At 45.3% G+C, this 64,948-nt stretch overlaps 2 protein-coding genes across 2 annotated transcripts; both read right to left on the bottom strand.

Moving 5' to 3' along the window:
- Positions 1-7,481: 7,481 nt before the first annotated feature.
- Positions 7,482-21,496, bottom strand: zgc:85858 (RAMP4 domain-containing protein). The gene is made up of 3 exons (XM_029744592.1): positions 21,166-21,496; positions 14,465-14,540; positions 7,482-7,599 (listed from the first exon to the last, which is right to left on the bottom strand). Exons 1-3 carry the CDS (start codon positions 21,247-21,249, stop codon positions 7,559-7,561), a joined length of 201 nt encoding a protein of 66 aa, XP_029600452.1. The 5' UTR covers positions 21,250-21,496; the 3' UTR covers positions 7,482-7,558.
- Positions 21,497-32,988: 11,492 nt separating this feature from the next.
- Positions 32,989-48,605, bottom strand: eno3 (enolase 3, (beta, muscle)). The gene is made up of 11 exons (XM_029744590.1): positions 48,568-48,605; positions 43,147-43,236; positions 42,888-42,983; positions 41,396-41,524; positions 40,357-40,490; positions 38,402-38,624; positions 37,885-38,082; positions 37,515-37,591; positions 36,264-36,388; positions 35,434-35,601; positions 32,989-33,233 (listed from the first exon to the last, which is right to left on the bottom strand). The coding sequence occupies exons 2-11, from the start codon at positions 43,229-43,231 to the stop codon at positions 33,164-33,166; spliced, it is 1,305 nt and encodes a 434-aa protein (XP_029600450.1). The 5' UTR covers positions 43,232-43,236; positions 48,568-48,605; the 3' UTR covers positions 32,989-33,163.
- Between the last annotated feature and the right edge of the window lie 16,343 nt (positions 48,606-64,948).

Below are 64,948 nucleotides of genomic sequence, written 5' to 3' on the forward strand. Positions count from 1 at the left end.
CATCCATACCCCACAAGACATGCCACCAGAGGTCTGTTTAAACTACTGGCACACAGCTCAGACACCCATCCATACCCCACAAGACATGCCACCAGAGGTCTCTTCACAGTCCCCAAGTCCAGAACAGACTATGGGAGGTGCACAGTACTACATAGAGCCATGACTACATGGAACTCTATTCCACATCAGGTAACTGATGCAACAGTAGAATCAGATTTATAAAAACAGATAAAATACACCTTATGGAACAGCAGGGACTGTGAAGAGACACAAACACAGGCACATACACACCTACACATGGATGCCGTATTTAAATATGTGATAGAGGAGTAGTGGCCTGAGGAAACACACTAAATGTATTTGGTAAAGTGTTATGAAATGTCATGTAATATTTGAAACTGTTTACAACTGCCTTAATGTTGCTGGACACCATGAAGAGTAGCTGCTGCCTTGGCAGGAACTAATGGGGATCCATAATAAACCCCAGGAAGAGTAGCTGCTGCCTTGGCAGGAACTAATGGGGATCCATAATAAACCTCAGGAAGAGTAGCCGCTGCCTTGGCAGGAACTAATGGGGATCCATAATAAACCCCAGGAAGAGTAGCCGCTGCCTTGGCAGGAACTAATGGGGATCCATAATAAACCCCAGGAAGAGTAGCCGCTGCCTTGGCAGGAACTAATGGGGATCCATAATAAACCCCAGGAAGAGTAGCTGCTGCCTTGACAGGAACTAATGAGGATCCATAATAAACCCCAGGAAGAGTAGCTGCTGCCTTGACAGGAACTAATGGGGATCCATAATAAACCTCAGGAAGAGTAGCCGCTGCCTTGGCAGGAACTAATGGGGATCCATAATAAACCCCAGGAAGAGTAGCTGCTGCCTTGGCAGGAACTAATGGGGATCCATAATAAACCCCAGGAAGAGTAGCCGCTGCCTTGGCAGGAACTAATGGGGATCCATAATAAACCCCAGGAAGAGTAGCTGCTGCCTTTACAGGAACTAATGAGGATCCATAATAAACCCCAGGAAGAGTAGCTGCTGCCTTGGCAGGAACTAACGGGGATCCATAATACACCCCAGGAAGAGTAGCTGCTGCCTTGGCAGGAACTAACGTGGATCCATAATAAACCCCAGGGAGAGTAGCTGCTGCCTCGGCAGGAACTAATGGGGATCCATAACAACTTATTTTTTAACTTCTTGTGTACATAATGTTGCTGCTACCGTCTCTTACGGCCGAAAATAATTTCTGGACATCAGAACAGTGATTACTCACATCGAACTGGACGAAGATTTTTTCTTTAATGAATCCGACGCGAAGCATATACTGCTTTCTCGGGAACAGACCCAAATCCTCCTCTACCATCCGTTCTATTGGCCAACGTGCAATCACTGGAGAATAAACTGGATGATCTACAATCAAGACTATCCTACCAATGCTACTTAAAAACTGTAATATCTTATGTTTCACCAAGTCGTGGCTGAACGACGACACGGAAAGGCTGGAGCAACGAACCCCCCTTGCTGTCTCTGCCTGGCCGGTTTCCCCTCTTTCCACTGGGATTCTCTGCCTCTAACCCTATTACGGGGGCTGAGTCACTGGCTTACTGGTGTTCTTCCATGCCGTTCCTGGGAGGGGTGCGTCACTTGAGTGGGTTGAGTCACTGACGTGGTCTTCCTGTCTGGGTTGGCTCCCCCCCTTGGGCTGTGGCGGAGATCTTTGTGGGCTATACTCGGCCTTGTCCCGGGATGGTAAGTTGGTGGTTGGAGATATCCCTCCAGTGGTGTGGAGACTGTGCTTTGGCAAAGTGGGTGGGGTTATATCCTACCTGTTTGGCCCTGTCCGGGGGTTTCATTGGATGGGGCCACAGTGTCTCCTGACCCCAGACCTGCTGTTTTCAACTCTCTAGAGACAGCAGGAGCGGTAGAGATACTCTCAAGATCGGCTATGAAAAAGCCAACTGACACTTACTCTTGTGTTACTGACTTGTTGCACCCTCGACAACTACTATGATTATTATTATTTGACAATGCTGGTCATTTATGAACATTTGAACATCTTGGCCATGTGCTGTTATAATCTCCACCCGGCACAGCCAGAAGAGGACTGGCCACCCCTCATAGCCTGGTTCCTCTCTAGGTTTCTTCCTAGGTTTTGGCCTTTCTAGAGAGTTTTTCCTAGCCACCGTGCTTCTACAGCTGCATTGCTTGCTGTTTGGGGTTTTAGGCTGGGTTTCTGTACAGCACTTTGTGGCATCAGCTGATGTAAGAAGGGCTATATAAATACATTTGATTTGATTTGAACCGGTTGAAAGTTTCTGTCGACTGAATGAGTGACACCGGTTGAGCATTCCTACAGCATTTCCTTCCAGAAGCCATGAGAAAGTTGTCCGGCTGCGGGGACTGCGCAAGGGAATTTATACCACTATCTGTACTTACTGGTGGCACAGACGCTGTTTCATCCTTTCCTACAGTTAAATTACCCTTGCCTAACGATTGCGTATGAAGCTGGCCTTGCAGCACAGCTATCCTCGCCGTAAGGACATATATTATGAGTACAGCGACTGCAATCAGAAGGCATCATGTTAATGTTACTACTTAGCTTCGGCTGGTGGAGGTCCTGACGAACCATGTCTAGATAAAGCGTGGTGAAAAAGTTTAGTGAAAAAAATAAAGAAAGGGAAAAATATAAAACGGGGTTTTAGGTTTTGGTGACATCAGCAAATATATTTGATTGATTGATTATAAAAAATGGAGAAAGTAAAAACCTGTTTAGTTGGCAGGTAGCAGTGAACAAGTGCAACCAGAGGGAGAAAAAAAAACTCTAGACCACCTTTACTCAACACACAGAGACGCGTACAAAGCTCTCCCTCACCCTCCATTTGGTAAATCTGACTACAACTCTATCCTCCTGATTCCTGCTTACAAGCAAAAATTAAAGCAGGAAGCACCAGTGACTCGCTCAATACGGAAGTGGTCAGATTACGCAGATGCTAAACTACAGGACTGTTTTGCTAGCACAGACTGGAATATGTTCCGGGATTCGTCCAATGGCATTGAGGAGTACACCACATCAGTCACTGTCATCGGCTTCATCAATAAGTACATTGACGACATCATCCCCACAGTGACCGTACGTACCTATCCAAACCAGAAGCCATGAAATACAGGCAACATCCTCACCGAGCTAAAGGCTGAAGCCCCCGCTTTCAAGGAGCGGGACACTAATCTGACGCTTATAATAAATCCCGCTACACCCTCAGACGAACCATCAAACAGACAAAGCGTCAATACAGGATTAAGATTATATCCTACTAATCCGGCTCTGACAGGATGTGGCTTGAAAACTATTACGGACTACAAAGGGAAACCTGCCCAGAGACGCGAGCCTACCAGACGAGCTAAATGCTTTTTATGCTCGCTTCGAGGCAAGCAACACTGAAGCATGCATGAGAGCACCAGCTGTTCCGGACGACTGTGCGATAACGCACTCAGTAGCTGATGCGAGCAAGACCTTTAAAACAGGTCAACATTCACAAGGCCGCAGGGCCAGATGGATTACCAGGACGTGTACTCAGAGAGCATGCGCGGACCAACTGGCAAGTGTCTTCACTGACATTTTCAACCTCTCCCTGACCCAGTCTGTAATACCTACATGTTTCAACCAGACCACTATAGTCTCTGTGCCCAAGGAAGTGAAGGTCACCTGCATAAATGATTACTGCCCCATAGCACTCACGTCGGTAGCCATCAAGTGCTTTGAAAAGCTGGTCATGGCTCACATCAACAGCATCGTTAAGTTTGCTGAGGACAACACAGTGGTAGTCCTGATTACCGACAACAATGAGACAGCCTATAGGGAGGAGGTCAGAGACCTCGCAGTGTGGTGCCAGGACAAAAAACCTCTCCCTCAATGTGAGCAAGACAAAGGAGCTGATCATGGACTACATGAAAAGGAGGGCTGAACAGGCCCCCATTCACATCAACGGGGCTGTAGTGGAGCGGGTCGAGAGTTTCAAGTTCCTTGATGTCCACATTACTAACTATCTATCATGGTCCAAACACACCAAGACAGTCGTGAAGAGGGAACGACAACCCCTTCTCCCCCTCAGGAGACTGAAAAGATTTGGCATGGGTCCTCAGATCCTCAAAAAATTCTACAGCTGCACCTTCGAGAGCATCCTGACTGGTTGCATCACCGCCTGGTATGGCAACTGATCGACCTCCGACCACAAGGCGCTTCAGAGGGTAGTGCGAACGGCCCAGTACATCACTGGGGCCAAGCTGCCTGCCATCCAGGACCTATATACATGACGGTGTCAGAGGAAAGCCCAAAAAAACAGTCAAAGACTCCAGTCACCCAAGTTATAGACTGTTCTCTCTGCTACCGCATGGCAAGCAGTACCGGAGCACCAAGTCTAGGACCAAAAGGCTCCTTAACAGCTTCTACCCAGAAGCCATAAGACTCCTGAACAATTAATCAAATGACCACCCAGACTATTTACATTGACCCCCCCATTTGTTTTGTACACTGCTGCTACTCGCTGTTTATTATCTATGCATAGTCACTTTACCCCAACCTATTTTGTGTTCATTTTTTTTTATATATATATATATTTTTTTATTTAGTAAATATTTTAACTCTATTTCTTGAACTGCATTGTGGGTTAAAGGCTTGTAAGTAACCATTTCACTGTAAAGTCTACACCTAATCTGATTTGTATTGACTAGGTGTATTGATACCAAAGTATAATGAATAACTTCAAAGAAATACTCAATATCTGCTTTTTTTTTTCTTGCTTTTTTTACCAAAAGGTGCCCTTCTTTGCGAGGCATTGATCTTTGTGTTTGAATCTGTGTTTGAAATTCACAGCTGGACTGAGGATACAGATAATTGTATGTGTGGGGTACAGAGATGAGGAAGTCATTCAAATATCACGCTAAAAATACATAGACTGAGTTCATTTGTATAAAAATCTAAAAACAGAAGTGCACTTTGACGTTATGGGGCCAGTGCCACAAATCTCAATTGAATCCATTTTAAATTCAGGTTGTAACACAAGAAAATGTGGAATAAGTCAAGGGGTATGAATACTTTCTGAAGGCTCGATGACAACATCAGGGTTAGTATGTATAGTGTATAGGGTGTAGTGTATAGGGTGTAGTATGTAGGGTGTAGTGTATAGGGTGTAGTGTGTAGGGTGTAGTGTATAGGGTGTAGTATGTAGGGTGTAGGGTGTAGTGTATAGGGTGTTGGGTGTAGTGTATAGTGTATAGGGTGTAGTGTGTAGGGTGTAGTGTATAGGGTGTAGTATGTAGGGTGTAGGGTGTAGTGTATAGGGTGTAGTATGTAGGGTGTAGTGTATAGGGTGTAGTATGTAGGGTGTAGGGTGTAGTGTATAGGGTGTAGTATGTAGGGTGTAGTGTATAGGGTGTAGGGTGTAGTGTATAGGGTGTAGTGTATAGGGTGTAGTATGTAGGGTGTAGTGTATAGGGTGTAGTATGTAGGGTGTAGGGTGTAGTGTATAGGGTGTTGGGTGTAGTGTATAGTGTATAGGGTGTAGTGTGTAGGGTGTAGTGTGTAGTGTGTAGTGTATAGTGTGTAGTGTATAGTGTGTAGTGTATAGTGTGTGGAATAAGTCAAGGGGTATGAACACTTTCTGAAGGCAAGATGACAATATCAGGGTTAGTATGTAGAGTGTAGGGTGTAGTGTGTAGTGTATAGGGTGTTGGGTGTAGTGTGTAGGGTTTGGAATAAGTCAAGGGGTATGAATACTTTCTGAAGGCTCTGTATGTGGAGCTTTAACATTAAAATAGATGAGGTCCATTGATGGAAGCAACAATCCGCAATATTATATCTGATCCACCCCCTATATACATATATATATTTATTTTAAATATAAAATAAAAACCCAAAACATTAAGTTGCTCACAGGAGTTTCATTTCTGATTAAATACTATGATTTAAATCTTATTATAGCTCGGACACTTAGACATCCTACTGTCCCTTTAAAACATTCTGAGAAAAGCTACTGTCCCTTTAAAACACTCTGAGAAAAGCGATTGAAACATCTTCATGAGCAACACTACAGACGAGTGCAAACGGTGAGCTTCCATAACATGGAAACGGCAGCACCGGAAACGGCATAGAGGTTTTGCGTCGCTCCTCTTAGTTGTGGAAATAGACCTGATAGTGTTTATTCTTTACAAACTCAGAAAATCATCTTTAGAGAAAAAAAATCTGTTTTATTTGTATAAAACTCATTTGCATAGCGTTTTACAGGAGGGAGGAGGTCTGACACACACACACACACACACTGGGTGTTCTGCCTCTAGGGAGTGCTGCTTCACACACACACACACACACACACACACACACACACACACGTTCACACCCTGGGTGTTCTGCCTCTAGGGAGTGCTGCCACACACACGTTCACACCCTGGGTGTTCTGCCTCTAGGGAGTGCTGCCACACACACACACACACCATTCAGCACGTAGATAGTACAGTAACAGAACAGCCAGTGTAGAAGACAACTGAAGACAGTAAAACAGTTAAAAACCAGACTGAATACTTCCTGGACACGGACGGACACACACACACACGCGCACACACACACACACACAGAGAGAGAGAGAGAGAGACAGAGAGAGAGAGATGGCAGGATAAGGGAACAGAGCGATGAGAGAGGCAGAGGGCCGTGTTCATACAAGGGAGATATCAAAACAAGTACAGATCATGTCACAGCAGTCAGTCAGTCTACTGGACTAACAGGATAAACACCTGCTCTAGATTCAGTCTCCTCTCCCCAACATCCCAACAGTAACCATCAGTGGAACCAATCCCCAAACTGACCTGAGATCAGTGCTACTAACAGAGTACAGATCAGATCAGACAGGAGAACCAGCATTAAGACAAGAACGTTCCATAAACAAAAACAAAAAAATGGTTCTTTCAAGAACTACGGAAGACATTTCATGTTTCAACATTACCAATACAGACCAAGCTATTGTTAAAACAGGAAGTCCTGGAGAGAGACAATACATTCACAGTATGTAGAATGACAAGAGATGGAGTGATCGAATTCACAGTATGTAGAATCAGCTGAGGTTTAACATGACAAGAGAGAAGAGGGGGATGATGTGTGTGTCAGCTGGTGTTAAAAAAACGTTTTTATTTTATTTAACTAGGCAAGTCAGTTAAGAACAAATTCTTATTTACAATGACGGCCTACCCTGGCCAAACCCTCCCCAAACCCGGACGACGCTGGGCCAATTGTGCGCCGCCCCTATGGGACTCCCGATCACGGCCGGTTGTGATACAGCCCGGGATTGAACCAGGGTCTGTAGTGACGCCTCTAGCACTGAGATGCAGTGCCTTTAGACCGCTGCGCCACTCGGGGAGCCCTAAAATGTTTAACTGGACACAGAGAGGAGGGGGATGTGCATGAGTAAAGGGAGAACACTGGACCCGATGTCTGTTTGTGGTTGGAGCAGGGATGGAGTGAGGCTGTTGGTGTTCTCCCAGAGGAAGAGGCTCTGATCTGGGTGTCAACCATCACAACCCCTGCCTGATACTCTGGATGATCTGGAAGATGGCTGAGAGTGGGAGAGAGGGGGGGGGGGGGGAGAGAGAGAGGGAGAGAGAGAGAGAGGGGGAGAGAGAGAGAGAGAGAGGGGGGAGAGAGAGAGAGAGGGGGGAGAGAGAGAGAGAGGGGGAGAGAGAGAGAGAGGGGGGAGAGAGAGAGAGATACAAATCAGAGTCCATTGTGATGTCTGTGAACCAGCTCCACCCAAACATTCCCAACATCAGAGTCCTGCACACAAAAATATTATCTGGCGTAATGAATGAAAACATTTCATCCCGTGGGTCGGCTCTTGGGTTCAGAACAATTACACTGCGGGTTGAAAATGTTTTAAAACCAACGTTGTATAAAAATAATTTTATTTTTTAATGAATGTTCACCCTACTATCATCCAGAAGGTGAGGTCAGTACAGGTGCATCAAAGCTGGGACCGAGAGACTGAAAAACAGCTTCTATCTCAAGGACATCAGACTGTTAAACAGCCATCACCAGCCAGCCTCCACCCAGTACACTGCCCTTACTTACTGTCACTAGCCAGCCTCCACCCAGTACCCTGCCCTGAACCTTAGTTACTAGCCAGCCTCCACCCAGTACCCCGCCCTGAACTATAGTCACTGTTACTAGCCAGCCTCCACCCAGTACCCTGCCCTGAACCTTAGTGACTGTTACTAGCCGGCCTCCACCCAGTACCCTGCCCTGAACCTTAGTGACTGTTACTAGCCAGCCTCCACCCAGTACCCTGTCCTGAACTTTAGTCACTGTTACTAGCCGGCCTCCACCCAGTACCCTGCCCTGAACCTTAGTTACTGTCACTAGCCTCCACCCAGTACCCTGCCCTGAACTTAGTCACTGTCACTAGCCGGCCTCCACCCAGTACCCTGCCCTGAACTTAGTCACTGTCACTAGCCAGCCTCCACCCAGTACCCCGCCCTGAACTTAGTCACTGTCACTAGCCGGCCTCTACCCAGTACCCTGCCCTGAACTATAGTCACTGTTACTAGCCTCCACCCAGTACCCTGCCCTGAACTATAGTTACTGTTATTAGCCGGCCTCCACCCAGTACCCTGCCCTGAACCTTAGTAACTGTTACTAGCCAGCCTCCACCCAGTACCCTGCCCTGAACTTAGTCACTAGCCAGCCTCCACCCAGTACCTTGCCCTGAACTTAGTCACTGTTACTAGCCGGCCTCCACCCAATACCCTGCCCTGAACTTAGTCACTGTCACTAGACGGCCTCTACCCAGTACCCTGCCCTGAACTTAGTCACTGTCACTAGCCAGCCTCCACCCAGTACCCTGCCCTGAACTATAGTCACTGTTACTAGCCGGCCTCCACCCAGTACCCTGCCCTGAACTATAGTCACTGTTACTAGCCAGCCTCCACCCAGTACCCCGCCCTGAACCTTAGTCACTGTTACTAGCCGGCCTCCACCCAGTACCCTGCCCTGAACTTAGTCACTATCACTATCCAGCCTCCACCCAGTACCCTGCCCTGAACCTTAGTTACTGTCACTAGCCTCCACCCAGTACCCTGCCCTGAACTTAGTCACTGTCACTAGCCGGCCTCCACCCAGTACCCTGCCCTGAACTTAGTCACTGTCACTAGCCAGCCTCCACCCAGTACCCCGCCCTGAACCTTAGTCACTGTCACTAGCCAGCCTCCACCCAGTACCCTGCCCTGAACTATAGTCACTGTTACTAGCCAGCCTCCACCCAGTACCCTGCCCTGAACTTAGTCACTGTCACTAGCCAGCCTCCACCCAGTACCCTGCCCTTAGTCACTGTTACTAGCCGGCCTCCACCCAGTACCCTGCCCTGAACTTAGTCACTGTCACTAGCCGGCCTCTACCCAGTACCCTGCCCTGAACTATAGTCACTGTTACTAGCCTCCACCCAGTACCCTGCCCTGAACTATAGTTACTGTTACTAGCCGGCCTCCACCCAGTACCCTGCCCTGAACTATAGTCACTGTCACCAGCCGGCCTCCACCCAGTACCCTGCCCTGAACTATAGTCACTGTTACTAGCCAGCCTCCACCCAGTACCCTGCCCTGAACTTAGTTACTGTCACTAGCCAGCCTCCACCCAGTACCCTGCCCTGAACTATAGTCACTGTTACTAGCAAGCCTCCACCCAGTACCCTGCCCTGAACTTAGTTACTGTCACTAGCCAGCCTCCACCCAGTACCCTGCCCTGAACCTTAGTTACTGTCACTAGCCAGCCTCCACCCAGTACCCTGCCCTGAACTATAGTCACTGTTACTAGCCAGCCTCCACCCAGTACCCTGCCCTGAACTATAGTCACTGTCACTAGCCAGCCTCCACCCAGTACCCTGCGCTGAACTATAGTCACTGTTACTAGCAAGCCTCCACCCAGTACCCCGCCCTGAACTTAGTTACTGTCACTAGCCTCCACCCAGTACCCTGCCCTGAACTATAGTCACTTACTAGCCGGCCTCCACCCAGTACCCTGCCCTGAACATTAGTCACTGTTACTAGCCAGCCTCCACCCAGTACCCTGCCCTGAACCTTAGTTACTGTCACTAGCCAGCCTCTACCCAGTACCCTGCCCTGAACCTTAGTTACTGTCACTAGCCAGCCTCCACCCAGTACCCTGCCCTGAACTATAGTCACTGTTACTAGCCAGCCTCCACCCAGTACCCTGCCCTGAACTTAGTCACTGTTACTAGCAAGCCTCCACCCAGTACCCCGCCCTGAACTATAGTCACTGTCACTAGCCTCCACCCAGTACCCTGCCCTGAACTATAGTCACTTACTAGCCGGCCTCCACCCAGTACCCTGCCCTGAACCTTAGTTACTGTCACTAGCCAGCCTCCACCCAGTACCCTGCCCTGAACTTAGTCACTGTCACTAGCCAGCCTCCACCCATTACCCTGCCCTGAACTTAGTCACTGTCACTAGCCAACTACTAGCCAGATACTCCACCCACCATCTGTACACAATACCCCATCTGTACACAATACCCCATCTATAGACAATACCCCATCTATACACAATACCCCATAACACCACAATACCCCATAACAACACAATACCCCATTACAACGGTGATAACAGGTTAATTTTAAGTTTAATTTAACTAATTCAATTTTAATTTTATGTTAATGTTTTGGTACATTTATTGAAAATGAAATACAGAATTCTCATTTACACCTGAGGCAATACTTTGTAGAAGCACCTGGATTGTAATACATTTGCCCATTATTCTTTTTAAAATTCTAGATTTTCAAGTAAATTTAAGTCAAAACTGTAACTTGGCCATTCAGGAACGTTCACTGTCATCTTGGTAAGCAACTCCTGTGTAGATTTGGCCTTGTGTTTTAGGCTATTGTCCTGCTGAAAGGTGAATTCATCTCCCAGTGTCTGGTGGAAAGCAGACTGAACCAGGTTTTCCTCTAGGATTTTGTCTGTGCTTAGCTCCATTCCACTTATTTTCATCCTGAAAAACTCCCCAGTCCTTAACGATGACAAGAATACCCATAACATGATGCAGCCACCACCATGCTTGAAAATATGGAGAGTGGTACTCCGTAATGTATTGTATCTTCTCCAAACATAACACTTTGTATTTAGGACAAAAAGTTAATTGCTTTGCTGCATTTTTTGTTGCAGTTTTACTTTAGTACCTTGTTGCAAACAGGATGCGTGTTTTGGAATATGTTTATTCTGTACAGGTTTCCTTCTTTCCACTCTGTCAGTTAGGTTAATATTGTGGAGTAACTACAATGTTGTTGATCCATCCTCAGTTTTCTCCTATCACAGCCATTAAACTCTGTAACTGTTTTAAAATCACCTTTGGCCTCATAGTGAAATCCCTGAGTGGTTTCCTTCCTCCCCGGCTACTGAGTTATATAGAATACTACATATATGTATACACACACAGTGGGGGAAAAAAGTATTTGATCCCCTGCTGATTTTGTACGTTTGCCCACTGACAAAGAAATGATCAGTCTATAATTTTAACGGTAGGTTTATTTGAACAGTGAGAGACAGAATAACAACAAAAAAATCCAGAAAAACACATGTCAAAAATGTTATAAATTGATTTGCATTTTAATGAGGGAAATAAAATACTGCTGTCCACTTCACACGACACTACCGGTCAAACGTTTTAAAATACTTACTCATTCAAGGGTTTTTCTTTATTTTGACTAAATTTATACAATTGTAGAATAATAGTGAAGACATCAAAACTATACAATAACACATACGGAATCATGTAGTAACCAAAAAAAGTGTTAAACAAATCAAAAAATGAGGAAGCACAGTTCCCGCTCAGCCCAGTCAAAACTGTTCGCTGCTCTGGCACCCCAATGGTGGAACAAGCTCCCTCACGACGCCAGGACAGCGGAGTCAATCACCACCTTCCGGAGACACCTGAAACCCCACCTCTTTAAGGAATACCTGGGATAGGATAAAGTAATCCTTCTACCCCCCCCCCCCCCAAAAGATCTAGATGCACTATTGTAAAGTGGTTGTTCCACTGGATATCATAAGGTGAATGCACCAATTTGTAAGTCGCTCTGGATAAGAGCGTCTGCTAAATGACTTAAATGTAATGTAAATGTATATTATTCTACAATGCAGAAAAAAGTTAAAATAAAAATAAACCCTTGAATGAGTAGTTGTCAAGCGTTTGACCGGTAGTGTGTACAGTCATAGTTCATCCTACACACAGTGCATTGGGAAAGTATTCAGACCCCTTGACTTTCTCCACATTTTGTTACGTTACAACCTTATTCTAAAATATATATTTTTTAAATCCTCAAATCTACACACAATACCTCATAATGACAAAGCGAAAACAGCTGTTTAGAAATTTTGCAAATGTATTAAAAATAAACATCAATACCTTATTTACATAAGTATTCAGACCCTTTGCTATGAGACTCGAAATTGAGCTAAAATGCATCCTGTTTCTACAACTTGATTGGAGTCCACCTGTGGTAAATTCAATGGATTGGACATGATTTGAAAAGGCACACACCTGTGTATATAAGGTCCCACAGTTTACAGTTCATGTCAGAGCAAAAACCAAGCCATGAGGTCGAAGGAATTGTCCGTAGAGCTCCGAGACAGGATTATGTTGAGGCACAGACCTGGGGAAGGATACCAAAAAATGTCTGCAGCATTGAAGGTCTACAAGAACACAGTGACGTCCATCATTCTTAAGTGGAAGAAGTTTGGAACCACCAAGACTCTTCCTAGAGCTGGCAGCCCGGCCAAATCGGGGGAGAAGGGCATTGGTCAGGGAGGTGACCAAGAACCCAATGGTCACTCTGACAGAGCTCCAGAGTTCCTCTGTGGAGATGGGAGAACCTTCCAGAAGGACAACCATCTCTGCAGCACTCCATCAATCAGGCCTTTATGGTAGAGTGGCCAGACAGAAGCCAGTCCTCAGTAAAAGGCACATGACAGCCCGCTTAGAGTTTACCAAAAGGCACCTAAAGACTCTCAGACCATGAGAAACAAGATTATCTGGTCTGATGAAACCAAAATTGAACTCTTTGGCCTAAATGCCAAGTGTCACGTCTGGGGGAAACCTGGCACCATCCCTAGGGTGAAGCATGGCGGTGGCAGCATCATGCTGTGGGGATGTTTTTCAGCGGCAGGGACTGGGAGACTAGTCAGGATCGAGAGAAAGATGAACGGAGCAAAGTACAGAGAGATCCTTGATGAAAACCTGCTCCAGAGCGCTCAGGACCTCAGACTGGGGTGAAGGTTCACCTTCCAACAGTACAACGACCCTAAGCACACAGCCAAGACAACATAGGAGTGGTTTCGGGACAAGTCTCTGAATGTCCTTGATTGGCCCAGCCAGAGCCCGCACTTGAACCCGATCAAACATCTCTGGAGAGACCTGAAAATAGCTGTGCAGCGACGCTCCCCATACAACCTGACAGAGCTTGAGAGGATCTGCAGAGAAGAATGGGAGAAACTCCCCAAATACAGGTGTGCTAAGCTTGTAGCGTCATACCCAAGAAGACTCGAGGCTGTAATCGCTGCCAAAGGTGCATCAACAAAGTACTGAATAAATACTTACGTAAATGTGATATTTCAGTTTATTTTTAATACATTTGCAAATAAAAGTTTTTTTGTCATTTACCAAAACAATTAAATCAATTTTAGAATAAGGCTGTAACGTAAAAAAATTGGAAAAATAATACTTTCCCGAATCCACTGTAGAGAAATAACTTGAGAATTCGAGAAGGTCCAATATTCTAGAACACGGATACATTTTCAACTCTGCACTTTTTACATCCACAAAGTAGATGTCCTAAACGACTTGCCAAAACTATAGTTTGTTAACAAGAAATTTGTGGAGTGGTCGAAAAAAACAGTTTTAATGACTCCAATCTAAGCGTATGCAAACTTCTGACCTCAACTGTACATGTATGCATGTCACGGTTTTAGAAGCTTCTGATAGGCTAATTGACATAATTTGAGTCAATTTGGAGGGACAAAATTCACCCAACTTATTGTGGGAAGCTTGTGGAAGGCTACCCAAAATGTTTGACCCAAGTTAAACAATTTAAAGGCAATGCTACCAAATACTAATTGAGTGTATGTAAACTTCTGACCCGCTGGGAGTGTGATGAAAGAAATAAAACCTGAAATAAATCATTCTCTCTACTATTATTCTGACATTTCACATTCTTAAAATAAAGTGGTGATCCTAATTCACGTAAAACAGGGAATTTTTACTAGGATTAAATGTCAGGAATTATGAAAAACGGAGTTTAAATGTATTTGGCTAAAGTGTATGCAAACTTCCGACTTCAACTATATATATATATATATATATATATATACATACATACATACACACACACACACACACACACACACACAGTCTCTTACCTGATCCACACACCACAAAGACAAAGAGAGCCAGTAGCCAGGGACCTACAGGAGACTTCTCCTCATTCACCACCCGCTGAAACAAAGGGTTAATACAGGGCTAGTACAGGGCTAGTACAGGGCTAATACAGGGCTAATACAGGGCTAATACAGGGCTAATACAGGGCTAATACAGGGCTAATACAGGGCTAATACAGGGCTAATACAGGGCTAATACAGGGCTAATACAGGGCTAGCTAATACAGGGTTAACACCAGAGAAGGGCACAGGTTAACAACACACAGGGTTAATACAGGGTTAACACAGGGTTAACACCAGAGGACACAGGGTTAACACCAGAGGACACAGGGCTAACACAGGGCTAACACAGGGCTAACACAGGGCTAACACAGGGCTAACACCAGAGAGAGGGAGACAGGGTTAATACAGGGTTAACACAGGGCTAACACAGGGCTAACACAGGGCTAACACAAGGCTAACACAAGGCTAACACAGGGCTAACACCAGAGAGAGGGAGACAGGGTGAGATTACATGTGAATCATTTAGCAGATGCTCTTATCCAGAGTGACGTACAGGCAGTGCAGGGAAATCCCAAGTTCAACAAACCATACAACATTATGACTACTTTACCCACGTCCACAGAGGACTGCACTGAAACACATTAACAGGACGAACCATGCCGATACAAAGTTAGAGGGAAATTTTACCGTAATTCTGGTAACAAACATTGAATCTGCAGTTTTTCCCAGTAAAATGTTTATTTTTATTCTGTAAATTGTTCAAAGTATTCATCGACCATAGAGTTGGAAGGTTTGTTAAACTAAAATGTTTGTTTGGCATTTTAAGAAAAAGTGACAACTGACTCAGTGTAATTCTGTTGCCGTGGAATTTCCCTTCTTCCAACAAAAGGGTTAGGTCAGGTACCGAATCAGACGGGGTTAGTTTACCTGGGGGAGGTCAGGGGTCAGGTAATCAGACGGGGTTAGTTTAACCTGGGGGAGGTCAGGTAATCAGACGGGGTTAGTTTAACCGGGGGAGGTCAGGTAATCAGACGGGGTTAGTTTAACCGGGGGAGGTCAGGTAATCAGACGGGGTTAGTTTCCCTGCGTTTGGAGAGAAATGTCTGAGTGACAGCTGTTTCTCGCAGTTTGAGGAAGAAAACAGCTGCTTTGATACATTGAACCAAGTGCTGAGCATAAGCTGTGTATGAATCCAGGCTGTATCACATCCGGACGTGATCGGGAGTCCCATAGGGGCGGCGCACAAGGGGGTAGGCCGTCATTGTAAAGAGAAGAATTTGTTCCTAACTGACTTAGTTAAATAAAAGTAAATGAATAGCCTCCATATGTATCAACTTCCACAGTCAATGCTTTTACTCAAATGTTTTTTTGAGTGTGAATTGAATTTTGTCTAGTAATACCAGTCCCATGTGAATAGGGCTTAAGGTAGGTAAGACAACCACATACCAGTCATGGAAACCGGTAGAAAGTTATCAGCTGTGGTCACACACACAGGACACGGTTTACACAGTCTCACACACACAACACACACACAGGACATGATTTACACAGTCTCTCACACACACACAGGACATGGTTACACAGTCTCTCTCACACACACACACAGGACACGGTTTACACAGTCTCTCTCACACACACACACACACAGGACATGGTTTACACAGTCTCTCACACACACACACAGGACATGGTTTACACAGTCTCTCTCTCACACACACACAGGACATGGTTTACACAGTCTCTCTCTCACACACACACAGGACATGGTTTACACAGTCTCTCTCTCACACACACACGACATGGTTTACACACGCACACACGGTTAACACAGCCTCTCACACACACACGGTTTACACAGTCGCTCTCACACACACACACACACACACAGGACATGGTTACACGGTCACACAAGTGTTTATCAGAGCAATGGAGCTAGCTAAAATGTATTTAATCAATTTTAGAATAAGGCTGTAACGTAACAAAATGTGGAGAAAGTCAAAGGGTCTGAATACTTTCTGAATGCACTGTATAATGCAAGTCTCAGGAAACACTGTCTGGGTTGGCAATACTCAGTGTAGAAAACTGTTGGGCCCACAACCCGGACCTACAGGATGTGGTGAAATAATTTGCACACACAAAAAAAAGGAGGACTTCAGGAGACCAGGGGGGTATCAATTGGGATTTAATTTACTGTGAATATTGCAGATCATTTTTCTAGGCGATTGGCCAGGAAAAGCGGTAGTGGCTGAATTTATCCTCCAGCCCACTACTTTCTTCCTCATTGCTACGCTACTTGATACGTAATATTTATTTTAAAAAATGTATAAATAACTAAGTCACAGTATATAGCTATAGATAGTACACTGCATAATGAAGCAATCCCTAGTAAGCTAGTGTTGCGGGTGGACTCACTGTAATATTTGGCATTACTAGACTGGTTTTATGCACATTTCCTATCCAAGATGGGAGAGTGAGAGAGCAGAGCATGTCATGCAGGTCCAGAGGAACTGCTTTATGCCAGTAGGCACTTTGATGCCATTACTTTTTTTGTTGTTGCAGGTTAGGAGACTGAGGTTAAGGTAAGGAAAAACACTATCCTAACCTGCTACCAAAAAATTCACTGTATGAAGTGTAGTGATCAGCTCTAGGTAGTGATCTAACGTTAGCTAGCCAACCACATGCCAGTTGGTAGTGCAACGCCAGGGTTGTGGGTTCGATTCCCACGGGGGACCAGTATGAAAAAAAAAAAAAAAAATTGTATGAAATGTATGCATTCACTACTGTAAGTCGCTCTGGATAAGAGCGTCTGCTAAATGACTAAAATGTAAATGTAAATGCTAGAACGGATCATCCACCTTGCTCTAGCTAGAGTTGTGGTGGTAATAACGTCTAAACTTTGACAAAAACACATAGCTTGCTTTAAAATGACCACTGACTAGTCAAATATCTAGAGTCAATTTCACTGGCTAATAATATGAACATAATATGAACATTAATAGATATCATGTCCCCAAAGCTGCAGTCCAAACCCGTTATTTTTACCCCGTTGGGGGGAATCCCAGTCCAAAGTGGTGGTGGACTTCACTAACGTCGGTCCCCCCTCGATTTAGTTCGAGGGAGCGAGTGGACAACTTTGGGCACTGACCCACAATTAAACACAAACTGTAGTCACATGTCAAACTCTGGTGACCGCGAAGTGTAATAAACCAGGCTGCATTTTCAGCATGTCAGAAAGAAAAAAAAAGTATGATGCTTTCTAAAATATATAGACATTGATTTTTAGCGTTGGCAAATGTACCTAGTCTCGTAGTGAGGAGCCTATAAAACGTAACGTTAGCTAGAATCATAAAAACATTTTGGGGGGGAATTCTGAAATGTATTGGAATAAATGACCAAACTATAAAACTAGCTAGCCAGCTATGGGTAACTGTAGCTAGCTATCCAAACTATAAAACTAGCTAGCCAGCTATGGGTAACTGTAGCTAGCTATCCAAACTATAAAACTAGCTAGCCAGCTATGGGTAACTGTAGCTAGCTATCCAAACTATAAAACTAACTAGCCAGCTATGGGTAACTGTAGCTAGCTATCCAAACTATAAAACTAACTAGCCAGCTATGGGTAACTGTAGCTAGCTATCCAAACTATAAAATTAACTAGCCAGCTATGGGTAACTGTAGCTAGCTATCCAAACTATAAAAAACTCCCTAGCCAGCTATGGGTAACTGTAGCTAGCTATCCAAACTATAAAACTAACTAGCCAGCTATGGGTAACTGTAGCTAGCTATCCAAACTATAAAACTAACTAGCCAGCTATGGGTAACTGTAGCTAGCTATCCAAACTATAAAACTAACTAGCCAGCTATGGGTAACTGTAGCTAGCTATCCAAACTATAAAAAACTACCTAGCCAGCTATGGGTAACTGTAGCTAGCTATCCAAACTATAAAACTAACTAGCCAGCTATGGGTAACTGTAGCTAGCTATCCAAACTATAAAAAACTCCCTAGCCAGCTATGGGTAACTGTAGCTAGCTATCCAAACTATAAAACTAACTAGCCAGCTATGGGTAACTGTAGCTAGCTATCCAAACTATAAAACTAACTAGCCAGCTATGGGTAACTGTAGCTAGCTATCCAAACTATAAAACTAACTAGCCAGCTATGGGTAACTGTAGCTAGCTATCCAAACTATAAAAAACTCCCTAGCCAGCTATGGGTAACTGTAGCTAGCTATCCAAACTATAAAACTAGCTAGCCAGCTATGGGTAACTGTAGCTAGCTATCCAAACTATAAAAAACTACCTAGCCAGCTATGGGTAACTGTAGCTAGCTATCCAAACTATAAAAAACTACCTAGCCAGCTATGGGTAACTGTAGCTAGCTATCCAAACTATAAAAATAGCTAGCCAGCTATGGGTAACTGTAGCTAGCTATCCAAACTATAAAACTACCTAGCCAGCTATGGGTAACTGTAGCTAGCTATCCAAACTATAAAAAACTCCCTAGCCAGCTATGGGTAACTGTAGCTAGCTATCCAAACTATAAAACTAGCTAGCCAGCTATGGGTAACTGTAGCTAGCTATCCAAACTATAAAAAACTACCTAGCCAGCTATGGGTAACTGTAGCTAGCTATCCAAACTATAAAACTAACTAGCCAGCTATGGGTAACTGTAGCTAGCTATCCAAACTATAAAAAACTCCCTAGCCAGCTATGGGTAACTGTAGCTAGCTATCCAAACTATAAAACTAACTAGCCAGCTATGGGTAACTGTAGCTAGCTATCCAAACTATAAAACTAACTAGCCAGCTATGGGTAACTGTAGCTAGCTATCCAAACTATAAAACTAACTAGCCAGCTATGGGTAACTGTAGCTAGCTATCCAAACTATAAAAAACTCCCTAGCCAGCTATGGGTAACTGTAGCTAGCTATCCAAACTATAAAACTAGCTAGCCAGCTATGGGTAACTGTAGCTAGCTATCCAAACTATAAAAAACTACCTAGCCAGCTATGGGTAACTGTAGCTAGCTATCCAAACTATAAAAAACTACCTAGCCAGCTATGGGTAACTGTAGCTAGCTATCCAAACTATAAAAATAGCTAGCCAGCTATGGGTAACTGTAGCTAGCTATCCAAACTATAAAACTACCTAGCCAGCTATGGGTAACTGTAGCTAGCTATCCAAACTATAAAAACTAGCTAGCCAGCTATGGGTAACTGTAGCTAGCTATCCAAACTATAAAAAACTAGCTAGCCAGCTATGGGTAACTGTAGCTAGCTATCCAAACTATAAAAATAGCTAGCCAGCTATGGGTAACTGTAGCTAGCTATCCAAACTATAAAACTACCTAGCCAGCTATGGGTAACTGTAGCTAGCTATCCAAACTATAAAAACTAGCTAGCCAGCTATGGGTAACTGTAGCTAGCTATCCAAACTATAAAAAACTAGCTAGCCAGCTATGGGTAACTGTAGCTAGCTATCCAAACTATAAAAATAGCTAGCCAGCTATGGGTAACTGTAGCTAGCTATCCAAACTATAAAACTACCTAGCCAGCTATGGGTAACTGTAGCTAGCTATCCAAACTATAAAAAACTACCTAGCCAGCTATGGGTAACTGTAGCTAGCTATCCAAACTATAAAAAACTACCTAGCCAGCTATGGTAACTGTAGCTAGCTATCCAAACTATAAAGACTAGCTAGCCAGCTATGGGTAACTGTAGCTAGCTATCCAAACTATAAAAAACTACCTAGCCAGCTATGGGTAACTGTAGCTAGCTATCCAAACTATAAAAACTAGCTAGCCAGCTATGGGTAACTGTAGCTAGCTATCCAAACTATAAAACTAGCTAGCCAGCTATGGGTAACTGTAGCTAGCTACCTGACAGGAGTGTTAGCTTACTAGGTACATTAATACTGTAGCTACCTGACAGGAATGTTAGCTAGATACATTAGCTTTCTAGGTACATTAATACAGTAGCTAGCTACCTGACAGGAGTGGTAGCTAGATACATTAGCTTACTAGGTACATTAATACTGTAGCTAGCTACCTGGCGAGAGCGATAGCTAGATACATTAGCTTACTAGGTACATTAATAGCTTTAAGTTGGTTGTTTTAAAGCTCTACTTCAGATCATCTCTCTCCCTCGCTTGGGCAATGACATTTAAGGTACACTCGGATCTGACGACGTAAAAACGGGCTGAGGGTTTAGGGCTGAGGATTTAGGATCGAGGGCTGTCTACTTTGAAACACAACCTTAAGTCGAAGGTTTATTACTAGCTAGCAAGACAGCCACAATTAGAATCCCTAGCTAGCTAGATAGACAAGCTTGCTTTGCTAACATGTCGGCAGCCAAAACGTGTCTTAGCTAAGATTTGTTTTATTCTTGAACTATAAAAATGTAATTAACTACAGCACTGTGAATGGTGAGCTATCAGTTTGATTCCCAGGTAGACAGCTTGTAGCTAGCTTCAGCTTGTTACAGTGAGCTTTCAGTTTGAATAGCCAGCTGATTGAATAGCCAACTAGTTAGCCGGTAACGTTAGCTATCATAGCCTAGGCAGCCGATAGTACATGGGCTCTAGATCTGCACTATCGGCTGCCTGGGTAGGCTAGTAGTTATCGGTGTGTGTGTGTGGAGCTGATAGCCAGCTAATGTTAGTTAGCTAGCTAGATTCTAACCGTGGTCTTCTGGACGTGTCCTCGCTGCGTTATGGTCTTGCTGTGTTTCTCGTTAGCCACTTTCATCCGTTGGACCGCCGACATGTCGAGAACCGGTGTGTCAAAGTCACTCAAAGCTACGAAATTGACGATACACTAACTCAACCACCGGCGTATCACTTACATATAAAGGACTATGAGGGGGGGAAAAGAGACGGTTTGTTGATTTAGATTATTTTTTTTAGGAATAGCCGATAACTGCTGTAAGAGTCCAGCTCGCGATGGCTAACGGTTGTTAGCTTGGTGTTAGCCGGCTAGCTACCGGAAGTAGATTCTTCTACCCTCATCACGTGGTGAGGGTCTAGTGTGAGGCGCCCTGGGGGCAGATCTGGTGTCGGGTTTATTCTATCTGACCCCTAAAATAGACACAAAACCATGTGGAGTGGCGGAGGGACAACCCAAAACTGCCCTGGGATCCGTTTCACAAATTAAATGAAACTAGCTGTTTTAATTAAGGAACGTTGTTGCCAGAAATACCAGGCTACTTGCTTGCATTTTCAAGCAGTGTTGTTTTGTTGTTGTTGTATCTATTCAGTTGGAATGTATTTTACATGGACTTATTTTAGCTGTGTATATACCGTCGCTATCCCAGTTTCGCTGTAACTGAAAAACATCTTCCTAAACTCGTCCGTTTCGTGGTGGAGGCAGAGTTGAGTTTTGATAACTGGTAGCTGGATTTACAACATTGAGACACCATCAGTCGATTCTTGTAAAAATGTACATTTCAAACAGCGGTACTGAAATTCATACTTTTAATTAAAGAAACTATCAAATACAACATCTAATTGTATTTGTCACATGCGCCGAATACAACTAATGTACTTTTTCGTAAAATGTTTGCTTACGACCTTTCCCAACAATACAGAGTTTAAAGTTAAATTAAACAGTAACTTATTTTTCGGTGGGGTTTATCGGTGGTTGGCAGCCAACGTTATGGTGCATTACCGCCACCTACTGTACTGGGTGGCGGAGACAGGGAGAAACCAAATCCTGCCTGCCAGCCCCGTCGCTCTTAAAAAAGATAACAAAATATTTGAGACTATATCTAATGACGTTCTAGTCAATATACTCTTTAAACTAATTTATTGTATCCCCTTCTCCCTCATGCTAGATCTCAGCCTCTCTCTTTCCCTTAAAATACTGCCTGCACTGTAGCAATACATGCTCCACGGTCTCTATTTCCTGGCAATAATCACACTTTCCTGTTGGATGCTTTCCTGTCAAATTCAAATCAAATTTATTTATATAGCCCTTCGTATATCAGCTGAAATCTCAAAGTGCTGTACAGAAACCCAGCCTAAAACCCCAAACAGCAAGCAATGCATGTGAAAGAAGCACGGTGGCTAGGAAAAACTCCCTAGGAAAAACTCCCTAGAAAGGCCAAAAACCTAGGAAGAAACCTAGAGAGGAACCAGGCTATGAGGGGTGGCCAGTACTCTTCTGGCTGTGCCGGGTGGATATTATAACAGAACATGGTCAAGATGTTAAAATGTTCATAAATGACCAGCATGGTCAAATAATAATAATCATTGTAGTTGTCGAGGGTGCAACAAGCACGTCCGGTGAACAGGTCAGGGTTCCGTAGCCGCAGGCAGAACAGTTGAAACTGGAGCAGCAGCATGGCCAGGTGGACTGGGGACAGCAAGGAGTCATCATGCCAGGTAGTCCCGAGGCATGGTCCTAGGGCTCAGGTCCTCCGAGAGAAAGAAAGAAAGAAAGAGAGAATTAGAGAGAGCATATTTAAATTCACACAGGACACCGGATAAGACAAGAGAATACTCCAGATGTAACAGACTGACCCTAGCCCCCCGGCACATAAACTACTGCAGCATAAATACTGGAGGCTGAGACAGGAGGGATCAGAAGACACTGTGGCCCCATCCGATGATACCCCCGGACAGGGCCAAACAGGCAGGATATAACCCCACCCACTTTGCCAAAGCACAGCCCCCACACCACTAGAGGGATGTCTACAACCACCAACTTACCGTCCGAAGACAAGGCCGAGTATAGCCCACAAAAATCTCCGCCATGGCACAACCCAAGGGGGGGCGCCAACCCAGACAGGAAGACCACGTCAGTGACTCAACCCACTCAAGTGACGCACCCCTCCCATGGACGGCATGGAAGAACACCAGTAAGTCAGTGACTCAGCCCCTGAAATAGGGTTAGAGGCAGAGAATCCCAGTGGAAAGAGGGGAACCGGCAAGGCAGAGACAGCAAGGGCGGTTCGTTGCTCCAGCCTTTCCGTTCAGCTTCACACTCCTGGGCCAGACTACACTTAATCATAGGACCTACTGAAGAGATAAGTCTTCAGTAAAGACTTAAAGGTTGAGACTGAGTCTGCGTCTCTCACATGGGTAGGCAGACCATTCCATAAAAATGGAGCTCTATAGGAGAAAGCCCTACCTCCAGCCGTTTGCTTAGAAATTCTAGGGACAATTAGGAGGCCTGCGTCTTGTGACCGTAGCGTACGTGTAGATATGTACGGCAGGACCAAATCGGAAAGATAGGTAGGAGCAAGCCCATGTAATGCTTTGTAGGTTAGCAGTAAAACCTTGAAATCAGCCCTTGCCTTAACAGGAAGCCAGTGTAGGGAGGCTGGCACTGGAGTAATATGATCAAATTTTTTGGTTCTAGTCAGGATTCTAGCAGCCGTATTTAGCACTAACTGAAGTTTGTTTAGTGCTTTATCCGGGTAGCCGGAAAGTAGAGCATTACAGTAGTCCAGCCTAGAAGTAACAAAAGCATGGATTAATTTTTCTGCGTCATTTTTGGACAGAAAGTTTCTGATTTTTGCAATGTTACGTAGATGGAAAAAAGCTGTCCTTGAAACAGTCTTGATATGTTCTTCAAAAGAGAGATCAGGGTCCAGAGTAACACCGAGGTCCTTCACAGTTTTATTTGAGACGACTGTACAACCATCCAGATTAATTGTCAGATTGAACAGAAGATCTCTTTGTTTCTTGGGACCTAGAACAAGCATCTCTGTTTTGTCCGAGTTTAAAAGTAGAAAGTTTGCAGCCATCCACTTCCTTATGTCTGAAACACAGGCTTCTAGCGAGGGCAATTTTGGAGCTTCACCATGTTTCATTGAAATGTACAGCTGTGTGTCGTCCGCATAGCAGTGAAATTTAACATTATGTTTTCGAATGACATCCCCAAGAGGTAAAATATATAGTGAAAACAATAGTGGTCCTAAAACGGAACCTTGAGGAACACCGAAATTTACAATTGATTTGTCAGAGGACAAACCATTCACAGAGACAAACTGATATCTTTCCGACAGATAAGATCTAAACCAGGCCAGAACTTGTCCATGTAGACCAATTTGGGTTTCCAATCTCTCCAAAAGAATGTGGTGATCGATGGTATCAAAAGCGGCACTAAGATCTAGGAGCACGAGGACAGATGCAGAGCCTCGGTCTGACGTCATTAAAAGGTCATTTACCACCTTCACAAGTGCAGTCTCAGTGCTATGATGGGGTCTAAAACCAGACTGAAGCGTTTTGTATACATTGTTTGTCTTCAGGAAGGCAGTGAGTTGCTGTGCAACAGCTTTTTCTAAAATTTTTGAGAGGAATGGAAGATTCGATATAGGCCGATAGTTTTTTAGAATTTCTGGGTCAAGATTTCGGCTTTTTCAAGAGAGGCTTTATTACTGCCACTTTTAGTGAGCTTGGTACACATCCGGTGGATAGAGAGCCGTTTATTATGTTCAACATAGGAGGGCCAAGCACAGGAAGCAGCTCTTTCAGTAGTTTAGTTGGAATAGGGTCCAGTATGCAGCTTGAAGGTTTAGAGGCCATGATTATTTCCATCATTGTGTCAAGAGATATAGTACTAAAACACTTTAGTATCTCCCTTGAGCCAAGGTCCTGGCAGAGTTGTGCAGACTCAGGACAATGGAGCTTTGGAGGAATACCCAGATTTAAAGAGGAGTCCGTAATTTGCTTTCTAATGATCATGATCTTTTCCTCAAAGAAGTTCATAAATGTATTACTGCTGAAGTGAAAGCCATCCTCCATTTGCGAATGCTGCTTTTTAGTATCAAAAAGACATTTCGGATTGTTCTTATTTTCCTCAATTAAGTTGGAAAAATAGGATGATCGAGCAGCAGTGAGGGCTCTTCGATACTGCACGGTACTGTCTTTCCAAGCTAGTCGGAAGACTTCCAGTTTGGTGTGGCGCCATTTCCGTTCCAATTTTCTGGAAGCTTGCTTCAGAGCTCGTGTATTTTCTGTATACCAGAGAGCTAGTTTCTTATGACAGATGTTTTTAATTTTTAGGGGTGCAACTGCATCTAGGGTATTGCGCAAGGTTAAATTGAGTTCCTCGGTTAGGTGGTTAACTGATTTTTGTCCTCCGACGTCCTTGGGTAGGCAGAGGGAGTCTGGAAGGGCATCAAGGAATCTTTGGGTTGTCTGAGAATTTATAGCACGACTTTTAATGCTCCTTTGTTGGGGTCTGAGCAGATTATTTGTTGCAATTGTAAACGCAATAAAATGGTGGTCCGATAATCCAGGATTATGAGGAAAAACATTAAGATCCACAACATTTATTCCATGGGACAAAACTAGGTCCAGAGTATGACTGTGGCAGTGAGTAGGTCCAGAGACATGTTGGACAAAACCCACTGAGTCGATGATGGCTCCGAAAGCCTTTTGGAGTGGGTCTGTGGACTTTTCCATGTGAATGTTAAAGTCACCAAAAATTTGAATATTATCTGCTATGACTACAAGATCCGATAGGAATTCAGGGAACTCAGTGAGGAACACTGCATATGGCCCAGGAGGCCTGTAAACAGTAGCTATAAAAAGTGAGTGAGTCGGCTGCATAGATTTCATGACTAGAAGCTCAAAAGACGAAAACGTCATTGTTTTTTTTTTGTAAATTGAAATTTGCTATCGTAGATGTTAGCAACACCTCCGCCTTTGCCGGATGCACGGGGGGTATGGTCACTAGTGTAACCAGGGGGTGAGGCCTCATTTAACACAGTAAATTCATCAGGCTTAAGCCATGTTTCAGTCAGGCCAATCACATCAAGATTATGATCAGTGATTAGTTCATTGACTATAACTGCCTTGGAAGTGAGGGATCTAACATTAAGTAACCCAATTTTGAGATGTGAAGTATCACAATCTCTTTCAATAATGGCAGGAATGGAGGAGGTCTTAATACTAGTGAGATTACTAAAGCGAACACCGCCATTTTTAATTTTGCCCAACCTAGATCGAGGCACAGACACGGTCTCAATGGGGAAAGCTGAGCTGACTACGCTGACTGTGCTAATGGCAGACTCCACTAAGCTGACAGGCTGGCTAACAGCCTGCTGCCTGGCCTGCACCCTATTTCATTGTGGAGCTAGAGGAGTTAGAGCCCTGTCTATGTTCGTAGATAAGATGAGAGCACCCCTTCAGCTAGGATGGAGTCCGTCACTCCTCAACAGGCCAGGCTTGGTCCTGTTTGTGGGTGAGTCCCAGAAAGAGGGCCAGTTATCTACAAATTCTATCTTTTGGGAGGGGCAGAACACAGTTTTCATCCAGCGATTGAGTTGTGAGACTGCTGTAGAGCTCATCACTCCCCCTAACTGGGAGGGGGCCAGAGACAATTACTCGATGCCGACACATCTTTCTAGCTGATTTACACGCTGAAGCTATGTTGCGCTTGGTGACCTCTGACTGTTTCATCCTAACATCGTTGGTGCCGACGTGGATAACAATATCTCTATACTCTCTACACTCGCCAGTTTTAGCTTTAGCCAGCACCTTCTTTAGATTAGCCTTAACATCGGTAGCCCTGCCCCCTAGTAAACAGTGTATGATCGCTGGATGATTCGTTTTAAGTCTAATACTGCGGGTAATGGAGTCGCCATGGAGTTTCCTATCACATGTAAGGACTTATTCAACTGGCTGTGTCCCACCCTTCATCTTGTAAATATAGCCTCCTCTCTTCTGTCCTTTCCTGCCGTTCTCCACTTCCCGACTTTCCTCTGTACTTGAAATAAATGCCTGCTCTTAGTATCTCTATTCCACTGCTCATTCCATCTCTGCACCATCACTGTCCATATCAGGCTTTTAGCCTGCCATCTCTGTGTAACAGTATAGCTTCCGTCCCTCTCCTCGGACCCTCTGCACACATCGACAACAGCCACCCGCGAAGCATCGTTACCCATCGCTCCACAAAAACAGTAGCAATAGTAATAGTAACAGTAATAACAGTAGTAGTAGTAGTAACAGTAGTAACAGTAGTAACAGTAGCAGAAGTAACAGTAGTAACAGTAGTAGTAACAGTAGTAACAGTAGTAACAGTAGTAGTAGTAACAGTAGTAACAGTAGTAGTAACAGTAGTAACAGTAGTAGTAGTAGTAACAGTAGTAGTAGTAGTAACAGTAGTAGTAGTAGTAACAGTAGTAACAGTAGTAGTAGTAGTAACAGTAGTAGTAGTAGTAACAGTAACATTAGTAACAGTAGTAGTAGCAGTATTAACATTAGTAACAGTAGTAACAGTAGTAGTAGTAGCAGTAACAGTAGTAGTAGTAGTAACAGTAGTAGTAACAGTAGTAACAGTAGTAGTAATAGTAGTAGTAGTAGCAGTAACAGTAGTAGTAGTAGTAACAGTAGTAGTAGTAGTAGTAACAGTAGTAGTAGTAGTAACAGTAGTAGTAGTAGTAACAGTAGTAGTAACAGTAGTAACAGTAGTAGTAACAGTAGTAGTAGTGGTAACAGTAACATTGGAACTGGTCTGTATTCTGTAGAATATCAAACATGTCATGTAAAGATGATATGGACCCTTTCACCCAGTGTGCTGTGACATGCAGAATTTAAATTCTTACAGGGATGAATGTTGGATACGACAGACCAGATCCATGCAGAGAGACAGGATAGATCCATGCAGAGAGACAGACCAGATCCATGCAGAGAGACAGGATAGATCCATGCAGAGTGACAGGATAGATCCATGCAGAGAGACAGACCAGATCCATGCAGAGACAGACCAGATCCATGCAGATAGACAGACCAGATCCATGCAGAGTGACAGACCAGATCCATGCAGAGAGACAGACCAGATCCATGCAGAGAGACAGGATAGATCCATGCAGAGAGACAGACCAGATCCATGCAGAGAGACAGACCAGATCCATGCAGAGAGACAGGATAGATCCATGCAGAGAGACAGACCAGATCCATGCAGAGAGACAGGATAGATCCATGCAGAGTGACAGACCAGATCCATGCAGAGTGACAGACCAGATCCATGCAGAGAGACAGACCAGATCCATGCAGAGAGACAGGATAGATCCATGCAGAGAGACAGACCAGATCCATGCAGAGTGACAGACCAGATCCATGCAGAGAGACAGACCAGATCCATGCAGAGTGACAGACCAGATCCATGCAGAGTGACAGACCAGATCCATGCAGAGTGACAGACCAGATCCATGCAGAGTGACAGACCAGATCCATGCAGAGAGACAGGATAGATCCATGCAGAGAGACAGACCAGATCCATGCAGAGAGACAGACCAGATCCATGCAGAGAGACAGACCAGATCCATGCAGAGTGACAGGATAGATCCATGCAGAGAGACAGGATAGATCCATGCAGAGTGACAGACCAGATCCATGCAGAGTGACAGGATAGATCCATGCAGAGAGACAGACCAGATCCATGCAGAGAGACAGACCAGATCCATGCAGAGAGACAGACCAGATCCATGCAGAGTGACAGACCAGATCCATGCAGAGTGACAGACCAGATCCATGCAGAGAGACAGACCAGATCCATGCAGAGAGACAGACCAGATCCATGCAGAGAGACAGACCAGATCCATGCAGAGTGACAGACCAGATCCATTAGTTCCTGCCAAGGCAGCAGCTACTCTTCCTGGGGTTTATTATGGATCCACATTAGTTCCTGCCAAGGCAGCAGCTACTCTTCCTGGGGTTTACTATGGATCCCCATTAGTTCCTGCCAAGGCAGCAGCTACTCTTCCTGGGGTTTATTATGGATCCCCATTAGTTCCTGCCAAGGCAGCAGCTACTCTTTCTGGGGTTTATTATGGATCCCCATTAGTTCCTGTCAAGGCAGCAGCTGCTCTTCCTGGGGTTTATTATGGATCTCCATTAGTTCCTGCCAAGGCAGCAGCTACTCTTCCTGGGGTTTATTATGGATCCCCATTAGTTCCTGCCAAGGCAGCAGCTACTCTTCCTGGGGTTTATTATGGATCCCCATTAGTTCCTGCCAAGGCAGCAGCTACTCTTCCTGGGGTTTATTATGGATCCCCATTAGTTCCTGGCAGGGCAGCAGCTACTCTTCCTGGGGTTTATTATGGATCCACATTAGTTCCTGCCAAGGCAGCAGCTACTCTTCCTGGGGTTTATTATGGATCCCCATTAGTTCCTGCCAAGGCAGCAGCTACTCTTCCTGGGGTTTATTATGGATCCCCATTAGTTCCTGCCAAGGCAGCAGCTACTCTTCCTGGGGTTTATTATGGATCCCCATTAGTTCCTGCCAAGGCAGCAGCTACTCTTTCTGGGGTTTATTATGGATCCCCATTAGTTCCTGTCAAGGCAGCAGCTGCTCTTCCTGGGGTTTATTATGGATCTCCATTAGTTCCTGCCAAGGCAGCAGCTACTCTTCCTGGGGTTTATTATGGATCCCCATTAGTTCCTGCCAAGGCAGCAGCTACTCTTCCTGGGGTCCAGCAAAATTAAGGCAGTTATACAATTTTAAAAACATTACAATACATTCATAACAGATTTCAAAACCGGACTATGTGCCCTCAGACCTCTACTCTACTACCACATATCTACAACACAAAATCCATGTGTACGTGTGTGTATAGTGCGTATGTTATCATGTGTTTGTATGCATGTGTATGTGCCTATGTTTGTATCTCTTCACAGTCCCTGCTGTTCCATAAGGTGTATTTTTATCTGTTTTTTAAATCTGATTCTACTGCTGCATCAGTTACCTGATGTGGAATAGAGTTCCATGTAGTCATGGCTCTATGTAGTACTGTGCTCCTCCCATAGTCTGTTCTGGACTTGGGGACTGTGAAGAGACCTCTGGTGGCATGTCTTGTGGGGTATGGATGGGTGTCTGAGCTGTGTGCTAGTCGTTTAAACAGACAGCTCAATGCATTCAACATGTCAATACCTCCCACTTTGAGCCAGGAGAGATTGACCTGCATGTTATTAATGTTAGTTCTCTGTGTACATCCAAGGGCCAGCCGTGCTGCCTTGTTCTGAGACAATTGTAATTTTCCTAAGTCCCTCTGTGGCACCTGATCCACACGACTGAACAGTAGTCCAGGTGTAACAAAACTTGGGCCTGTAGGACCTGCCTTGTTGACAGTGATGTTAAGAAGGTAGAAACTAGGGCCTGTAGGACCTGCCTTGTTGATAGTGTTGTTAAGAAGGTAGAAACTAGGGCCTGTAGGACCTGCCTTGTTGATAGTGTTGTTAAGAAGGTAGAAACTAGGGCCTGTAGGACCTGCCTTGTTGATAGTGTTGTTAAGGTAGAAACTAGGGCCTGTAGGACCTGCCTTGTTGATAGTGTTGTTAAGAAGGTAGAAACTAGGGCCTGTAGGACCTGCCTTGTTGATAGTGTTGTTAAGAAGGTAGAAACCAGGGCCTGTAGGACCTGCCTTGTTGATAGTGTTGTTAAGAAGGTAGAAACTAGGGCCTGTAGGACCTGCCTTGTTGATAGTGTTGTTAAGAAGGTAGAAACTAGGGCCTGTAGGACCCGCCTTGTTGATAGTGTTGTTAAGAAGGCAGAGCATCGCTTTATTATGGACAGACTTCTCCCCATCTTAGCTACTGTTGTATCAATATGTTTTGACCGGGACAGTTTACAATCCAGGGTTACTCCAAGCAGTTTAGTCACCTCAACTTGCTCAATTTCCACATTTGTTACAGGATTTAGTTGAGGTTTAGTGAATGATTTGTCTTTAACACAATGCTTTTAGTTCTTTAAAAATGTAGGACTAACTTATTTCTTGCTACCAATTCTGAAACTGACAGCAGCTCTAAGTGTTGCAGGGATTTCACTCGCTGTAGTAGCTGACGTGTATAGTGTTGAGTCCTCCTCATACATAGAAACTGGCTTTACTCAAAGCCAGTGGCATGTCGTTTGTAGATTGAAAAAAGTAAGGGGCCTAGATAGCTGCCCTGGGGAATTCCTGATTCTACCTGGATTATGTTGGAGAGGTTTCCATTAAAGAACACCCTCTGTGTTCTGTTAGACAGGAAACTCTTTATCCACATTATAGCAGGGGGTGTAAAGCCATTATAACAGGGGGTGTAAAGCCATAACACATACGTTTTACCAGCAGCAGACTATGATCGATAATGTCAAAAGCCGCACTGAAATCTAACAAAACAGCCCCCACAATCTTTTTATCAATTTCTCTCAGCCAATCAGCAGTCATTTGTGTAAGTGCTGTGCTTGTTGAATGTCCTTCCTTATAAGCGTGTTGAAAGTCTGTTGTCAATTGTTTTACTGTAAAATAGCATTGTATCTGGTCAAACACAATTTTTCCCAAAAGTTGACTAAGTGTTGGTAACAGACTGATTGGTCGGCTATTAGAGCCAGTTAAGAAGTCTTTATTATTTAGGTAGGGGAATAACTTTAGCTTCCCTCCAGTCCAGAGGGCAAACACTTTCTTGTCGGCTTAAATTGATGATGTGGCAAATAGGAGTGGCAATATCAGCCGCTATTATTCATTTTCCATCCAAATTGTCAGACCCGGTGGCCTGTCATTGATAGACAATACATTTTTTCACACTCACTTTACAGAATAGAAAATTACAATTCTTGTCTTTCATAATTTGGTCAGATACTTGGATGTGTAGTGTCAGCGTTTGTTGCTGTTATGCCTAAGTTTGCCAATGTATGATGTTAAATATGAGCCCCTATCGGTAGCCACCGTCAGTAATACAACTGTCACTTTAGTTTCCATTTCTATCCTCTGATCCGGAGGGTCGCTATCAAGTGGATCATATTTAATAGCATACTGTAGTGAGACAGCTTGATGTACCAGTACACCACTGTCACGTCCTGACCAGCAGAGGGCGTAATTGTATTAGTTTTGGTCAGGACGTGGCAGAGTTTTTGTTTTTCTATGTTTAGTTAATTGAGGTTGGACTCCCAATTGAAGGCAGGTGTGTTGAGTTGCCTTTGATTGGGAGTCCTATATAGTAGTGTGTGTTTTTCTTTGGGGTGGTGGGTAATTGTTCTTGTCATTGTGGTTGCACCTGACAGGACTGTGTTGGCTGTCAGTTTTCTTGTTTTTGTAAATTGCATAGTGTTCCGTTTAATTAAATCATGTTGAACACTAACTCCGCCGCATTTTGGTCCATTCCTGAAGACAGCCCTTACAACCCCCTGGACAGGACACTAGTCTATCTCCTGTTTCTGTAGTGAGACAGCTTGATGTACCAGGACACCCCCTGGACAGGACACTAGTCTAGCTACTGTTTCTATAGTGAGACAACTTGATGTTCGGTAAGTTGCTCTTGATAAGAGTGTTTGCTAAATAAATTCTATGTAAATGTAGTTGCTTTGTGAGATGAGGTGATAAAGTTCACAGCGTTTGTTATGTAAATGCAAGCTGGTCTTTGGCTCCAACTCAGGGCAGGTCCTCCGGAGCCATGGCCCAGTGAGACACGGATGCCAGTCCGCGTAGATGAAAACAGAAAAGCCTTTCGGGTAAAACACCAGGGTAAATCCTTAATGGAGAGTCGCCATAAACAACCAATCAGAACAGGAGAGCACAACTTTAAACATTTTTGAAATTTGTTTTATTTCTCACGTTACGTCAAAAAAGACGCTTGTGATGGGAGAGGGACGGAGGGATGAGGAGGTCGAAGATAAAAAAAAACTTCTGACCCCAAGATGAGGGTAGACAGTCAGCCGTGATGGAAGGAAGAAGAAAGGCGTCAGAGGTCAGGCTTTAGTTGACCTTGGGGTGGCGGTAGTCCTTGCCGGCGAACTTTGCCTTGTCTCCAAGTGCCTCCTCAATCCTGGAAGGGTCAAAGGTTAGGGATTAGAGGTCACAGTTTCAGTCATAGAATCTCTAAAATGGCCATTGGCATCCTAACAATAAAACAAAACAAAAATAATGTATCCATCTTGGTCAGGAAAACTTTCAATCTGGAAACGAGGCAACAGTAAACCTGTCATCCTCCAGAAATGATACAGCACCACCCGACAGCAATTGAAGCTTAAGCGGAACAGGAGAAATGCTTGTTCAAAGTCGGGAAATTTCAGTACAGCGCTTCCCTTGTGCCAGTCAGTGTAATTAGCTGGGTCTCTATGGCAAGGTGCACCATTCACCCAAATTAGGTCAGAATTGGCCCAGTGGTGCCTGAGATATGGCGTGTGACTAACTTCCATATTAACGTACGAATGGACAGATGGATCCAACTTCATCGAGGGGGACAACTAGTCAAGTTGTATTGGTCTGGGTACAGTAGCTGTTCTCAGGGTTGGGGTCTTCCCTATAGCTCAGTTGGTAGAGCATGGTGTGTGCAACACCAGGGTTGTGGGTTCGATTCCCACGGGGGGCCAGTACATACATTTAAATGCATGAAATGTATGCATTCACCACTGTAAGTTGCTCTGGATAAGAGCGTCTGCTAAATGACTAAAATGTAATGTAATGGGTCAATTCCATTTCAATTCAGGAACTAAACTGAAATTCCAATTCTCTTTAAGGCTTTTCAAATGAGGAAAATGTTTCATTCTAATTTGGGTTTACTTTCTGCATTCATGTGCACATTTCCGTTAAGAGAACGTCTTCTCTGTGAAGTGCGGGTACAACAACGCAAAGGGTCAAGTCTACAAACCTTAGTGCACTCTGTCTGTAACGATTGTAGTTGTGGGAACAGAAAACTGTATTGAGACTGAATGTTTAATTGACGAGAAAATATTAGCAGAATGTCAGACAATTTTCATCTAGTTTCATCTTCTCCCACTTCCTGCCAGTGGACTTCCTCTAAATCACCTGGAGTGGAAGTTCTAAACTGATTCGTCACGGTGCCTTGTGAAAATATTCACACCCCTCGACTATTTCCACATTTTGTTGCGTCACAGCCTTATTCTAAAATGTATTAGAGTGTTGTTTCCCCCCCCCCTCATCAAGCGACACACACAATACCCCATAATGACGAGAAAAAAATCAGTGCTGCAGAGATGGTTGTCCTTCTGGAAGGTTCTCCCATCTCCACAGAGGAACTCTGGAGCTCTGTCACTCTACTATAAAGGCCTGATTGGGGGAGTGCTGCAGAGATGGTTGTCCTTCTGGAAGGTTCTCCCATCTCCACAAAGGAACTGCATGACCATCGGGTTCCTAGTCACCTCCCTGACCAAGGCCCTTCTCCCCTGATGGCTCAGTTTGGCCGGGCTGCCAGCTCTTCCATTTAAGAATGATGGAGGCCACTGTGTTCTTGGGGACCTTCAATGCTGCAACTGTTTTTTTTTGGTACCCGTCCCCAGATCTGTGCCTCAACATAATCCCGTCTCAGAGCTCCACGGACAATTCCTTCCACCTCATGGCTTGGTTTTTGCTCTGACATGCACTGTAAACTGTGGGACCTTATATAGACAGGTGTGTGTCTTTTCAAATCATGTCCAATTAATTTAATTTATCACAGGTGGAGTCCAATCAAGTTGTAGAAACATCTCAAGGATGATCAATGGAAACAGGATGCACCTGAGCTCAATTTTGAGTCTCATAGCAAAGGGTCTGAATACTTACTTAAATAAGGTTTTTGTTTTTATTTTTAATATATTTGCAAAAACGTCTAAAAACCTTATGGGGTATTGTGTGTGGATTGAGGGGAAAAAAACAATTTAATTTTATAATAAGTCTAACGTAACAAAATGTGGAAAACCTAAAGGGATCTGAATACTTTCTGAATGCCCTGTATACATCATGAGACATCTGGCTCCAATCAGTGTCATGTCTGTCAGCCTAACATTATTAACTGAGTCCGGGTGCAGTAGCAGGTGTATTCCTGTAGGGGTCAGTCTACCATAAGGCTGCAGTAGCTAGTGTATTCCTGTAGGGGTCAGCCTAACATTATTAACTGAGTCAGGCTGTAGTAGCAGATGTATTCCTGTAGGGGTCAGTGTATTGTAAGGCTACAGTATATTAACTGCAGTAGCAGGTGTATTCCTGTAAGGGTCAGTATTGTATTAACTAGGGTTCGTGTAACTGACCTCATCAGCTGGTTGTATTTGGCCAGACGTTCTGATCTACAGGGGGCACCAGTCTTGATCTGTCCAGTGCAGAGTCCGACCACCAGGTCAGCGATGAAGGTATCCTCTGTCTCTCCGGAACGATGAGAGACCATCACACCCCATCCGTTAGACTGGGCCAGTTTACACCTGTAATAGACAGAGAATAGACACCATCCGTTAGACTGGGCCAGTTTACACCTGTTATACACAGAGAATAGATACCATCACACCCCATCCATTACACAGAGAATAGATACCATCACACCCCATCCATTACACAGAGAATAGATACCATCACACCCCATCCATTACACAGAGAATAGATGTTCAGGGGTCTATTCATTAACGCACACTGTATCGAAACTGTAGCAACGGAAAAAAATAAAACAAGTGTTTGTAATTTGGCTAATTTTGGTCCAGCCCCGTAACAGCCTGTTTGCTTCAGTGTGGTTCCTAGTGAATACATCCCAGGCCCTGTAATATAGCCCCTGTGGAGCAGCTCTGCAAGGGGGCCCTGTAATATAGCCCCTGTGGAGCAGCTCTGCAAGGGGGCCCTGTAATATAGCCTAGTCCCTGTGATCCAGCTCTGCAAGGGGGCCCTGTAGCCTAGTCCCTGTGATGCAGCTCTGCAAGGGGGCCCTGTAGCCTAGTCCCTGTGATGCAGCTCTGCAAGAGGGCCCTGTAGCCTAGTCCCTGTGATGCAGCTCTGCAAGGGGGCCCTGTAGCCTAGTCCCTGTGATGCAGCTCTGCAAGGGGGCCCTGTAGCCTAGTCCCTGTGATGCAGCTCTGCAAGGGGGCCCTATACTTACGCCTTGATGGACTCTGTGACGGAGCCGATCTGGTTGACCTTGAGGAGCAGGCAGTTACAGGCCTTCTTCTCCACAGCCTGCTGGATACGCTTGGGGTTGGTCACGGTCAGATCATCTCCCACAACCTGTAGAATAACAATGTATAGATTATATAGGTGTCACGTCCTGACCAGCAGAGGGAGTAATTGTATTATAATTTGGTCAGGACGTGGCAGAAGGGTATTTGTTTTGTATGGTTGGGGTTTTTGTGTGTATATTTAAGGGGTGTTTGGTTTATGTAGTCTGGGGTTTGAGTAGTTGTTCTAGTGTTGGTTTTCTATATTTTTTTCTAGTCTGTCTATTTCTGTGTGGTCTGTGTGGCTCCTGATCAGGAACAGCTGTATGTCGTTGTTCCTGATTGGGAGTCATATATTAGATGCTTGTTTTCACCTGGGGAATTTGTGGGTAGTTGTCTTTTGCACTGCTGTCAGTTTTGCCTGTGAAACGGTCTTCTGTCGTTCTTTGTTTTTTGGTGTTCTCTTCAGTTAATAAATTATCAAGATGAGCATCCACATTCCTGCTGCGTTTTGGTCATCAATACTCAATGACAACCGTGACAATAGGTTAACATCACAGAGTAACTCTAACAGTACTGCTAGGGGTTGGTCACGGTCAGATCACCACCCACCACCTATAGAATAACCATGTATAGATTATAGAGGTTAACATCCCAGAGTAACTCTAACAGTACTGCTTGGGGTTGGTCACGGTCAGATCACCACCTATAGAATAACCATGTATAGATTATAGAGGTTAACATCACAGAGTAACTCTAACAGTACTGCTTGGGGTTGGTCACGGTCAGATCACCACCCACCACCTATAGAATAACCATGTATAGATTATAGAGGTTAACATCACAGAGTAACTCTAACAGTACTGCTTGGGGTTGGTCACGGTCAGATCACCCACCAGGGATATATAGAGAACATGGGGATAATACAGAGAGCAGAATATATAGAGTTAACGCTTGGTTTGCAAACATTTCTAAAGACCTGTTGTCCCTTTGTCATTGTGGGGAATTGTGGGGCATTGTGTGTAGATTGAGGACATTTTTTATTTAACCCATTTTAGAATAAGGCTGTAACGTAACAAAATGTGGAAGAAGTCAAGGGGTCTTATTACTTTCCGAATGCACTGTATGAATAAAGAGGGGGGTAGACCCCCCTAGACTGAGGTAGAGATACACAGTGAACTAAACAAACTACCCACCTGGATGTCGACGGCAGCAGTGAACTTTGACCATGCAGCCCAATCATCCTGATCGAAGGGATCCTCAATGGACTGGACTGGAGAGGAGGACGAGGAGAGGAGGGGAGGACGAGGAGAGGAGAAGAGGGGGGGACGAGGAGAGGGGGGGGACGAGGAGAGGGGGGGACGAGGAGGGGGGGGACAAGGAGAGGAGGACGAGGAGAGGAGAAGAGGGGGGGGGACGAGGACGAGGGGGGGACGAGGACGAGGGGGGGGGGGGGGGGACGAGGAGAGGAGGGGGACGAGGAGAGGACGAGGAGAGGGGGGGGACGAGGAGTTAGAGAGGAAGGGTGTATATACAGCGTGTGTGTGCCTGTGTTTCTCTACATACCGGGATATCCCTTGATGAAGCTCTTGTACAGATCTCCCAGCTGATCCCCGGTGATGTACCTGGCAGGGTCGTCAGGTGACTTGAAGTCCAGGTCGTACTTTCCTGCCTTGTAGAACTCAGAGGCAGCCACATCCATGCCGATGATGATCTTGTCTGGGTAGCCGGCCTTCTCAATGGCTGACTTCAGGAGCTCCAGAGCTGGAGGGAGAAGAAAGTGTTTTAAATGCCCTAAGACCCTTTAGGACAGTCCCTGTGGTGTAGCTCCACCAGGGGGTCCTATAGTTGTAGTCCCTGTGACGCAGCTCCACCAGGGAGCACTATAGTTGTAGTCCCTGTGACGCAGCTCCACCAGGGAGCACTATAGATATACATAGACGTGCCAGAGTCTGGTCGACTGATACATCTACCAACACTGAGAGAAAGGGGTTTGAACTGGGCTGGGCCGACCGTTTGTGCTCGTCTATACTCCTGTCTCGTCATAAACGTCTACAAATATACGAGGAGATCCCTCTCTTACCCTCGTTGTTCTCCAGGATGTTGGGGGCGAAGCCGCCCTCATCGCCTACGTTGGTGGCATCCTTTCCGTACTTGGCCTTGATCACGTTCTTCAGGTTGTGGTAAACCTCAGCTCCGATCCTCATGGCCTCGTGGAAGTTAGACGCTCCGATGGGCAGGATCATGAACTCCTGCATGGCCAGCTTGTTCCCAGCATGGCTACCACCGTTGATCACGTTGAAGGCCTGGAGAGAGAGAGGGAGGAGAGGAGAGGGAGAGGGAGGAGAGGGAGGAGAGAGAGAGGGAGGGAGGAGAGAGAGAGGGAGGGAGGAGAGGGAGGAGAGAGGTGTAGAGAAGAGGTTACAGCTTGTTTATATATTTGAGATTCTTCAAAGTAGCCACCCTTTGCACACTCTTGGCATTCTCTCTGCAGACATTTCTTGGTGCCATTTCCCAGATCTGTGCCTCGACACAATCCTGTCTCAGAGATCTATGGACAATTCCTTCAACCTCATGGCTTGGTTTTTGCTCTGACGTGCACTGTCAACTGTGGGACCTTATATAGACAGGTGTGTGCCTTTTCAAATCATGTCCAAACAAATTAATTTAACACAGGTGGACTCCCAAGTTGTAGAAACATCTCAACGATAATCAATGGAAACAGGACGAACCTGAGCTCAATTTCGAGTCTGAATACTTACTTAAATAAGGTATTTGTTTTCATTTTTAATATATTTGCAAAAACATCTAAAAAAAGGTATTTCTGTTTATTTTTTATAAATTTGTAAAAATTAAAAGAAACCTGTTTTCGCTTTGTCATTACGGGGTATTGTGTGCAGATTGACAAGGATATTTTTTGGGCTGTAACGGAACAAAATGTGGGAAAAGTCAAGGTCTGAATACTTCCAGAATACAATATGTATATGAATATGTATAAACAAAGTAGTATGTGGACACCCTCCAAATCCTGGATTCTATTTCAGCCACACCGTTGCTGACAGGTGTATTAAATCGTACACACGGCCATGCAATCTCCATACACCAACATCGGCAGTAGAATGGCCTTACTGAAGAGCTCAGTGATATTCAACATGGCACCATCATAGGATGCCACCTTTCCAACAAGTCAGTTTGTCAAATTTATGCCCTGCTAGATCTGCCGCGGTTAACTGTAATTGCTGCTATCGTGAAGTGGAAACGTCTAGGAGCAACAACGGCTGAGCAGCAAAGTGGTAGGCCACACAAGATCAAAGAACGGGACCTCGGAGTGTTGAAGCGCGTAAAAATCATCAGTCCTCGGTTGCAACACTCACTACAGAGTTCCAAACTGCCTCTGGATGCAACGTCAACACAATAACTGTTCATCTGGAGCTTCATGAAATGGGTTTCCATGGCCGAGCAGCCGCACACAAGCCTAAGATCACCATGCGCAATGCCAAGCGTCGGCTTGAGTTGTGTAAACCCTGACCTCAACCCCATCAAACACCTTTGGGATGAATTGGAACGCCGACTGCGAGTCAGACCTAATCGCCCAACATCAGTGCCCGACCTCACTAATGCTCTTGTGGCTGAATGGAAGCAAGTCCCCTTAGCAATGTTCCAACATCTAGTCGAAAGCCTTCCCTGAATAGTGGAGGCTGTTATAGCAGCAAAGGGGGGGACCAACTCCATATTAATGCCTTCTCAGAAGAGTGGAGGCTGTTATAGCAGCAAAGGGGGGACCAACTCCATATTAATGACTTCCCAGAAGAGTGGAGGCTGTTATAGCAGCAAAGGGGGGACCAACTCCATATTAATGACTTCCCAGAAGAGTGGAGGCTGTTATAGCAGCAAAGGGGGACCAACTCCATATTAATGACCATGATTTTGGAATGAGATGTTGGACAAGCAGGTGTCCACATACTTTTGGTCATGTAGTGTAGGTATATGATGGGTCAGGGTTAAAGGTAAAAGGTTAAAGGTTAAATCTGTACTCACGGGACAGGGCAGGATGACGTCCTTGTGTCCGGCCAGGTCAGCGATGTGACGGAACAGGGGCACTCCCTTCTCTGCTGCTCCTGCCTTGCAGACCGCCAGAGAGACACCCAGGATGGCGTTGGCTCCAAACTTAGCTACAAGCCAAGAGTTTAAAACACAGTGATAAAGTATTTTGCAGCTTTTTCAAGGGAGCATGGACATATTACTGGGAGATTACTTAGTTGGACGTGATCTAACGTTCAATGTTAATGAAGTGAATTAAGAGTCGAATAAAGTGAATTAAGAGTTGAATAAAGTGAATTAAGAGTCGAATAAAGTGAATTAAGAGTCGTATAAAGTGAATTGAGAGTCGTATAAAGTGAATTGAGAGTCGTATAAAGTGAATTGAGAGTCGTATAAAGTGAATTGAGAGTCGTATAAAGTGAATTAAGAGTCGTATAAAGTGAATTAAGAGTCGTATAAAGTGAATTAAGAGTCGTATATAGTAAATTAAGAGTCGTATATAGTGAATTAAGAGTCGTATATAGTGAATTAAGAGTCGTATAAAGTGAATTAAGAGTCGTATAAAGTGAATTAAGAGTTGTATAAAGTGAATTAAGAGTCGTATATAGTGAATTAAGAATCGTATATAGTGAATTAAGAATCGTATATAGTGAATTAAGAATCGTATAAAGTGAATTGAGAGTCGTATAAAGTGAATTGAGAGTCGTATAAAGTGAATTGAGAGTCGTATAAAGTGAATTGAGAGTCGTATAAAGTGAATTGAGAGTCGTATATAGTGAATTGAGAGTCGTATAAAGTGAATTGAGAGTCGTATAAAGTGAATTGAGAGTCGTATAAAGTGAATTGAGAGTCGTATAAAGTGAATTGAGAGTCGTATAAAGTGAATTGAGAGTCGTATAAAGTGAATTGAGAGTCGTATAAAGTGAATTGAGAGTCGTATAAAGTGAATTAAGAGTCGTATAAAGTGAATTGAGAGTCGTATAAAGTGAATTAAGAGTCGTATAAAGTGAATCAAGAGAGAGGATGAGCGACATACATTTGTTCTCAGTTCCGTCCAACTCCAGCATGAATTTGTCGATCTTCTCCTGGTCAACAACGCTGAACTTCTTCTCAATCAGTTTGGCGGCGATGTCCTTGTTCACATGATCCACAGCCTTAAGGGTACCTTTAGAGATAGTAAGATTGATTTGATGTTTAGAGATAGGCCACAGAGATGGAACACAACGCTGTCAGACCAGACCTACCGATCACAGAGACTAGAGATCTCCTTTCTATACCTAAGGGTCTCATCTGTGACAGCAGCTCCATTTTAAAGTAGTCCATTTCTATGCATATTGGCAGTTCATAAATAAACGGGAAAAGGTACCGCCTAATGTGCTGGAGTAATTATACTCTTTGCTGGGAAGGTAGTAGTAGTAGTACCAGTAGTAGTAAGGCAGCCCCCCTTAGTAGTAACAGTAGTAGTACTAGCAACAGTAGTAGTACTAGCAACAGTAGTTGTACTAGCAACAGTAGTTGTACTAGCAACAGTAGTTGAATTAGCAACAGTAGCAACAGTAGTTGTACTAGCAACAGTAGCAACAGTAGTAGTACTAGCAACAGTAGTAGTACTAGCAACAGTAGCAACAGTAGTAGTACTAGCAACAGTAGCAACAGTAGTAGTACTAGCAACAGTAGTAGTACTAGCAACAGTAGCAACAGTAGTTGTACTAGCAACAGTAGTTGTACTAGCAACAGTAGTTGTACTAGCAACAGTAGTTGTACTAGCAACAGTAGCAACAGTAGTTGTACTAGCAACAGTAGCAACAGTAGTAGTACTAGCAACAGTAGTAGTACTAGCAACAGTAGTTGTACTAGCAACAGTAGCAACAGTAGTTGTACTAGCAACAGTAGCAACAGTAGTAGTACTAGCAACAGTAGTAGTACTAGCAACACCAGCAACAGTAGTAGTACTAGCAACACTAGTAACAGTAGTAGTAAGGCAGCCCCCCCTGGCTAATCGACGTCATCGGGAGCAGGTGTTGGGGTTAACTGCCTTGCTCAAGGGCAGAACAGCAGATTTTTCCACCTTGCCGGCTCGGGATTCGAACCACCAACCTTTCGGTTACTGGCCTAACGTTCTTAACCACTAGGCTAACCTGTCTCTAGGCTAACCTGTCTCTAGGCTAACCTGTCTCTAGGCTAACCTGTCTCTAGGCTAACCTGTCTCTAGGCTAACCTGTCTCTAGGCTAACCTGTCTCTAGGCTAACCTGTCTCTAGGCTAACCTGTCTCTAGGCTAACCTGTCGCTAGGCTAACCTGTCGCTAGGCTAACCTGTCGCTAGGCTAACCTGTCTCTAGGCTAACCTGTCGCTAGGCTAACCTGTCGCTAGGCTAACCTGTCGCTAGGCTAACCTGTCTCTAGGCTAACCAGTCTCTAGGCTAACCAGTCTCTAGGCTAACCAGTCTCTAGGCTAACCTGTCTGACTACTTCAAAATGGTAAAACAAGCTTTGGGCCAAGTGCACCATCTATCCAGATCGGACTCACCTTTTCCCAGGTAGCGTGACTTGTCTCCATCTCTCAGCTCCAGAGCCTCATGGATACCAGTAGAGGCACCGCTGGGCACGGCTGCCCTGAAACGGCCTGAACACACACACAGAGAGAGAGAGAGAGACAGAGAGAGAGACAGAGAGAGAGACAGAGAGAGAGACAGAGACAGAGAGACAGAGACAGAGAGAGAGACAGAGAGGTTAAACTGCTGGGTCGGTGAACAACGTTGTGGTCCAGTATGTTTGTATGTAAACACCTTTGGCTGTGTAGAGGTCCACCTCCACGGTGGGGTTTCCTCTGGAGTCGAGGATCTCCCGAGCATGGATCTTAATGATAGACATCCTGACTAGAGGGGAGTGGTAGAGAGAAAACATTTGTTGGCTCTGAGCCAATCAGAATACAGGTCAGAGTCTCCTAGCAATCTGTCCTGTTATAGTCTGAACACTACAGATACAGGACTCACCTGGATATCTGTCCTGTTATAGTCTGACAGCATGGGCAGCTCCATAGAGATAGATAGAGGTATCATCTGGATATCTGTCCTGTTATAGTCTGACAGCATGGGCAGCTCCATAGAGATAGATAGAGGTATCATCTGGATATCTATCCTGTTATAGTGTCTGACAGCATGGGCAGCTCCACTCAGGCTACAACCCATAGGAATCCCCACACAGTTGACTACTTTAAAATGGCAGAAGCCCTCAATGACGCTGCCTATGCTAAAACTTCCTTTCGGCCACTAGAGGCCTCTAGCATTCTCTATGGTGTGACCTGAGGTAGCCAGTCTGTTGTAGCTTCATGTTCTCATCACAGTGTAATCTGTCCCTCTCCCCACACCGTAGGTCCTCCCCTACGCATCTCACACCCAGCTAGCCTATCAGGAGAGCAGTGAGGTCACAGCTGACCAACGGCAGGCCAGGACATTCAGATCCTGGGTTTAGAGAGAGATATGCCGGGAATATTTAGCTGCTCCCCCTGCAGAACCTCCTACCACCAGCTTTTCTCTCGGTCTGCCCGCCTTGGCCCCGCCTTGGGCCCGCCTTGGCCCCGCCTTGGGCCCGCCTATTACATCTGAGCTGTTCCTACACTGTCACCGGGTCCGGAGTGCAGCTGTCTGAAGGGCTCCTCCAAGAGCGGAGCAGGGAGGTGCAGTGATGTCCTGAATGCCCTCTAAATACTGCTATTAATAAACCCAAGATAGTGTGTACTGTATACTGTGTGCATGGCATATAGTGTGTACTGCATATAGTGTGTACTGCATATAGTGTGTACTGCATATAGTGTGTACTGCATACGTGCTGCATATAGTGTGTTACTGTATACAGTGTGCACGGCATACAGTGTGGTTAGCAGTTAATGTGTGCAATGTGTGTGAAGCGTTGTAGAGCCTCATTGACCCTTCACCTTTCAGTTTGACCTTTCACTACATTCACAAGAGATTTCAGTTTGACCTTTTACCAGTGGTCAGGGTTGAGGCTGGCGATACTATATTACAGTAAGGAACGCAGTGCGTTTATTAATACACCGCTCACACACACACACACACACACACACAACATTCATGCCATTTTAAATACAGTGGGGCAAAAAAGTATTTAGTCAGCCACCAATTGATCAAGTTCTCCCACTTAAAAAGATGAGAGAGGCCTGTAATTTTCATCATAGGTACACGTCAACTATGACAGACAAAATGAGAAAAAAAAATGTTAATGACATTTTTTATGAATTTATTTGCAAATTATGGTGGAAAATAAGTATTTGGTCAATAACAAAAGTTTATCTCAATACTTTGTTATATACCCTTTGTTGGCAATGACACAGGTCAAACATTTTCTGTAAGTCTTCACAAGATTTTCACACACTGTTGCTGGTATTTTGGCCCATTCCTCCATGCAGATCTCCTCTAGAGCAGTGATGTTTTGGGGCTGTCGCTGGGCAACACGGACTTTCAACTCCCTCCAAAGATTTTCTATGGGGTTGAGATCTGGAAACTGGCTAGGCCACTCCAGGACCTTGAAATGCTTCTTACGAAGCCAAGTCATGCTGAAAGACCCAGCCACGTTTCATCTTCAATGCCCTTGCTGATGGTAGGCTTTGTTACTTTGGTCCCAGCTCTCTGCAGGTCATTCACTAGGTCCCCCCGTGTGGTTCTTGTGATCATTTTGACCCCACGGGGTGAGATCTTGCGTGGAGACCCAGATTGAGGGAGATTATCAGTGGTCTTGTATGTCTTCCATTTCCTAATAATTGCTCCCACAGTTGATTTCTTCAAGCCAAGCTGCTTACCTATTGCAGATTCAGTCTTCCCAGCCTGGTGCAGGTCTACAATTTTGTTTCTGGTGTCCTTTGACAGCTCTTTGGTCTTGGCCATAGTGGAGTTTGGAGTGTGACTGTTTGAGGTTGTGGACAGCTGTCTTTTATACTGATAACAAGTTCAAACAGGTGCCATTAATACAGTTAACGAGTGGAGGACAGAGGAGCCTCTTAAAGAAGAAGTTACAGGTCTGTGAGAGCCAGAAATCTTGCTTGTTTGTAGGTGACCAAATACTTATTTTCCACCATAATTTGCAAATAAATTCATTAAAAATCCTACAATGTGATTTTCTGGATTTTTTTCTTCTCATTTTGTCTGTCATAGTTGACGTGTACCTATGATGAAAATTACAGGCCTCTCTCATCTTTTTAAGTGGGAGAACTTGCACAATTGGTGGCTGACTAAATACTTTTTTGCCCCACTGTAGCTAGCCAATACAGGACAAGTGGTCCTTGAGTTGGTCTCTCTGTCCGGGAGTCTGTCCTGGAACTCTCTCTCTGTCCTGGGAGTCTGTCCTGGGACTGTCCTCGTCCGACTGGGAGAGAACATTCTGAAGGAACCTTCTCACTCTAGACACTGAGCATACAAAACATAATGAACAACCTACTCTTTCCGTGAGTGATTCCAGGTCAAAGTTATGATCCCTTATTGATGTCACCTGTTCAATCCACTTAAATCAATGTAGATGAAGGGGAGGAGACGGTTTTAAAGAAGGATTTTGAGACAATTGAGACCTGGATGGTGTTTGTGTGCCGTTCAGAGGGTGAATGAGCAAGACAAATTATTGAAGTGCCTTTGAACGGGGTTTGGTAGTAGGTGCCAGGGGCACCGGTTTGTGTCAAGAACTGCAACGCTGCTGGGTTTTTCACGCTCAACAGTTTCCCGTGTGTATCAACACTGGTCCACCACCCAAAGGACATCCAGCCAACTGGACACAACAGTGGGAAGCATTGGAGTCAACATGGACCAGCATCCCTGTGGAACGCTGGACACTTTGTAGAGTCCATGACCCGACAGACCTGAGGCTGTTCTGAGGGGAGGAGGGGTGCAACTCCATATTAGGAAGGTGTTCCTAATGTTTTGTACACTCGGTGTACGTCCGCACCGACATTGTAAAGGAATATCCTGGACCAACGCAACACTACACTGTTAGAAACTCCTGTTTCAGAATAATACTGGTCCAGGAGGTTGGTTTAACTAGGCTAACGACGATGATGCATGTCCACATCAACACAGCAGATCCATACAGCCTCCATCCTACTGAACTACACTGTAGCAGGTACAGATCCATACAGCTATGGAGCCTCCATCCTACTAAACTACGCTGTAGTAGTTACAGATACATACAGCTATGGAGCCTCCATCCTACTAAACTACACTGTAGCAGTTACAGATCTATGGAGCCTCCATCCTACTAAACTACACTGTAGCAGGTACAGATCCATACAGCTATGGAGCCTCCATCCTACTGAACTACACTGTAGCAGGTACAGATCCATACAGCTACGGAGCCTCCATCCTACTAAACTACACTGTAGTAGTTATAGATCCATACAGCTATGGAGCCTCCATCCTACTAAACTACACTGTAGTAGTTACAGACCCATACAGCTACGGAGCCTCCATCCTACTAAACTACACTGTAGCAGTTACAGATCTATGGAGCCTCCATCCTACTAAACTACACTGTAGCAGGTACAGATCCATACAGCTACGGAGCCTCCATCCTACTAAACTACACTGTAGCAGGTACAGATCCATACAGCTACGGAGCCTCCATCCTACTAAACTACACTGTAGTAGTTATAGATCCATACAGCTATGGAGCCTCCATCCTACTAAACTACACTGTAGTAGTTACAGACCCATACAGCTATGGAGCCTCCATCCTACTAAACTACACTGTAGTAGTTACAGATCCATACAGCTATGGAGCCTCCATCCTACTAAACTACACTGTAGTAGTTACAGATCCATACAGCCTCCATCCTACTAAACTACACTGTAGTAGTTACAGATCCATACAGCTATGGAGCCTCCATCCTACTAAACTACACTGTAGTAGTTACAGATCCATACAGCCTCCATCCTACTAAACTACACTGTAGCAGTTACAGATCCATACAGCTATGGAGCCTCCATCCTACTAAACTACACTGTAGTAGTTACAGATCCATACAGCCTCCATCCTACTAAACTACACTGTAGTAGTTACAGATCCATACAGCTATGGAGCCTCCATCCTACTAAACTACACTGTAGTAGTTACAGATCCATACAGCCTCCATCCTACTAAACTACACTGTAGCAGTTACAGACCCATACAGCTATAGGGTATGTTTTATCCATTTTGAATTCGGTCCTTAACAACAAAAGGTGTTAAAGGTCAAAGGGTATGAGTACTTTCTTTAGGCTGTGATTAGTACAGGCGGTCTCCTCGTCCCTCTTCCTGTTGTCCGTAAACATGCGTTGTCGTGGCGATATGACCGTGTGGGAACACCGATCCCATCAAGGCACGAAGCCATTTAACCTTTTTGGTGGGGGGAGGACATCTTTCATATCAGAGAGAAATGAAGAGCATTATGCTTTCCAACCCCCGTATTGTAGTGTTCAGATTGAGCGTTGGGGCTCTTAACAGAAACCACCCCCCATACGCCTTAGTCCAGTGACCTGTGTGATCTAATGGAACAGAGAGTGGAGATGAAGGACTATTCAGGCCCCAGCTTGTACAACAGATGAACCAGTGTCCCCTCAACCAAAAGTAGTCATACTGTCAGTCGGCAACAAAACACACAGACAGACTAAAATAGGAGGCAGGGGTTTCACTAGGGAATACGTCCAAAAACGGACATTTTAAAAAAGGTAGATCCTTTGCTAACAGTTGCAATATGTAATAAATTAGGCTGCCATTTCCTCATTCCCAAACGCTATGATGAACGTATACAGTAGCCTAATAGATATATACTGTAGCCTAATAGATATATACAGTAGCCTAATAGATATATACAGTATAGATATATACAGTAGCCTAATAGATATATACAGTAGCCTAATAGATATATACAGTAGCCTAATAGATATATACAGTAGCCTATATATATATACATACAGTAGCATAGATATATACAGTAGCCTAATAGATATACATAGATATAGATAGATAGATATATCAGTCCTATATATATATATATATATATCTAGTCGTCAGACATGGAACATGAGCAAAGTGAGTAGACCGAGGATACAGTCCAATGCAACTACCGCTGCGTTTCCTTGTTAACCACAGGATGATCTTTCCCAAGTGTTCACAGACTAAATGTTTAAGAAGAGAACAGAAGGAGGGAAAAAAAACCTGGACGGTACCTGAGAGGGTTTCGGCTGGCTGGCTGGCTGTCCTTCTGGAAAGTGTCACTCTGTTCTCAAGTCGGACTTTTATAAACCTCCAGTGGTGACCGCTGCCCAATAAGGGCTTAGGGACCAGAGACAAACTACCAGACACAATCAGAAACGGAAAAACTGAAAGTATGGTCAGGTCTCTGTATAAAGGGTTTTTATATATAGAATACATATGAATCATAAACATGTAAAATCATAAAAGGTTATAAAGAGTATAAAATACAATTTTGGTTACTTTTGAATGTTTTCTAGATTTTGCTATTTTAGATGAAAACATGTAGGCCTACGGTCAACTTACAGTGGGGAGTCTAGGAACACATGAACTGACCAGAGAGAACAGTGGGGAGTCTAGGAACACATGAACTGACCAGAGAGAACAGTGGGGAGTCTAGTAGGAACACATGAACTGACCATAGAGAGGAGTGGGGAGTCTAGGAACACATGAACTGATGAGAGAGAAGAGTGGGGAGTCTAGGAACACATGAACTGACCATAGAGAACAGTGGGGAGTCTAGGAACACATGAACTGACCAGAGAGAACAGTGGGGAGTCTAGGAACACATGAACTGACCAGAGAGAACAGTGGGGAGTCTAGGAACACATGAACTGATGAGAGAGAAGAGTGGGGAGTCTAGGAACACATGAACTGACCATAGAGAACAGTGGGGAGTCTAGGAACACATGAACTGACCAGAGAGAACAGTGGGGAGTCTAGGAACACATGAACTGACCAGAGAGAACAGTGGGGAGTCTAGGAACACATGAACTGACCAGAGAGAACAGTGGGGAGTCTAGGAACACATGAACTGGCCATAGAGAACAGTGGGGAGTCTAGGAACACATGAACTGACCAGAGAGAACAGTGGGGAGTCTAGGAACACATGAACTGACCAGAGAGAACAGTGGGGAGTCTAGGAACACATGAACTGACCAGAGAGAACAGTGGGGAGTCTAGGAACGCATGAACTGACCAGAGAGAACAGTGGGGAGTCTAGGAACACATGAACTGACCAGAGAGAACAGTGGGGAGTCTAGTAGGAACACATGAACTGACCAGAGAGAACAGTGGGGAGTCTAGGAACACATGAACTGACCATAGAGAACAGTGGGGAGTCTAGGAACACATGAACTGACCAGAGAGAACAGTGGGGAGTCTAGGAACACATGAACTGACCAGAGAGAACAGTAGGGAGTCTAGGAACACATTCAATTATATTTAAATTATTAAATGAAATTATTAAATTATATTAATAGATAGCCAGGGGCACACTCCAACACTTTGACAATCATTTACAAATGAAACATTTGTGTTTATTGCGTCCTCCAGATCAGAGTCTGGTAGTGATATAGATAATGTAGTGTACTGAACTAGTCAGGTACTGGTAGTGATAATGTAGTGTACTGAACTAGTCAGGTACTGGTAGTGATAATGTAGTGTACTGAACTAGTCAGGTACTAGTAGTGATAATGTAGTGTACTGAACTAGTCAGGTACTAGTAGTGATAATGTAGTGTACTGAACTAGTCAGGTACTGGTAGTGATAATGTAGTGCACTTAACTAGTTGCGTAGTGGTAGTGATAATGTAGTGTACTGAACTAGTCTGGTACTGGTGGTGATAATGTAGTGTACTGAACTAGTCAGGTACTGGTAGAGATAATGTAGTGTACTGAACTAGTTGTGTAGTGGTAGTGATAATGTAGTGTACTGAACTAGTCAGGTACTGGTAGTGATAATGTAGTGAACTTAACTAGTTGCATAGTGGTAGTGATAATGTAGTGTACTGAACTAGTCAGGTACTGGTAGTGATAATGTAGTGTACTGAACTAGTCAGGTACTGGTAGTGATAATGTAGTGTACTGAACTAGTTGCGTAGTGGTAGTGATAATGTAGTGTACTGAACTAGTGAGGTACTGGTAGAGATAATGTAGTGTACTGAACTAGTGAGGTACTGGTAGAGATAATGTAGTGTACTGAACTAGTCTGGTACTGGTAGTGATAATGTAGTGTACTGAACTAGTCAGGTACTGGTAGTGATAATGTAGTGTACTGAACTAGTCAGGTACTGGTAGTGATAATGTAGTGTACTGAACTAGTCAGGTACTGGTAGAGATAATGTAGTGTACTGAACTAGTCAGGTACTGGTAGTGATAATGTAGTGTACTGAACTAGTCAGGTACTGGTAGTGATAATGTAGTGTACTGAACTAGTTGCGTAGTGGTAGTGATAATGTAGTGTACTGAACTAGTCAGGTACTGGTAGTGATAATGTAGTGTACTGAACTAGTCAGGTACTGGTAGTGATAATGTAGTGTACTGAACTAGTCTGGTACTGGTAGAGATAATGTAGTGTACTGAACTAGTCAGGTACTGGTAGTGATAATGTAGTGTACTGAACTAGTCAGGTTCTGGTAGTGATAATGTAGTGTACTGAACTAGTCAGGGAGTGATATACATTATCACTACCGGGGGGACCAACTACCTGACTAGTTAATTCAACAGTGTAGTAAGCTTACACTTGTTAACATGTTAACAACGCACCTTTGATTGAATGCAGGCCTTAAAGATAATGCAGTTATACACACTGGATTATCCAATGACTACACTGAGTAAACAAAACATTAAGAACAGCTGCTCTTTCCATGACAGACTGACCAGGTGAATCCAGATGAAATCTTTGATCCCTTATTGATGTCACCTGTGAAATCCACTTCAGTGTAGAGGAAGGGGAGGAGACGGGTTAAAGAAGGATTTTTAAGCCTTGAGACAATTGAGACCTGGATGGTGTTTGTGTGCCGTTCAGAGGGTGAATGAGCAAGACATAATATTGAAGAGCCTTTGAACGGGGTTTGGTAGTAGGTGCCAGGGGCACCGGTTTGTGTCAAGAACTGCAACGCTGCTGGGTTTTTCATGCTCAACCGTTTCCCGTGTGTATCAACACTGGTCCACCACCCAAAGGACATCCAGCCAACTGGACACAACAGTGAGAAGCATTGGAGTCAACATGGACCAGCATCCCTGTGGAACGCTGGACACCTTGTAGAGTCCATGACCCGACAAACCTGAGGCTGTTCTGAGGGGGGGGGTGCAACTCCATATTAGGAAGGTGTTCCTAATGTTTTGTACACTCAGCGTATATATTCATTAATTTATTCAATTCCCCCCCATGTCTAACACTCCCTATCTCGCCAGGGCGGTCTGTAGGTCAAGTTTCAGCTGAAGGTGGAATGGGAGCTGCTCTGGGCTCGCAGCGAAAGGTCAGCGACCCGACACAGACACACCCTACCCTTTCACTGTACCACACACACACAGCGTGCTAAAGGCCAGTGTCCTTACACACACACACCCTACCCTTTCACTGTACCCCTACCCTTTACTGGCTACAGAACTATATTTAACCCTCCTACTCTACCATCCCCTATAACCAGGGACACACTGCCCTCCCCTATAACCAGGGACACACTGCCCTCCCCTATAACCAGGGACACACCATGGACCCTCCCCTGTGACCAGGGACACACTGCCCTCCCCTGTGACCAGGGACACACTGCCCTCCCCTGTGACCAGGGACACACTGCCCTCCCCTGTGACCAGGGACACACCAGGGACCCTCCCCTCCCCTATAACCAGGGACACACCAGGGACCCTCCCCTATAACCAGGGACACACCAGGGACACACTGCCCTCCCCTGTGACCAGGGACACACTGCCCTCCCCTGTGACCAGGGACACACTGCCTTCCCTATAACCAGGGACACACTGCCCTCCCCTATAACCAGGGACACACTCCCCTCCCCTATAACCAGGGACACACCAGGGACCCTCCCCTGTGACCAGGGACACACTGCCCTCCCCTGTGACCAGGGACACACTGCCCTCCCCTATAACCAGGGACACACTGCCCTCCCCTATAACCAGGGACACACTCCCCTCCCCTATAACCAGGGACACACCAGGGACCCTCCCCTGTGACCAGGGACACACTGCCCTCCCCTGTGACCAGGGACACACTGCCCTCCCCTGTGACCAGGGACACACTGCCCTCCCCTGTGACCAGGGACACACCAGGGACCCTCCCCTCCCCTATAACCAGGGACACACTGCCCTCCCCTGTGACCAGGGACACACCAAGGACCCTCCCCTCCCCTGTGACCAGGGACCCTACCCTCCCCTATAACCAGGGACACACCAGGGACCCTACCCTCCCCTGTGACCAGGGACACACTGCCCTCCCCTATAACCAGGGACACACTGCCCTCCCCTATAACCAGGGACACACTGCCATCCCCTATAACCAGGGACCCTCCCCTCCCCTGTAACCAGGGACACACTGCCTTCCCCTATAACCAGGGACACACTGCCCTCCCCTATAACCAGGGACCCTCCCCTCCCCTGTAACCAGGGACACACTGCCCTCCCCTATAACCAGGGACACACTGCCCTCCCCTATAACCAGGGACACACTCCCCTCCCCTATAACCAGGGACACACCAGGGACCCTCCCCTGTGACCAGGGACACACTGCCCTCCCCTGTGACCAGGGACACACTGCCCTCCCCTGTGACCAGGGACACACCAGGGACCCTGTGACCAGGGACACACCAGGGACCCTCCCCTCCCCTATAACCAGGGACACACTGCCCTCCCCTGTGACCAGGGACACACCAGGGACCCTCCCCTCCCCTATAACCAGGGACACACCAGGGACCCTACCCTCCCCTGTGACCAGGGACACACTGCCCTCCCCTATAACCAGGGACACACTGCCCTCCCCTATAACCAGGGACCCTCCCCTCCCCTATAACCAGGGACACACTGCCATCCCCTATAACCAGGGACCCTCCCCTCCCCTGTAACCAGGGACACACTGCCTTCCCCTATAACCAGGGACACACTGCCCACCCCTATAACCAGGGACACACTGCCCTCCCCTATAACCAGGGACACACCAGGGACCCTACCCTCCCCTATAACCAGGGACACACTGCCCTCCGCTGTAACCAGGGACACACTGCCCTCCCCTATAACCAGGGACACACTGCCCTCCCCTCCCCTATAACCAGGGACACACTGCCCTCCCCTATAACCAGGGACACACCCCTCCCCTATAACCAGGGACACACCAGGGACACACTGCCCTCCCCTATAACCAGGGACACACCAGGGACCCTCCCCTCCCCTATAACCAGGGACACACTGCCCTCCCCTGTAACCAGGGACACACTGCCCTCCCCTGTAACCAGGGACACACTGCCCTCCCCTATAACCAGGGACACACTGCCCTCCCCTGTAACCAGGGACACACTGCCCTCCCCTGTAACCAGGGACACACTGCCCTCCCCTATAACCAGGGACACACTGCCCTCCCCTATAACCAGGGACACACCAGGGACACACTGCCCTCCCCTGTAACCAGGGACACACTGCCCTCCCCTGTAACCAGGGACACACCAGGGACCCACCCCTCCCCTGTGACCAGGGACACACCAGGGATCCACCCCTCTCCTGTAACCAGGGACACACCAGGGACCCACCCCTCCCCTGTGACCAGGGACACACCAATGCTGTGTGCCGAGTGCTGAAGCGTGTAAAAATCGTCTGTCCTCGGTTGCAACACTCACTACAGTTCCAACTGCCTCTGGAAGCAACGTCAGCACATGAACTGTTCGTCGGGAGCTTCATGAAATGGGTTTCCATGGACGAGCAGCCGCACACAAGCCTAAGATCACCATGCTCAATGCCAAGCGTCGGCTGGAGTGGTGTAAAGCTCACCGCCATTGGACTCTGGAGCAGTGGAATCACTCTTTACCATCTGGCAGTCCGAAAGACAAATCTGGGTTTGGTGGATGCCAGGAGAACGCTACCTGCCCCAATGCATAGTGCCAACTGTAAAGTTTGGTGGAGGAGGAATAATGGTCTGGGGCTGTTTTTCATGGTTCAGGCCCCTTTAGTTCCAGTGAAGGGAAATCTGAACGCTACAGAATACAATGACATTCTAGATGATTCTGTGCTTCCAACTTTGTGGCAACAGTTTGGGGAAGGCCCTTTCCTGTTTCAGCATGATAATGCCCCCGTGCACAAAGCGAGGTCCATACAGAAATGGTTTGTCGATAACGGTGTGGAAGAACTTGACTGGCCTGCACAGAGCCCTGACCTCAACCCCATCAAACACCTTTGGGACGAATTGTAACGCCAACTGCGAGCCAGGCCTAATCGCCCAACATCAGTGCCCGACCTCACTAATGCTCTCGTGGCTGAAAGGAATCTAGCCCCCGCAGCAATGTTCCATCATCTAGTGGAAAGCCTTCCCAGAAGAGTGGAGGCTGTTATAGCAGCAATGGGGGGACCAACTCCATATTAATGCCTTCCCAGAAGAGCGGAGGCTGTTACAGCAGCAAAGGGGGCACCAACTCCATATTAATGCCCATCAGTGGAGGCTGTTATAGCAGCAAAGGGGGGACCAACTCCATATTAATGCCTTCCCAGAAGAGTGGAGGCTGTTTCAGCAGCAAAGGGGGGACCAACTCCATATTAACGCCCATCAGTGGAGGCTGCTGAGGGGAGCCTCATAGTAACGGCTGGAACGGAGCAGATAGAATGGCAACCATATGTTTGACACCGCTCCACTGATTCTGCTCCAGCCGTTACCATGAGCCCCTCCTCCCTAATTAAGGTGCCACCAACCTCCTGTTGTGCCCATGATTTTGGAATGAGATGTTAGATGAGCAGGTGACCACATTGTTTTGGCCATGTAGTGTAGTTACCAGCAGATACAGGCAGACAGAGATAGTTACCATCAGATACAGGCAGACAGAGATAGTTACCAGCAGATACAGGCAGACAGAGATAGTTACCATCAGATACAGGCAGACAGAGATAGTTACCATCAGATACTTCAGAGATACAGGCAGACAGAGATAGTTACCATCAGATACTTCAGAGATACAGGCAGACAGAGATAGTTACCATCAGATACAGGCAGACAGAGATAGTTACCAGCAGATACTTCAGAGATACAGGCAGACAGAGATAGTTACCATCAGATACAGGCAGACAGAGATAGTTACCATCAGATACTTCAGAGATACAGGCAGACAGAGATAGTCACCATCAGATACAGGCAGACAGAGATAGTTACCATCAGATACTTCAGAGATACAGGCAGACAGAGATAGTCACCATCAGATACAGGCAGACAGAGATAGTTACCATCAGATACAGGCAGACAGAGATAGTTACCATCAGATACTTCAGAGATACAGGCAGACAGAGATAGTCACCATCAGATACAGGCAGACAGAGATAGTTACCATCAGATACAGGCAGACAGAGATAGTTACCATCAGATACAGGCAGACAGAGATAGTTACCAGCAGATACAGGCAGACAGAGATAGTTACCATCAGATACAGGCAGACAGAGATAGTTACCATCAGATACTTCAGAGGTACAGGCAGACAGAGATAGTTACCATCAGATACAGGCAGACAGAGATAGTTACCAGCAGATACAGGCAGACAGAGATAGTTACCAGCAGATACAGGCAGACAGAGATAGTTACCATCAGATACTTCAGAGATACAGGCAGACAGAGATAGTTACCATCAGATACAGGCAGACAGAGATAGTTACCAGCAGATACTTCAGAGATACAGGCAGACAGAGATAGTTACCATCAGATACAGGCAGACAGAGATAGTTACCATCAGATACAGGCAGACAGAGATAGTTACCATCAGATACTTCAGAGATACAGGCAGACAGAGATAGTCACCATCAGATACAGGCAGACAGAGATAGTTACCATCAGATACTTCAGAGATACAGGCAGACAGAGATAGTTACCATCAGATACAGGCAGACAGAGATAGTTACCATCAGATACAGGCAGACAGAGATAGTTACCATCAGATACAGGCAGACAGAAATAGTTACCATCAGATACTTCAGAGATACAGGCAGACAGAGATAGTTACCATCAGATACAGGCAGACAGAGATAGTTACCATCAGATACTTCAGAGATACAGGCAGACAGAGATAGTTACCATCAGATACAGGCAGACAGAGATAGTTACCAGCAGGTATCCCTCTAGTGGTGTGGGGGCTGTGCTTTGGCAAAGTGGGTGGGGTTATATCCTTCCTTTTTGGCCCTGTCCGGGGGTTTCATCGGATGGGGCCACAGTGTCTCCTGACCCCTCCTGTCTCAGCCTCCAGTATTTATGCTGCAGTAGTTTATGTGCCGGGGGGCTAGGGTCAGTCTGTTATATCTGGAGTATTTCTCCTGTCTTATCCGGTGTCCTGTGTGAATTTAAGTATGCTCTCTCTAATTCTCTCTTTCTCTCTTTCTTTCTCTCTCTCGGAGGACCTGAGCCCTAAGACCATGCCTCAGGACTACCTGGCATGATGACTCCTTGCTGTCCCCAGTCCACCTGGCCGTGCTGCTGCTCCAGTTTTAACTGTTCTGCCTGCGGCTATGGAACCCTGACCTGTTCACCGGACGTGCTCCCTGTCCCAGACCTGCTTTTTTCAACTCTCTAGAGACAGCAGGAGCAGTAGAGATACTCTCAAAGATCGGCTATGAAAAAGCCAACTGACATTTACTCCTGAGGTGCTGACCTGTTGCACCCTCGACAACTACTATGATTATTATTATTTGACCATGCTGGTCATTTATGAACATTTGAACATCTTGGCCATGTTCTGTTATAATCTCCACCCAGCACAGCCAGAAGAGGACTGGCCACCCCTCATAGCCTGGTTCCTCTCTAGGTTTCTTCCTAGGTTTTGGCCTTTCTAGGGAGTTTTTCCTAGCCACTGTGCTTTTACAGCTGCATTGCTTGCTGTTTGGGGTTTTAGGCTGGGTTTCTGTACAGCACAATGATATATCAGCTGATGTAAGAAGGGCTTTATAAATACATTTGATTTTGATTTGAAGATACTTCAGAGATACAGGCAGACAGAGAGAGTGTTACCAGCAGATACTGATCCCATCATCTAACTGTTAGCACCATCCTGAAACTAGTTCTGGATAAAGACAGACACCATCCTGAAACTAGTTCTACATATGGATAAAGACAGACACCATCCTGATACCAGTTCTAAAGACAGACACCATCCTGATACCAGTTCTAAAGACAGACACCATCCTGATACCAGTTCTACATATGGACAAAGACAGACACCATCCTGAAACCAGTTCTACATATGGATAAAGACAGACACCATCCTGATACCAGTTCTAAAGACAGACACCATCCTGATACCAGTTCTAAAGACAGACACCATCCTGATACCAGTTCTAGATAAAGACAGACACCATCCTGATACCAGTTCTGGATAAAGACAGACACCATCCTGAAACTAGTTCTACATATGGATAAAGACAGACACCATCCTGATACCAGTTCTGGATAAAGACAGACACCATCCTGATACCAGTTCTAGATAAAGACAGACACCATCCTGATACCAGTTCTAAAGACAGACACCATCCTGATACCAGTTCTGGATAAAGACAGACACCATCCTGATACCAGTTCTAAAGACAGACACCATCCTGATACCAGTTCTGGATAAAGACAGACACCATCCTGATACCAGTTCTAAAGACAGACACCATCCTGATACCAGTTCTAAAGACAGACACCATCCTGATACCAGTTCTAAAGACAGACACCATCCTGATACCAGTTCTAAAGACAGACACCATCCTGATACCAGTTCTAAAGACAGACACCATCCTGATACCAGTTCTGGATAAAGACAGACACCATCCTGATACCAGTTCTAAAGACAGACACCATCCTGATACCAGTTCTAAAGACAGACACCATCCTGATACCAGTTCTAAAGACAGACACCATCCTGATACCAGTTCTGGATAAAGACAAATCCTGACACTAGTTCAGTAAAAGTACTTGAAAGTACTTAAGTAGTTTGTTCACTACATTTCTAAAGTAAATAAAGTACTTTTTACTCCATACATTTTCCCTGACACCCAAAAGTACTCATTACATTTTGAATCCTTAGCAGAAAATTGTCAAATTCACACACTTAAAGAGAACATCCCTGGTCATCCCTACTGCCTCTGATCTGGAGGACTCACTAAACAGGGAACATCCCTGGTCATCCCTACTGCCTCTGATCTGGAGGACTCACTAAACAGAGAACATCCCTGGTCATCCCTACTGCCTCTGATCTGGAGGACTCACTAAACAGAGAACATCCCTGGTCATCCCTACTGCCTCTGATCTGGAGGACTCACTAAACAGGGAACATCCCTGGTCATCCCTACTGCCTCTGATCTGGAGGACTCTGATCTGAAGCTAAAACTGGCGAGTGTAGAGAGTATAGAGATATTGTTATCCACGTCGGCACCAACGATGTTAGGATGAAACAGTCAGAGGTCACCAAGCGCAACATAGCTTCAGCGTGTAAATCAGCTAGAAAGATGTGTCAGCATCGATTAATTGTCTCTGGCCCCCTACCAGTTAGGGGGAGTGATGAGCTCTACAGCAGAGTCTCACAACTCAATCACTGGTTGAAAACTGTGTTCTGCCCCTCCCAAAATATAGAATTTGTAGATAATTGGCCCTCTTTCTGGGACTCACCCACAAAGAGGACCAAGCCTGGCCTGTTGAGGAGTGACGGACTCCATCCTAGCTGGAGGGGTGCTCTCATCTTATCTACGAACATAGACAGGGCTCTAACTCCTCTAGCTCCACAATGAAATAAGGTGCAGGCCAGGCAGCAGGCTGTTAGCCAGCCTGCCAGCTTAGTGGAGTCTGCCACTAGCACAGTCAGTGCAGTCAGCTCAGCTATCCCCATTGAGACCGTGTCTGTGCCTCGACCTAGGTTGGGCAAAATTAAAGATGGCGGTGTTCGCTTTAGCAATCTCACTAGTATTAAGACCTCCTCCATTCCTGCCATTATTGAAAGAGATTGTGATATCTCACATCTCAAAATAGGGCTACTTAATGTTAGATCCTTCACTTCCAAGGCAGTTATAGTCAATTAACTAATCACTGATCATAATCTTGATGTGATTGGCCTGACTGAAACATGGCTTAAGCCTGATGAATTTACTGTGTTAAATGAGGCCTCTCCTCCTGGTTACACTAGTGACCATACCCCCCGTGCATCCGGGAAAGGCAGAGGTGTTGCTAACATTTACGACAGCAAATTTCAATTTACCAAAAAAAAACTATGACGTTTTCGTCTTTTGAGCTTCTAGTCATGAAATCTATGCAGCCGACTCACTCACTTTTTATAGCTACTGTTTACAGGCCTCCTGGGCCATATGCAGTGTTCCTCACTGAGTTCCCTGAATTCCTATCGGATCTTGTAGTCATAGCAGATAATATTCAAATTTTTGGTGACTTTAACATTCACATGGAAAAGTCCACAGACCCACTCCAAAAGGCTTTCAGAGCCATCATCGACTCAGTGGGTTTTGTCCAACATGTCTCTGGACCTACTCACTGCCACAGTCATACTCTGGACTTAGTTTTGTCCCGTGGAATAAATGTTGTGGATCTTAATGTTTTTCCTCATAATCCTGGACTATCGGGCCACCAATTTATTACGTTTGCAATCGCAACAAATAATCTGCTCAGACCCCAACCAAGAATCATCAAAAGCTGTGCTATAAATTCTCAGACAACCCAAAGATTCCTTGATGCCCTTCGAGACTCCCTCTGCCTACCCAAGGACGACAGAGGACAAAAATCAGTTAACCACCTAACCGAGGAACTCAATTTAACCTTGCGCAATACCCTAGATGCAGTTGCACCCCTAAAAACGAAAAACATCTGTCATAAGAAACTAGCTCTCTGGTATACAGAAAATACACGAGCTCTGAAGCAAGCTTCCAGAAAATTGGAACGGAAATGGCGCCACACCAAACTGGAAGTCTTCCGACTAGCTTGGAAAGACAGTACCGTGCAGTATCGAAGAGCCCTCACTGCTGCTCGATCATCCTATTTTTCGAACTTAATTGAGGAAAATAAGAACAATCCGAAATTTCTTTTTGATACTGTCGCAAAGCTAACTAAAAAGCAGCATTCGCAAATGGAGGATGGCTTTCACTTCAGCAGTAATACATTTATGAACTTCTTTGAGGAAAAGATCATGATCATTAGAAAGCAAATTACGGACTCCTCTTTAAATCTGCGTATTCCTCCAAAGCTCCATTGTCCTGAGTCTGCACAACTCTGCCAGGACCTAGGATCAAGGGAGATACTAAAGTGTTTTAGTACTATATCTCTTGACACAATGATGAAAATAATCATGGCCTCTAAACCCTCAAGCTGCATACTGGACCCTATTCCAACTAAACTACTGAAAGAGCTGCTTCCTGTGCTTGGCCCTCCTATGTTGAAAATAATAAACGGCTCTCTATCCACCGGATGTGTACCAAGCTCACTAAAAGTGGCAGTAATAAAGCCTCTCTTGAAAATGCCAAATCTTGACCCAGAAATTATAAAAAACTATCGGCCCATATCGAATCTTCCATTCCTCTCAAAAATTTTAGAAAAAGCTGTTGCGCAGCAACTCACTGCCTTCCTGAAGACAAACAATGTATACGGAACGCTTCAGTCTGGTTTTAGACCCCATCATAGCACTGATACTGCACTTGTGAAGGTGGTAAATGACCTTTTAATGACGTCAGACCGAGGCTCTGCATCTGTCCTCGTGTTCCTAGATCTTAGTGCCGCTTTTGATAACATCGACCACCACATTCTTTTGGAGAGATTGGAAACCCAAATTGGTCTACATGGACAAGTTCTGGCCTGGTTTAGATCTTATCTGTCGGAAAGATATCAGTTTGTCTCTGTGAATGGTTTGTCCTCTGAGAAATTAATTGTACATTTCGGTGTTCCTCAAGGTTCCGTTTTAGGACCACTGTTTTCACTATATATTTTACGTCTTGGGGATGTCATTCGAAAACATAATTTTAAATTTCACTGCTATGCGGACGACACACAGCTGTACATTTCAATGAAACATGGTGAAGCCCCAAAACTGCCCTCGCTAGAAGCCTGTGTTTCAGACATAAAGAAGTGGATGGCTGCAAACTTTCTACTTTTAAACTCGGACAAAACAGAGATGCTTGTTCTAGGTTCCAAGAAACAAAGAGATCTTCTGTCGAATCTGACAATTAATCTGGATGGTTGTACAGTCGTCTCAAATAAAACTGTGAATGACCTCGGCGTTACTCTGGACCCTGATCTCTCTTTTGAAGAACATATCAAGACTGTTTCAAGGACAGCTTTTTTCCATCTACGTAACATTGCAAAAATCAGAAACTTTCTGTCCAAAAATGATGCAGAAAAATTCATCCATGCTTTTGTTACTTCTAGGCTGGACTACTGCAATGCTCTACTTTCCGGCTACCCGGATAAAGCACTAAACAAACTTCAGTTACTGCTAAACACGGCTGCTACAATCCTGACTAGAACCAAAAAATTTTATCATATTACTCCAGTGCTAGCCTCCCTACACTGGCTTCCTGTTAAGGCAAGGGCTGATTTCAAGGTTTTACTGCTAACCTACAAAGCATTACATGGGCTTGCTCCTACCTATCTTTCCGATTTGGTCCTGCCGTACATACCTACACGTACGCTATGGTCACAAGACGCAGGCCTCCTAATTGTCCCTAGAATTTCTAAGCAAACGGCTGGAGGTAGGGCTTTCTCCTATAGAGCTCCATTTTTATGGAATGGTCTGCCTACCCATGTGAGAGACGCAGACTCAGTCTCAACCTTTAAGTCTTTACTGAAGACTTATCTCTTCAGTACGTCCTATGATTAAGTATAGTCTGGCCCAGGAGTGTGAGGGTGAACGGAAAGGCTGGAGCAACGAACCGCCCTTGCTGTCTCTGCCTTGCTGGTTCCCCTCTCTCCACTGGGATTCTCTGCCTCTAACCCTATTACAGGGGCTGAGTCACTGGCTTACTGGTGTTCTTCCATGCCGTCCATGGGAGGGGTGCGTCACTTGAGTGGGTTGAGTCACTGACGTGGTCTTCCTGTCTGGGTTGGCGCCCCCCCCCCCCTTGGGTTGTGCCGTGGCGGAGATCTTTGTGGGCTATACTCGGCCTTGTCTTAGGACGGTAAGTTGGTGGTTGGAGACATCCCTCTAGTGGTGTGGGGGCTTTGCTTTGGCAAAGCGGGTGGGGTTATATCCTGCCTGTTTGGCCCTGTCCGGGGGTATCATCGGATGGGGCCACAGTGTCTTCTGATCCCACCTGTCTCAGCCTCCAGTATTTATGCTGCAGTAGTTTATGTGTCGGGGGGCTAGGGTCAGTCTGTTACATCTGGAGTATTTCTCTTGTCTTATCCGGTGTCCTGTGTGAATTTAAATATGCTCTCTCTAATTCTCTCTTTCTTTCTTTCTCTTGGAGGACCTGAGCCCTATGACCATGCCTCAGGACTACCTGGCATGATGACTCCTTGCTGTCCCCAGTACACCTGGCCGTGCTGCTGCTCCAGTTTCAACTGTTCTGCCTGCGGCTATGGAACCCTGACCTGTTCACCGGACGTGCTTGTTGCACCCTCGACAACTACTATGATTATTATTATTTGACCATGCTGGTCATTTATGAACATTTTAACATCTTCACCATGTTCTGTTATAATCTCCACCCAGCACAGCCAGAAGAGGACTGGCCACCCCTCATAGCCTGGTTCCTCTCTAGGTTTCTTCCTAGGTTTTTGGCCTTTCTAGGGAGTTTTTCCTAGGGAGTTTTTCCTAGCCACCGTGCTTCTTTCACATGCATTGCTTGCTGTTTGGGGTTTTAGGCTGTGTTTCTGTACAGCACTGTCACGGTTGTCGTCGGTTAAGGAGGACCAAAACGCAGCAGGTATGTGCAGGCTCATCTTGATTTTTAATAAATACAAAATGAACACCAAAATAACAAAGAATGAACGATCGACAAAAAAAACAGTCTGGTAAGGCACAAGGCGAAACACAGAACAATCTCCCACAAAAGACAAACACACCCACATATATGGGACTCTCAATCAAAGGCAAATAGACAACACCTGCCTTCAATTGAGAGTCCCAACCCCAATGAATCCAAACATAGAAACAGACACACGAGACTCAACATAGAATTCATGAAACTCACCCAGTGCCCAAAACCCCGGAATACTAAATCAAATGCCCTCCCAACTCATACAACACCCAGAACCACATAAAACAAATACCCTCTGCCACGTCCTGACCAAACTACAATACTAATTAACCCTTATACTGGCCAGGACGTGACAAGCACTTTGAGATATCAGCTGATGTACGAAGGGCTATATAAATACATTTGATTTGATTTGATTTGACTCACTAAACAGAGAACATCCCTGGTCATCCCTACTGCCTCTGATCTGGAGGACTCACTAAACAGGGAACATCCCTGGTCATCCCTACTGCCTCTGATCTGGAGGACTCACTAAACAGGGAACATCCCTGGTCATCCCTACTGCCTCTGATCTGGAGGACTCACTAAACAGGGAACATCCCTGGTCATCCCTACTGCCTCTGATCTGGAGGACTCACTAAACAGGGAACATCCCTGGTCATCCCTACTGCCTCTGATCTGGAGGACTCACTAAACAGAGAACATCCCTGGTAATCCCTACTGCCTCTGACCTGGAGGACTCACTAAACAGAGAACATCCCTGGTCATCCCTACTGCCTCTGATCTGGAGGACTCACTTAACAGGGAACATCCCTGGTCATCCCTACTGCCTCTGATCTGGAGGACTCACTAAACAGAGAACATCCCTGGTCGTCCCTACTGTCTCTGATCTGGAGGACTCACTAAACAGAGAACATCCCTGGTCGTCCCTACTGCCTCTGATCTGGAGGACTCACTAAACAGAGAACATCCCTGGTCGTCCCTACTGCCTCTGATCTGGAGGACTCACTAAACAGAGAACATCCCTGGTCGTCCCTACTGCCTCTGATCTGGAGGACTCACTAAACAGGGAACATCCCTGGTCGTCCCTACTGCCTCTGATCTGGAGGACTCACTAAACAGAGAACATCCCTGGTCATCCCTACTGCCTCTGATCTGGAGGACTCACTAAACACGTGCTTTGTTTGTAAATTATATCTGTGTTGGAGCCCCTAGCTGTCAGTTTGTTTTTTATAAGGAATTTTTTTTTATTTTTACTTTTACTTTTGATACTTAAATACTTATATGATACTTATATAAAACTAAATACTTTCACTCAAGTAGGTGTTTTACTAGGTGACTTTACTGAGTCATTTTCTATTAAAAGGTATCTTTACTTTTACTACAGTTTGACAACTGGGTCGTTTTTCCACCACTGCACAAGTTCTACTTATGG

This window comes from Salmo trutta, unplaced genomic scaffold (assembly GCF_901001165.1).
Source record: "Salmo trutta unplaced genomic scaffold, fSalTru1.1, whole genome shotgun sequence".
Taxonomy (NCBI): domain Eukaryota; kingdom Metazoa; phylum Chordata; class Actinopteri; order Salmoniformes; family Salmonidae; genus Salmo; species Salmo trutta.

Excerpts from the sequence above, each read along its gene's own strand:
- zgc:85858 (XM_029744592.1), bottom strand. The coding sequence starts at position 21,249 with ATGTCGGCGGTCCAACGGATGAAAGTGGCTAACGAGAAACACAGCAAG. Across the intron at positions 14,541-21,165 it reads GACACGTCCAGAAGACCACG|CGGGTGGTGAATGAGGAGAA; the intron begins GTTAGAATCTAG and ends CCTTTGTTTCAG. Across the intron at positions 7,600-14,464 it reads CTTTGTGGTGTGTGGATCAG|CCATCTTCCAGATCATCCAG; the intron begins GTAAGAGACTGT and ends TCCCACTCTCAG.
- eno3 (XM_029744590.1), bottom strand. The coding sequence starts at position 43,231 with ATGTCTATCATTAAGATCCATGCTCGGGAGATCCTCGACTCCAGAGGA. Across the intron at positions 38,625-40,356 it reads ACGTCATCCTGCCCTGTCCC|GCCTTCAACGTGATCAACGG; the intron begins GTGAGTACAGAT and ends CTCTCTCTCCAG. Across the intron at positions 36,389-37,514 it reads CTGCTGCCGTCGACATCCAG|GTTGTGGGAGATGATCTGAC; the intron begins GTGGGTAGTTTG and ends GTTATTCTACAG.